This window comes from Pseudophryne corroboree, chromosome 4 (assembly GCF_028390025.1).
Source record: "Pseudophryne corroboree isolate aPseCor3 chromosome 4, aPseCor3.hap2, whole genome shotgun sequence".
Classification (NCBI taxonomy): Eukaryota; Metazoa; Chordata; class Amphibia; order Anura; family Myobatrachidae; genus Pseudophryne; species Pseudophryne corroboree.
In genome coordinates this window covers 99,828,671-99,900,759 of record NC_086447.1, presented here as the reverse complement: position 1 = coordinate 99,900,759, position 72,089 = coordinate 99,828,671, and the positions used below count along the sequence as shown (strand labels likewise).

At 46.1% G+C, this 72,089-nt stretch overlaps 1 long non-coding RNA gene across 1 annotated transcript; it reads left to right on the top strand.

Moving 5' to 3' along the window:
• Positions 1-18,820: 18,820 nt before the first annotated feature.
• Positions 18,821-55,939, top strand: LOC134911136 (uncharacterized). The gene is made up of 5 exons (XR_010176342.1): positions 18,821-18,910; positions 21,069-21,091; positions 23,830-23,909; positions 39,498-39,578; positions 54,315-55,939. It is a non-coding gene; the product is annotated as an uncharacterized LOC134911136 (long non-coding RNA).
• The last annotated feature ends 16,150 nt before the right edge of the window (positions 55,940-72,089 follow it).

Genomic DNA, 72,089 nt, shown 5'->3' with positions numbered 1-72,089 from the left:
GTGTATAGAATCAGCCTTATGAGACATAAAGCCGAGGACTCAAGGCTAATTGAGTCAGTCTGTAATCAATAAAAACGTTTTACACCAATTGGGGGAAGTGTGGTACCCTGAATAATGGTGTATTCCGTCAGAGAAAGGCGCCCCCTGGCGGTGACAGTCTGCTGCTGCCGGTAAGAGCCGTTCTTCCACCACCGAGCCTGGGACAAATAGACCCCCTGAGTGCCGCTTACCGAGTCCTCGCCGGACCCCCGCTCCTGCCAACTGGACTCATTTCGTCAGAGACTGCAACTTGGATGTATGGACATCAGTTCCAGCCGCAGTTTACCATCATCATTTATGGCACTGGCATCCTTGCCCCATTTTCTTGATCTTCACATGTTATTGACAATAAGACTGTTCTGCATGAAAATCCCAGAATGGTCCCCACTATTAACAGCGTAAGAAGAACGTCCTAAAGAACTTATTACATGCAAGAATTATAAGTCCTGAAGGTATTTATTTTTAAACTACCTTAGGTTGCGGGCACACCATTCTGTCTTCAAACTTGACACTGGGGGGGTGATTCCGAGTTGATCGCTAGATAAAAATGTTCGCAGCGCAATGATTAAGTGAAAAAGTGTCACTTCTGCACATGCGTATGCGGCGCAATGCGCACGTGCGACGTACTTTCACAACAGCCTATGTAATTTTACACATGATCTAGCGAGGCTTTTCATTCGCAATGTCCGCCGCAGACGCAGGAAGGGGGCGTTTTTGGATGTCAACTGACCGTTTTCAGGGAGTGTTCGAAAAAACGCAGGCATGCCAGGAAAAATGCAGGCATGGCTGGGAGAACGCAGGGCGTGTTTGTGATGTCAAATCCGGAACTGAACAGTCTGAAGCGATCGCAAGCGCTGAGTAGGTCTGGAGCTACTCTGAAACTGCACAATTTTTTTTGTAGCCGCTCTGCGATCCTTTCGTTCACACTTCTGCTAAGCTAAAATACACTCCCAGTGGGCGGCGGCATAGCGTTTGCACGGCTGCTAAAAACTGCAAGTGAGCGATCAACTCGGAATGACCCCCTGGGTGCACTATTTAACTTGCTGCATAGCTACTAACCACAGTTGGCGCCGCGGATGGCTGCCTCGGTGCTGCTCTGCCAAGCAGCCTTTGTGTTTAGTCTTACGTGTATAATATGTCTAATATGTCGAGTCTATTGTACAGTTGCAATGTGCAGTATCAACTAATACGTGTAATGTGTGTAATGTATGCTATGTTCTTCCCCCTTCGTATGCTATGTATTCCCCCTTCATGTTGCTGCTTGGCGATGCATTGTACCACAAAGAATTCCTAGTGTACGTGAGTACACCTGGCCAATAAAGCTGATTCTGATTCTGATAAGAAATTTCCACATGAGCACACCTTTTTATATTTTGAAATATTACACTATCATTGCTCTCTTAATCTCCTTATGGTCCATCTACGGAATTACTGAGAAAGCCAGAAGATTTGACCAGGAGAAAGACAGACTCATACTACAGGCCTGAATATATACGGGATATGGTACGCATATTGTTATTATTTAATTTTCACTTGGAAACCATCAACACAGAAGGCGCTGGGTTTTTTGTCGGATTCGGGTGGTTTTTTTTACAAAAAACCCTCAAAAACAGCTTAAATAATAGAATTTGGGGGTCATTTTGATCCCATAGTATTATTAACCTCAATAACCATAATTTACACTCATTTTCAGTCTATTCTGAACACCTCACACCTCACAATATTATTTTTAGTCCTAAAATTTGCACCGATGTTGCTGGATGACTAAGCTAAGCGACGCAAGTGACCGACACAAACACCTGGCCCATCTAGGAGTGGCACTGCAGTGTCAGGCAGGATGGCACTTCAAAAAAATAGTCCCCAAACAGCACATGATGCAAAGAAAAAAAGAGGTGCACCAAGGTCGCTGGATGGCTAAGCTAAGCGACACAAGTGGCCGACACAAACACCTGGCCCATCTAGGAGTGGCACTGCAGTGTCAGGCAGGATGGCACTTCAAAAAAATAGTCCCCAAACAGCACATGATGCAAAGAAAAAAAGAGGCGCAATGAGGTAGCTGTGTGACTAAGCTAAGCGACCCAAGTGGCCGACACAAACACCTGGCCCATCTAGGAGTGGCACTGCAGTTTTCTAGCGAGAGGATGAGTGCTTCCATCCTCATGTGAATCTGAACCACTAGCCATGAACATAGGCCAGGGCCTCAGCCGTTCCTTGCCACTCCGTGTCGTAAATGGCATATTGGCAAGTTTACGCTTCTCCTCAGACGCTTTTAATTTTGATTTTTGGGTCATTTTACTGAACTTTTGTTTTTTGGATTTTACATGCTCTCTACTATGACATTGGGCATCGGCCTTGGCAGACGACGTTGATGGCATTTCATCGTCTCGGCCATGACTAGTGGCAGCAGCTTCAGCACGAGGTGGAAGTGGATCTTGATCTTTCCCTATTTTAACCTCCACATTTTTGTTCTCCATTTTTTAATGTGTGGAATTATATGCCAGTATCAATAGCAATGGCCTACTACTATATATACTGCTCACAACTGAAATGCACCACAGGTATGGATGGATAGTATACTTGACGACACAGAGGTAGGTAGAGCAGTGGCCTACTGTACCGTACTGCTATATACTATATACTGGTGGTCAGCAAACTGTGCAAAACTGAAATGCACCACAGGTATGGATGGATAGTATACTTGACGACACAGAGGTAGGTAGAGCAGTGGCCTTCTGTACCGTACTGCTATATATTATATACTGGTGGTCAGCAAAATTATGCACTGTACTCCTACTATATACTACAATGCAGCACAGATATGGAGCATTTTTCAGGCAGAGAACGTATAATACTGGTGGTCATTGGTCAGCAAAACTCTGCACTGTACTCCTCCTATATAATACTGCTGGTCCCCAGTCCCCACAATAAAGCAGTGTGAGCACAGATATATGCAGCACACTGAGCACAGATATGGAGCGTTTTTCAGGCAGAGAACGTATAATACTGGTGGTCACTGGTCAGCAAAACTCTGCACTGTACTCCTCCTATATAATACTGCTGGTCCCCAGTCCCCACAATAAAGCAGTGTGAGCACAGATATATGCAGCACACTGAGCACAGATATGGAGCGTTTTTCAGAAAGAGAACGTATAATACTGGTGGTCACTGGTCAGCAAAACTCTGCACTGTACTCCTCCTATATAATACTGCTGGTCCCCAGTCCCCACAATAAAGCAGTGTGAGCACAGATATATGCAGCACACTGAGCACAGATATAGAGCGTTTTTCAGGCAGAGAACGTATAATACTGGTGGTCACTGGTCAGCAAAACTCTGCACTGTACTCCTCCTATATAATACTGCTGGTCCCCAGTCCCCACAATAAAGCAGTGTGAGCACAGATATATGCAGCACACTGAGCACAGATATGGAGCGTTTTGCAGGCAGATAACTTATAATACTGGTGGTCACTGGTCAGCAAAACTCTGCACTGTACTCCTCCTATATAATACTGGTGGTCCCTAGTCCCCACAATAAAGCAGTGTGAGCACAGATATATGCAGCACACTGAGCACAGATATGGAGCGTTTTTCAGGCAGAGAACGTATAATACTGGTGGTCACTGGTCAGCAAAACTCTGCACTGTACTCCTCCTATATAATACTGGTGGTCCCCAGTCCCCACAATAAAGCAGTGTGAGCACAGCTATATGCAGCACACTGAGCACAGATATGGAGCGTTTTTCAGGCAGAGAACGTATAATACTGGTGGTCACTGGTCAGCAAAACTCTGCACTGTACTCCTCCTATATAATACTGCTGGTCCCCAGTCCCCACAATAAAGCAGTGTGAGCACAGATATATGCACTGCAGCACACTGAGCACAGATATGGAGCGTTTTTCAGGCAGAGAACGTATAATACTGGTGGTCACTGGTCAGCAAAACTCTGCACTGTACTCCTCCTATATAATACTGGTGGTCCCCAGTCCCCACAATAAAGCAGTGAGCACAGATATTTGCAGCCACCTGAATAAAACTGAGAGGACGCCAGCCACGTCCTCTCACTATCATTTCCAATGCACGAGTGAAAAATGGCGGTGACGCGCGGCTCCTTATATAGAATACGAATCTCGCGAGAATCCGACCGCGGGATGATGACGTTCGGGCGCGCTCGGGTTAACCGAGCAAGGCGGGAATGTTCGAATCTGCCTCGGACCTGTGTAAAAAGAGTGTAGTTCGGGGGGGGGGTTCGGATTCCGAGGATCCGAACCCGCTCATCACTAATATATATATATATATATATATATATATATATATAAAATTAGATAGCACATTCTTTATAGTCTGTAGACTGTTTCCTTGGTGAGCTCAGATAAATGAAAAGATAAATAAATAACATCATAGTGCAACAATGCAAAAATAGTCATATGGCACATAGATAAAATGAACAGTTGTCACTTTTAGTAGGTATACACCTTGCACAAAAGTACAATTCAATATAACATTAATATCAAATATCTATTGTGAAAAAACATGCCTGTCAAGCATTCAAATATGGCAAATAATAAAGAATAAGCCAAAATGGGGACTGTTACCAGAACGATGTAAACAACAGGCGGTGATATTAGATTTTAGGGTCTGGACTCTCTGTGGTAGTTACACTCGTTCTGCAAAGTCATTCTTTGGTAGAATTCATGGAGCTTGCCAGCTTTCAAATGCATTTCAAGAGTGGTACCTCTCGTCCTCAGGTAGCTCTAAAGCCTAATACCATACCAGGATACATACAATATCCCGGCAGACGGAATGCTAGCAGTCATATGACCGACACTGGCATCCTGATGCAGAGATACCCAACAGGTGATGGGTAAGTATGGTTACCCTCCCCCCCTAACCCTAGCCCTCCCTTCCCACAGCCTAACCCTAACCTCCCCCTCCCCCACAGCCTAAATCTAACCCTCCTGGGGGTGCCTAACTCTAACCCACCTCCCTGAAGCATAACCCTAATCCTGCCCCTTCTGTAGCCTAACCCTTACCCTCCCATGCAGCCTAAACATAACCTCCCCTGCTTACCAGTATGGAGTCCCAGCACAGGTTGTTTGGGATTCCGCCATTCAGGATCCCAGCAACGGCGTTTCTATCCATAATAGATAAGTCCATGATAAGTTCATGGATCTATGTGTTTTTGCTGCCAACTTCCTGAAAACAGGCTAATTATCAGGGGAGGGTTTCGGAGTCTGGTGAAGTCCTGAAGAGAAAAAATACCCAATAAGTGCTGTTCGCTGCCGTGCTTTGGGGCTTATTGTATAGGGGGTCAATTAGCCTGTAGTAAATTACCACAGCTAAATGAATTCTCCCTTCTTATTATTATTATTATTATATTGCTGTGGCTCCCTCATTTCCAATCACAATAACAGCCCCCATAGTGGAAAAAAAGTAGACAATTTTTAGGAATAAAAATAAAAACCTACAATACCCTGTATGCATAAGTCTGCACACCCCTAACCTCATACTTTATTTTATTGCACAGTAGCAGTGAAGTCTCTAACAACTTTTCACACCTGAAGCGGGATGTAATGGAGTCTGAGTTTGCCAGCGGTGCGGGAAGCAAGATTTCTTTTACTGAGGTCATTCTTTGGTTGATTTGGATGTGTGCTTTGGATTATTACTATATTGGCAATTATCATCTTCGATGATCTGAGAGAGGACACCAGGTTTATTGTTAAAAATCTTTATCTTCAGAGCTAGTAATTATGTCCTGTAGTCTGCCTAAAACCTCTGACCCCAGGTAAAGGTAATATACCTGTATTTTACTGAAAATTGCAACCAAATTTACATATATAAAATACATAAAACATAAATAAATTTGGAAATAAATAATCCATATAGGACTTTGACAATAACAAAAATAATCCCAAGGTAAAGGGAAAAACTCAAAGTATAATCAGAAGCAGAATCAGAATCACCTTTATTGACCAGGTACACTTGCGTATACTATGAATTTGTTTTTGGTTTACAGTGCAGCAGCCAGGGGGGGGACACGTAGACAAGAGGGGGTGGGGGGTGGGGGAATATATGCAGTATACAGATTAAGTAAAAGTACACAGTGTTCATTCCAATCTTCTGAGTAGAGCGAATGGACAGTCAGTCAGCCCGACGATTTGTCAGGAGTTCAGCAGGTGGACTGCTTGAGGAAAGAAGCTTTTGAGGCTTCTAAAGGTTCTGGTGGGAATGGCCCTGTATCTTTTCCCGGATGGCAGCAGGTTGAGCTTGCCATAGCCCGGGTGAGGCAGATCATTGACTATCCTAGCCGCCCGTTTTTTGGCTCTGGACCGGTACCGGTCATTGACAGGTGGAAGGTCAACTCTGATGATCTTCTCAGCAGACCTTACCACTTTAATGTTACCGCTACCAAGCTTCACAGTAGGTGTGGTGATCTTTGGGTCATGAGCTGTGGTCACAATGTTTAACTTTGGTCTCATCAGACCATAAGACATTTTCCCATATGTGCTAAATGTATTTTTGTCTTGCAAAATTTACATGATATTGGATTTTCTTTGCGAGAAATGGCTTTGTCTTTCCACTTTACTCATAGTTCAGACATGTAAGGACCACAGGAGATTGTAATAGAGATGAGCGGGTTCAGTTTTCTGCCCACCCAAACTGCCTTTATTTGAAGGGATCAGAGATAGGACTCAGATCTCGCTGGCTGCCTTGGATCCCAAAATGAGGCAAAATGTCATCTTCCAGATGTTGAATCTTGCAGGTTTTGGACTCCGGAACCAATTTCAAAGTCCCATTGAAATCATTCGGCTGACCTCTGAATGGCTGAGAGAGCTTTGAGGAGTTAAGGATAGGGTTGTCCTCTCCTGGGGTAGATAGGCACCTCCACACACACAGCAGCCAGAAAAACAGCACACCAGTCCAAGGTTTCCATGCAATCTAGCCATGGCTAGTTATATTTTGCTGTATAAAAACAATACACAAATATAAATCCTAACCCGCCTGGGCACTAACTAAACATATTAGATTCTATATCTCAAAGTGATAGGACCTAATGTCTCTACCACAAACAAAGGCATATGTACAATACTTATAGTCAGTAAATCATGGTGTTTCATCACAGTCCTGCTGCCTGTTTCCCCAGATAGTGAAACCCTGAGCCAAGCCACAGCTTTTTATCAGCCTCTTACATGTGCATGTACTAATTAGCATGATGGCTAATTAGGCTGATGGCCTAAATGAAATAAAATGGGCCTTAATTATGGAACCCTCCCTTCTCTCTCACATCCACTCCCCAAGAATACTTATCAGGCTTTTACCAAATGCCCAAATGCTCTCAGCAGAGCAAACTTCTTCCTGGGGTTTTAAAATACATAGAACAGAAACCTGGGACAAACATATCTCCCATTTATCACTTTACCCGTGCTTCTATCACAGAGCTCATGACTCTCAGCCAATAAGTGCTTCTTCATAGCCTTCAATGGGCACAGCAGGGCAGAGGACATGCAAGACACGGCCACCCCCCACACTGAGAACACCACCAGCACCCCCGCACTGTCAACACAGCTGATACCTCCACACTCATTGCACTGCCAGCGCTCCCGCACTGATGACACCACCGGCAACCCTGTTCTGAGGACAAGGCTGGGCAGGGGCTCCCTGCTTTCTCATCCTGCTGCAGCCAGTCAACACACACAATCCAGCATGACAGTGAATGAGAGAATGCTGTGTACACTGCAGCAATCGGACCATCATCATCTTCGTAGACACCACCGGGAGCAATTACCATCAGGGGCTCTCCTCCCGCTTACTGTCACGGTAAGTGCACTATTGGTGTATCCAACTCGCACTGTATCTGACCTGCACTGTAGCCTGAACTGTATCCGAGCTGCACTGTATCCAACCCACACTATATCCGACCTACACTGTATCTGACCCACACTGTTTCTGACGTGCACTGTAGCTGGCCCACACTGTAATCTGCAGTGTATCTGACCAACACTGTGATCTGCACTGTATCTGACCCACTCTGTAACCTGCACTGTATTCAACACGCACTGTAACCTGCACTATATGCTGCAGGTGCGGAACTCTGTTTTTACGGTTGGGGAAAATTTAGGGAGCTGCTCAACAAAAGGGCTGATTGATCAGGGCTTTACAGGAGCACAGAGTGCCAGTCCTCAGTAGCCCTTGGCCCCCAGGAGGGAGGTACAGATGGGCCACTGGGAGGCATGTGCACTTGTGTAGGGGGCATCCATGTCTGCTGTTGCTATTTTACACATGGTTTATGGAGTTTTTTTTGCTGTTTGTTAACTACTACTACTTGTGAGCAATGATCTTCCGCACACAATTCTTAGTAAATTTCTGTGTTGTAAAAGTACTTGCGAGTTGATTTGATTGGTTATTGCTAATACATTACTATTTTTGACAAACATTTTAAAACAGAAATTACCTGCCGTGTGCTTGTACCGCTTCTCTGTTGCTTACTTTAGCCACCCAGACTTTGGTCTGTGTTGGTGAACACAGAGGCAGATTTAGACCTCATGGAGCCCTAAACAAGACACCAATTTGCCCCTCCCCTTCCTAAAACAATACCTCCCAGTCAGTGTATAGTAAATCCCTGCAAAAAGGATGTGGCCTTATGGGGAAGAGGCATGACCACACAATAGTACCCCCAATTTAAATCATGCCACACAGTAGTGCCCCTTACTCACTTTACACCACATAGTAGTATTCCTTATTCACGGTATGCCATACAGTACTACCCCTTAATCATGGTCCACAATACCTGCTGTGGTGATGCAGCGCTATGCTGACAAGAGGACAGCAGCTCTTGTCTGTCTCACAGATCGACACCAGCTTTACTGTGCACCTGTGGTGGCAGCGACTCCCCTGCACTTAAGTAACTTGGTGCTTGGTGCACGATGAGGAGCTCTGTCTTGCTAGATGAGGGATGCAGTGACAGCCTCATCTCCCATTATTCTCTTCTGTGGGCTGCTCTGCTTGCTGTGACAGGCACTAGTGCATTGTTTGTAATGCAAGAGGTGGTTGCAGGGCCACATGAAAAAACAAAAACAAGAACCACTCAGCCAGCATGTGGCTCCACAAGCAGCTGGCCCAGTGGGAATAGTCCCTGCGGGGGCAGAGGCCGATCCGCACCTGCATTGTGACAATGAGTGAGTATCTTAATAAAAGAGAGAAGAGGAAGGAGAGGGGGTTATTCAGAGGGAGAGATGAGGAAGGATAGAGTGTTATGCAGAGAGAGCTGAGGAAGGAGATAGAGTGTTATACATAGGGATGTATGAGGAAGAAGAGAGTATTGTACAGAAGGAGAGAGGAGGAAGGAAATAGTGTTATTCAAAATGTGAGCTAAGAAAGGAAAGAATATTATACAGAGGCAGAGAGGAGGAAGGAGAAAGTATTATACAGAGAGGGGGTAGAGATCCGAGCCCTCCCTAACTTTGCAAACCTGAAGGAATCCAAGTGGTGGCTCAGGTTTTACCACCTTACTCGGATTCCAAAATTAGGGAAAACATCATCATCCTAGTGTTGAGGTTTGGTACTCTATATACGGACTCTATGGCAGTGACTCTGAGCCATTTCAGTGCTGCTGACATATCTGTCCAGTGTCCATCCACAAAAGTTTTTAGAAAAGTTTAAAAAAGCAAAGAGATTTAAAAAAATAATAATTAAAAAATAAAAGTTGAAGAAAGTAAAAAGGTTTTTTTTACAACTTGTGCATGCTGTCCAGTGTCCAAACACTCCGTTGCTGCTGACTTATCTGATGTATCTGTCCAGTGTTCATCAACTGTCCAGTGACTTTCCAAAAAAGTTTTTAAAAAGTTAAAAGATTTTTAAAAATTTAATTTTTTTAAAATTGTTGTGTATGTGTACCCCCCACTGCGTTCACATAAATAGAAGCAGTAAGTCTGCGGTGTGAAATGGCATTTGCAAACTTTTTTTTAAATACATACCATAATTGTGTGTGGTGTAGGTGCCATATCCAACTGCGTTCACATAACACATAAGTACTATTACTGTGCTGTGGTTGGTGATCCCCCCCAAAAATAAATAAATAAATAAATAAATAACACTACTAAATTGTAGTTGATTTTGTACAACTCATGTGTGTGCTCACTGATATGGATCATGACAATCAGTTGAGAGAAGAGAAGGAGCAGCAACCAAATACTAGCACTGCAGCTGACAGTCATGAAAGTATAACATCTACTAAAGGTGGTCCAGTGAGCAGAAAGTTTAGGAAAAGGCATATGAAATTTAAATCTTTTACAATATTGAAAAAAAGGGTTGGAGGTGTCGAAAAATCAGTGCTCCAAAAAACAAACAAACAACATTTAGGCTCAAACTCTGTGTTCAAATTCAGAAATCCCTGAGCAAAGTCTTGGGGTGTCCACTCCACATTACTGTAGCTATGTTTAAATCTGAAATTTCACACACTGACCTCATAGAGAAGCATCTTTCGCCTCCTTCAACCATTTCTGCACCATCTGCACATGAGCGGAGCAGTACAATTATAGATGGTAATGTGGATATAAATTAATTTGAGGATGCTTGTGTGGAAGTGGAACAGGCTAAGGGGAATATGTGTGTACTACTATCTGACACTGAGGATGTTGATGATGTTGCTTGTGTAAGACATCTGCAGTTCTTGTCCGTGATAAAAAGTGATTGTAATGCTTGGACATACAGCCAAAACAGCCACCTCATGGGTTTGGGATTATTTTTACCCAAATCCTGGCAATGTTTTTGAAGGCATCTGCTTCATTTGTTAGGCAAAGTTAGTAGTGGTAGGGATGTTAACTATCTAGGCACCTCCTCCATGTTACATCATTTTATTTTACAAGATTTTAATGTAATTAACATTATCAACCTCCTCATTAGTGATCTGAAATAGTCCTCCCAAAAACTTGTTTTGTGAGGCCATACAAATCAAGCACTTCAGCCTCAATATTGGCAGTCGAAGTCGTTGAAGTGCCTGGTTAGTTAAACTGTCCATGTCCTAGATTTCAATATCCCACATAAAAGTGGGTGGGAGGGCCCAAGACAGTTCCATCTTGCACCATTTTTCTTTTCATTTTTTTTTTTGAGCATGAGTGATGGTGTATTTTGCACAAACAAACATTTTTATTGGGTATTTCTCCAACATTGCTCAGTAATTTGTAATAAGAAATGTGCCTCACAAGTGTTAATTTTAATCAATCAATCAATCAATCAATCAATCAATCACTTGATCAATCATTTTTGTAATCTTCTTTTATTGCTCTTTTTGCTGGAAGGCCTCACAGAGATTATGTAGTCATTCACGGTATCCAGACTCTGGGTCGACACCACTTAGGTCGACACCCATTAGATCAACACCCATTGGTCGACAGTGAATAGGTCAACACTAGAAATAGGTTGACATGGCCATTAGGTCAACATGAACAAGGTTGACATGCAAAAAGGTCGACATGAGATTTTCACATTTTTTTCAGAACTTTTTCATACTTTATGATCCACGTGGACTACGATTGGGAATGATAACCTGTGCCAAGTGCAGTGGTAGCGGAGCGAGGCACCTTGCCCGAAGCATGGCGAGCGAAGCAAGCCATGTGAGGGGACACGGTGCACTAATTGGGGTTCCTGGTCACTTTACGAAGAAAATAACACCAAAAAAAAATGAAAAACTCATGTCGACCCTTTTTCATGTTGACCTTGTTCATGTCGGCCTAATGGCCAAGTCGACCTATTTCTAGTGTCGACCTAGCCACTGTCGACCAATAGGTGTTGACCTAATGGGTGTCGACCTAGCCACTGTCGACCCTGAGTCCCATACCCGTTATTCACATCAGTCTCTGCCCTTGTGGACTATACAGTTGCCTGCCACAATCAATCAATCAATCAATCAATCAATCAATCAATCAATCATTTTTTATTCTTCTTTTATTGTCTCTTTGCAGGTAGGCCACACAGATAATATTTAGTCATTCACATCAGTCTCTGCCCTCGTAGACTATACACTTGCCTACCACAATCGATCAATCAATCAATCAATCAATCAATCAATCAATCAAAAAAGAAAAATTCTTGTTTTATTACCTTAATTTCCCTGTACCTCCCTTGGGCCTCTGATCTTGTTCTTGAGTAATGAAAACATTCTTGGTTACTTTCTGTGGGGTCATATAGTTTATGAAACTGCCGTCCTGTCTACCACTGCACTGTCACTCTGTTTCCAAGATGTGTCATGTTTGAAGTTGAGCAGCCATATGTGTGTGCCACCCACTGCTCTCGCTAAGCTTACTGAGCCAGCTAGCTCTGCAACCTTTGGCCTGAATGGGATGGAAACAAGCTGCGAGGTGGTCAAAATTTTAGAAAAATGAATGTTAGAGGTTAATAATACTGCAAGAACAAAAACGGCACAAATTATGTGATTTTAGCAGTTATTATACATTTATTTAAATAAATACAGATCCAAAACCAAAACCGAAACACATGAGAGCGGTTTTGGAAAAACAAAAACATGAAGTTAATAAAGATCCAAAATAAAAAAAATGGGAGTCAGTGCACATCTCTTTTTCTTCTTCTTGTTAATTTATTTATTGTTTAATTAATTCAAGTTTTTTTATATTCTTTTTCAATTTATGTTGGAGTTCTAAAATGACACAGGTGCAGATTGATGAGTAACAGAGGCCCATTGGATACCTGGGGCTTGAATACTTAATTGGCACACTGAGATATGCTGTATGCTTCTGAATATATTCTTCTGAAGGAGCAGTTCCAGTGAATGCGTTAAGCTTTTGCTATTGCCAAACTCTGACAACTGCACATTAAGGAACTACAGTATTTATAGTTTTCTTTGTAAACTTTGGATTTATAGCTACTGTGAGCCAAGGACCAAAGGAGAGTGAATTATTTTTATTCAAAGGATGGCGAGACTGAGTTGAAGCTAAGAGATAGTGAGACTAGTACTGCAAAGATTCGGTATATGATAGGAGGGTCAGATAGTTATTGTGATAAAAGGTCCAATCCTAATATCAGTGAAGGTGGGAACACCACTATTCTCCATTACTGATTTCTGCTAGAATCTATGACTTACATGACCTGATTACAGATGTGTCCTCATCAGCGTTGGCTCCAGAGGTGGGGCTGAAGAGAAATCTCAACTTCAAATACGGGAGTCACACCAACTGCCACCACAAACAAAGCCAAAAATAGCCGGCCGGGACTCACTGGCAGTTGGTGTGGTTCCCCTATTTGAATTTTGGACTGTGCTGCAGCCCCACCTCTGGAGCCAGGAGCAACTACTGGTCCTCATTCACTATTGCTGCAGTCAAGTCAAATATCCTTCTCGGCGTGCCAGGTCTTGTGCGGCGCGGCTTGTGCTGAGCATCTTTTTTTGTGCATGTGTATCTTTATCGATTTCATACTGTATATGACATTTGTACGTCTGTGTGCTACTGAGTCTCATTGTCTATATGAAGTGCTACTATGCAGCGGACGTGATTTTTTTCACAACTAGGGGTCTATTTACTTAGCTTTGCATGCAGATAAAGTGTAAACAAAAGGGAGAAAGAAGAAGGCTCTTGTGTGGGCGCACTCATTAATGGTAGTTAAATAACTAGAATGAATAACACTAGGTTGATTAGTCAGCAGATAAAACAAAGGATTCGAATTTTCAGACTGCCTTTGAAAAATTCAAAAAAGAGATCGACAACTATGAACGCAACATTGTAGACCGTAAACGAGGAAAGTTTATGCGGGATAAGAGAGACTTTTCCAAAGGAGACGTTTTCAGGTGGAACCCGCCACCCCCTAACAACAGGAACAACAGTAAAAAAACACGGGAGGACCCCACACTATCAGAATTCGAATCCTCAAATAGCGGCGACTCGGCTAGTGAAAACTGATCGAGAAGACACTGAAGAATTCTCCCCACGTTTTTTAGAACGAGGCCAGAGAGGGAGAGGCCGCCTCAAATCACGAGGAAGACAAGGCGAGGGGGACAGAAGAGACAACCCAAGAAACTCAGATTGGGATATACCCCGGAACCCGAGATATCCTGTGAGACAGAGAAAGACAACACGGTAGATCTGGCCTCCACAGGCCAATTACAAGTCATCAATTTATCTGACAAAATCTTATCTTCAGATCATATGACCATACTTACCAAGGGACTCTCTTTCTCACCTTCCCGATCTTTTGACCGATTTATGTGGGAAAAAGACCTTCGACTTTATGGTAGAAAACTCCTCCTGAAGAAATTTTTCTCAAAAAATAGAAATTTTGCCAATACACCTGATCCCGATTTATCCATGGAGGACCTCAACGCCCTTACCATTCTAGAAGATCTCCACATGGAATCAGCAGATAATGAAGCCTCTACCTCTAGACCTACATGTAGACCCAAGTCCTCCTTTTTCCCTCCGGATCAGAACAGCCCCGAAATTCGAGTCTTTCTTAACTTAGTCTCCAAAGAATTTGATAACATATATACCCAGACTAAGAAGAACATATATCGTTTCCCCTCCAATCTCAAATTCCATGAGAGAAGGGCATTACAAGAACTTCAAAGCTGGAGGGACGTTATCATCAAACCATCAGACAAGGGGGGCAATATTGTCATTTGGCCACAGCAAATGTATATCACGGAAGCTCGACGCCAATTAGACAATACCACTTGTTATAAGAAGCTTTTGGGCAATCCCACTTCGGATTTCCTTCAGTCTTATAACCACCTGATTCAGGACACAGCAACAAGAGGTACTATCACACAACAAGAATTCAAATACCTAACGGTTCAAAATCCAAAAACACCCACATTCTACCTATTACCCAAAATACATAAGGACGTAGAACATCCCCCTGGCAGACCAATTATGTCAGGTAACGGAGGACTTTTGGAAAAACCCAGTCGATTCCTTGACCTACATCTCCGAGAATTTGTACTCTCATTACCATCATACTTACAAGACACAGCAGACCTTCTAAGAAAAATTCATGATATACATTTTGAAAATAATTTCTTGCTGGTGACGTGTGATGTGGAGGCCCTATACACGAGCATTAGCCATCACCATGGCCTCACAGCAGTTAAATTTTTTCTTGATCAAGGAGGAGAAAGTGATTTCTCCAACTTTCTCCAACAGTTACTTCACTTTGTTCTTGCCAAAAATTACTTTGTCTTCAAAGATCAATTTTACCTACAAATAAGAGGGACAGCAATGGGCGCAGCTTGTGCGCCCACTTATGCCAACCTTTTCCTTGGATGGTGGGAACATTGTACCGTCTTTAACTCTGCCAATGAAAAATACATCTCACACATCGTCATGTGGCTTCGCTACATTGACGACATTTTCATCATTTGGGATGGTAACAAAGAACTACTAACAGAATTCATCAAATTGCTCAACACTAATGATCTCAATATAGTACTCACATACACCATCAGCTCAGAAACGGTCCCCTTTCTGGATCTCAATATCTACAAATCCAACACAGGTTTTTTGGCAACTGAACTATACCGCAAAGAAACGGCAACCAACAGCCTTCTCCACCAAACTAGTTCACATTTTCCCCCAACAATTGAAAACATTCCCAAGGGGGAGTACCTGCGTCTAAGAAGGAACTGCTCGGAAGACTCGGTATTTCACAAGAAAAGCTGGGAACTAACCAATCGTCTTCTGACCAGAGGCTACAGCAAACGTTCGCTCAAACGTGCCTATTCAGCCACTAAGACGATCAAAAGAGAAGATCTCATTTTCAGAAAAATCAAGGAAAAACCCGTACAAGAAGAAAACATCAGGTTTATTGGCACCTTTTGCCCAGAATGGCGAATGCTTCAAAACGCCATATCCAAGCATCTACCGGTATTACAATTAGATCCGGACCTGGCACCATACGCCAATACTCCAGTTCAAATGAGCTGGCGCAGGTCAAAAAATATCAAGGATCATGTGGTCCGCAGTCACTTCATGACTTCCACCTCCAAAAAACCGCAGACAACTGGTACCTTCCCTTGTGGTCACTGCAAATTATGTCCACATATTCTACGTAACAATGCAGTTACTGATAGATATGGACAATCGGTCAAGATACAACATTTCTTTAACTGCAACTCACAGACAGTAATTTATTGTCTAACCTGCAGCTGTGACCTCAAATACATAGGCATGACCACCAGAAAATTGAAGGAGAGGATTTTAGAACACATGGGAAATATCAGGAATGCTCAACACGATATCACCAGAATGAAACAACTTACTTCAGTCGCCAGACACTTCTACTCCACTCATAAAGGATCAACCAAGGATCTGAAAGTTTTTTGTCTTGATCTTATTAAGTTGGGCATCCGTGGAGGTGATATTACTCAAGAACTATTAAAAAGAGAAAGCGAATGGATTTTCCGTCTGGGCAGCCTAAAACCATTGGGACTCAATGAGAATATCAATTATGGGGCTTTCTTGTAAAACCTACACCCCATCAACACATCTAGTAATCAGCTACCACAATTTGGTATTTTAATATTTTTAACCCGTTTTTATGTTCATTTGTCATAATTTCTAACCACCTCATCCCACTAGCCCCCCGCACTATTCCCCTAACCTCACTTCCCTCTCCTCCTTTTTTCCCCCCCTCTAACACCCTAAAATCCCCCCTATTTAATTCCCCTTTCCCCCACACTCCAACCCACCCACCCAGCCCACCATTAATACCCAGCGCTTCCCTCCCACTTTCACTCCCCCACTCCCCACCCATATTCCCCCCCCCCATAAAAACTCACTTACAACACCCCCCCCCCCTACAAAATAAACAAACCCCCCTTAACACATCCCCCTCCCACCCCCTAACCCCTATACCAAACCCCCCCCCCCAAAATAATAACCCCCCCCTACCCCCACCCACCAACCTAAACACCCCCCCCCTTTCCCCCCCCCCCTTTCCCTCCCCATATACCTATCCTTTTTTCCTTCGCTCCACAGCCCATCCCACCCGTCAACTCACTTGCCCCAACCAAATCATGCACACACCATGGCACACATCACCAGTCTATCCGTTCCTCTACTTCACGTCCCAAATTGCAGCCTAAACAATCCCATGTCACTACCATCGCCAATCACAACCGTCCATCCACTTCCATAGTCACATCCCTTCACATCCTATATACCACATCTTATGCCATATCCAATCTGCTTATCAATAATATCCTAATAGCATACAAGGGCATAATTGCCCCACTCTAAAATGTTCGATAATGTTTTTTCCCCCCTAGTCCGCCTACAGCTATCATCTCAGCAGGTGCACTAATCACTTATACACTTTGCCCGGCGGTCGCATTGAACCAGCCCACTAACGGTATCCCATTGGTCGCTCGGCGAAGGCATATCTGCCCCATTCCAAAATGGCGGTTTTTGTTCCGTCCTTTTGGACCTAAAAACACCGCTGACAGCTATTATATCTGAAGGCGCACTAATTGCCTATATGTACGCTGCCCGGTGAATGCTGACAGGGCAGAGGGTCAGGCCATGTCAGTCACTGCAGACTGCTGCGATCGCGTGGCCGCAAGCAATGGACTCCTTTTTTCAGGTCCATTTTCATATACAGTCCAGTCGCAGACCTATCGCACACTGCACACCAGGTCTGTTCTTCTTTCTTTTATTTTAATTTTATTTATATTTTCATTATTATAGAACCATGGCCATACAACTAAGGGCTAACTGCCCTCTTCCAAAATGGCGCCGCGGACCTCAGTGTTTCCTTTCCGTCCCAGCACTTCCCCTGGCTGCAGATATCAGCTGTTCACAGCATCCACTCACACCAATTACCCAGCCTCGTTTTTCATTGGATACAGTCCTAATCAGGAGGTATAAATCTCCTAGCTTTTCACACACAGACCCAGGAAGTGAGCAAGCCCCACAGGGGTGAAACATGTTTTCCATTCCAATGGGTCCTGTTTTGTCCAACTGCAAGTGATTCACTCCTAGCCTCAGGTCAGATCATTCCATCCTGCCATTTTGGGCTAATTTTTGCCCAGCTGTCATAGAAATTGTATCTATATCCGTGCAGCTTCATTTATGCCTTTTTCCAGGCTTATGCATCTTAGTTTATTGCATCAGGATTAAAAACTGCATTTTATAGGAAAGAAATACTGCATTCTTCTTTGACTTTCCTCCTGCAGATCCTGTTGTCATATTGCTGCATGGGTTATATGAGAATTTCATGTCTATTTCCCTATATCCTAATGATTATAACAGCTCCAATTCACACAAAGTGTTTCTAATGACACCCATGTCACTAGTGATTATTTCATTGCATATACCAGTACTATTTATTTGTATCTACAATTATCTTTGACATATTTTCTGTTCCTTACACCAGTACCAATGTACACATATATATATAAAAAAATTTCTTGATCCGTGTTTCCTTATCCATTTGTATCTATACGGACGGGTAATTTTTATCACCCGTTCCTAATAACTACAGCCTAATTGATCTCCATTTTCCTTTTTAGGGTTTTTTTAATAAATCTATATATCTTCGTTTTTTTCATAAATCTATATATCTTTCTTTTTCGTGGACTCTCATTTGTGATCCAGGGACACAATACCACCGGTGTGGGACTTGATGTCTCCTGCCTAACACAAAAAGCAGATCCACACTGTATCTATAAGACCCAGCTAATTATCCCCCCCTATATAGGTGCACTCTCATTTGACGTCTGACCAAATCCTTCTACTATCAAACCACACTGCTAATGCCCGATCTCGTCCGATCTTGGAAGCGAAACAGTGTGGGCTGAGTTAGTACCTGAGGTGGAGACTCACAGGGAATACTCAGTGTTGTAGAACATCAATCATTGCATATGATGTGTGGTATGTGACTCCAACAGCAGCATCACCATTTGTTCCTATCCTTTTCTTTCTTTACCCTGGTATATCCTTTGATTTGTTTCTATTATTACTCATTGCCATAATAGCTGTTATTCCTTCATTAGGATTATGACAGAATCTAAAATCAATTGACTTAATTGATCTCATTAACACAGATCATCTGTACTGGCCGGGTGAGAAAGGGTTTATGACTTGCAGTGTCTCTACCCCTCTCCATCTCATTTCCTGAGGCAGGACCAGAACATTTTTATCTGGGATCATTCACATCTCCTCAACCAGGGGCAATTATATTCTTAATATTTCCAAATAAATTTTGTTTTATCTGCTGACTAATCAACCTAGTGTTATTCATTCTAGTTATTTAACTACCATTAATGAGTGCGCCCACACAAGAGCCTTCTTCTTTCTCCCTTTTGTTTATGCATATGTCACTGGCTCTGGGCGCACCCCCAAACTGGACATTATATTAAAGATTTTACTTGAAAATTGTCCAAATTTGGTTTTTCTGTAATTAAAAACTATTTTTAGACCGGTGCCGGGTCGCCCCCTTTGTGTAACATGCAGATAAAGTGGACAGAAATAAAGTACGAGCCAGTCAGCACCTAACTGCCATGTCACAAGCTAGGTTTGAAAAATGACAGGAACTGGTTGGTTTGTTCTCTATCTCCATCCACTTTATCTCCATCCAAGGCTTAGTACAAAGACCCCCACCTTCCATTGATCTTCGTATACAGAGTTAGGCTCAGACGCACACAGATATGCAAGTGTCGCATATAAAATGAGTGCAGTCTTGGAAATCAATATTGTTTCATCACATTGTGATTAAGACGCACATTTGTACAAAGACGACGTGAAATATATTCTTGGCATCTCGTGCCACATGGCATATTGAGGTTCCCCGGCTTATTTTTTCTGATTCCTATATTCATGCTTCAGCTACAGTATTGGATCATTTGTGTGGATATTTATGATTGTTTTACTAAAATGTATATATGTGATGCAGTGCATCACATCGTCCGATTTTTCAAAATTGCAACTGAATCTGAATAAGGCCCTATATCCCAGTTTGTAGGCATGCTCTTCCTAGCTGCTGTAATTATATCTGTTTGTATCTACACTTTATAACCTGCACATATCTCAACCAAAGGGGATGGAAATATCTGGTTGAATGTCCATGTTTATTGCAATTGACTGAGAGGCTTGTTGCAAGTAACTGGTCAAAGAAAAAGGTCCTAGGATTTCATATGAGCTTTACATGATCATTCTACATCCTATTCTGTAATATCCAAAACTATTGTGGGCAATAGATACTGTATGCTTTCCTTATATAATGCTGTAAAATGTCTGTCTCTGACATACGCAGTCTGGGGAAGATGGTTCTTCCTCCCTCTCTGAATGACATCTCCTCCTTCTACTCACCACTGTGAGAGCGAGAGAATAGGTAAAGCAGACGTAGAAAGAGATGGGTAGAAAGGGAGGACAGTGCTGGAAGCAGAGGAGTTAGTGACCTTAGCCTAGACATAATCTCTGGCGTTCATTCTGCAAGCAGGGTAATGCCCACCCCTAGCTACTGATATTGCCACCTCTGATGTATCATGATTGTAGCTTCCCGTATAAGCTCTACTGGCCCTGCTAACTCCCTTACAGCCATTTTGTTAGTTGATAGTGAATTAGTTTTACCCACTCTGCTACGTCCACGCGTTAGTGACCCTTGGGCAATACTATAGCCCAATTTAATTAACTTTACTTTGATCTAATATGCCTTGATATGGTTATATTGCTTTGTTATTGCTTACCTTGCCTACATGGTCATTCCTGTTATAGAGTGGTCTGTTATTAGTCTGTTGGCCTCTCACCAACCATTGCCTCCACTCTTTTCAGTCTCTGATTTGCACCTTGCCCCCTAGCTCAACCTTCCCTTTTCCACTGCTCATAGGCTTGTGCATTGTCCCTGTTACGGTTTCCATGGGTTATCATGCGTAATTAATTTTAAATTGTCTATTGAATTTGCTTTGATTTTCTTCTCTGCTCTCCTGTTGTCGCTCCTGACTGTTCATTTTTGTCTCCTTGTCTCTATCTTTCCCTTCTCTCTTTTGCCTCCTCCCTTCGTATCCATCATTCTCTGGACTGGATCCTGAAGCTTTACTCAACACAGTGCTGTAGGTATGCAATGAAGACCCTTCCTCTCCTTCTCCTATTATTGTATCATGAATGATATACTTGTTGTGGGAATTAAATACACATAGTACCTCCCAAGTGTCCCAATTTAGGCTGGACAGCTGCGATTTCATGGTTCTGCATCTCTGTCCTGATTGGACCATAAGGATTGGAGATATGTCCCATTCACTGTTGCTCTCCATAACAAAGAGACTATGAAGCACTACCTCACTCGCACCTGGCAAGATGTGCATGACATTCATTGGGTGCTTTTAGGGGACTGAAACAGGACATGGGAAGTAGAACACAACCACATGACGGCACACAGACATACTGTATGTACCATTCCCCAGCAGACAAAAATTGGGAAGTATTTTATGGAGTACTATCACCCTATCATATTGCCTGGCACATTGGCTTTGGCTGTATCAACACAATCAGAATTTATATTTCTGGAGGTGGCTAAACTGTAATTAGTGCTAGTGTATGGAGGTGTCCCTCAAGGGACCCTATGGTGGTTGTGTCAAGATTCGGCATAGAACCATTTCAAGTTTTTGAATGTAGATCCAATCACGCATGCCACTGCAAGCCAATCACTGATTACCGCACTATAGCTCCGCCCACTCAACCTTATATTAATAACCGCAAATGCTGGGAGCTAAGTTTGTCATTGGCAAGAGCAGAACACAGACCTCCAATGTAGAAGAGCTCAGGATATCGTGCTTAAATAGAAAGACAGCTACAGCAGGAGAAGACTGTCAACCAGTGGCAGTTCCCAACAAAGGTCCTCATTCCGAGTTGATCGCTTGCAAGCTGCTTTTAGCAGCTTTGCACACGCTAAGCCGCCGCCTACTGGGAGTGAATCTTAGCTTATCAAAATTGCGAATGAAAGATTAGCAAAATTGCGTATAGACACTTCTTAGCAGTTTCTGAGTAGCTCCACACTTACTCGGCATCTGCGATCAGTTCAGTGCTTGTCGTTCCTGGTTTGACGTCACAAACACACCCAGCGTTCGCCCAGACACTCCTCCGTTTCTCCAGCCACTCCCGCGTTTTTCCCAGAAACGGTAGCGTTTTTTCGCACACACCCATAAAACGGCCAGTTTCCGCCCAGAAACACCCACTTCCTGTCAATCACATTACGATCACCAGAACGAAGAAAAAACCTTGTAATGCCGTGAGTAAAATACCTAACTGCATAGCAAATTTACTTGGCGCAGTCGCACTGCGGGCATTGCGCATGCGCATTAGCGACTAATCGCTCCGTTGCGAGAAAAAAATACAGAGCGAACAACTCGGAATGACCCCCAAAGACAGAAGTGGATGATTTGCAGTGGTGGCAGGCAAAAGAGCTTAATGAAGTCCCCCACAGTAGTCTCTCCCTCTGTACTAGGTAGGCACCTGTGGGCCCTTTCTACCTACCTTTAACCGCCCCAGCCCACCAGGTGAATGTGCGCTAGGCCTGTGCCTTCAAAGTTAGGATGTGCACAAGGCCCATGCCCCACAATTATTTTGGGTGCTACATTAAGGTTGGACAGAAGGACCAGGCCCCATGGTTAGACTGGGGATAAGTCCCATGCCCCTTTTTTAGGTCAGACATTAGGCCCTTGCAGCAACTTACTGTAGGTGTGGAGGACTGACTGCACACCACACCGAATCCGCATTTGCCCAACAAAACTCGTCCATGTTTTCCCACCAAACATAGTTGAAAAGCCCAGTCAGAAATATAGCAGAAGACCCCAGGCAATTCAATAAAACTGGCCAGCTGATAGGGGGTACAGAGTGTAAGTTAAAAGCAAATTAATACCGGCTGCTCCCTTGTATTCACTTGCCTATCGTCTGGGGACCGCCTGTCGGGAACACGGAGGTCAGGATACCGATGCCGGAATCCCGACACCAGCTGAAATACTGGCAGTCGGAGTCCTGACCGACGGCTGGTTACCCCTTTTGGGTGGTGGTCCATGCCACCACCCGGAGGGGAATAGAAACCTGTGGAAGGTCGCCACAGGGGACAGCGAGAACAGCGAGCCCGCGAGGGGACATGCTGCTCTCGCCGCCGGGATCACGGCTGCTGGAATCTCGTACTGATCCCATTATTTGTGTTTGAGGTGCAGTAGATTGCCTTTTTAGATTCCTTTACATTTCTTTCTGAGTGTATTGATTCTATTTGAGGTAGATTACCTACAATGTTCTATAAAGTGTCTCTCTGAATTGCTTGGGGCTTAGATAGGCCTGCTAGATGGTAAAGTAGACCTTTAGTTAGTACTGTTGAGTTGTTTTAACATTAGTTCTGTTGCAGTGAGGGCTGTGTTATTCAGTTCAATAAGAAGAGGGTGGTATGCTATAAACCAGATAAATGTGTGTGCATGTTTCCATATTTTCCCCCAGAGACAATGAGGCAAGCTCAAGAAATTACTAGTGGTGAGAACCTTCTTTGTGTGTCTGCAAACCCCCCAACATTTTACACTTAAAATCGGTACAAATTCGAAAAGGTGGCGCGACCATGGGTAAAGGGGCGTGGCCACACCCCTTTTCCTATACTTTCAATGGAAGCTTGGAGAGACAAAAATCGGTACAGATCATAAAAAAAGGTACTGTACCTGCCAAAAAGGTACAGCTGGAGGGTATGTGACTGTCTTTCTTTTTGTCCCCTTTCTCTCCGAATTCCAGTGGTCCTTACACTCTATCAGAGTGTAAACTTTCTTGAACTTCTTGATCCCGTGTCTTGTTCTTTTCTTTTCCAGTAAGTTCCATGTCTGTCATCCGTACCATGCCGAACTGAAGGATCATCAGCGCAAGACACTCTGGTAATAGGATATCTGAGGTGAGTACCCAAGAGAGACCACCCAAAGGATGCTAGAATCAAGGGCTATGGGGCCTAATTCTGAGTTGATTGCAGTAGCAAATTTGTTAGCAGTTGGGCTAAACCATGTGCACTGCACGGGGGACAGATATAACATGTGCAGAGAGAGTTAGATTTGCATGGGGTGTGTTCAAACTGAAATCTAAATTGCAGTGTAAAAATAAAGCAGCCAGTATTTACCCTGCTCAGAAACTAAATAACCCACCCAAATCTAACTCTCTCTGCACATGTTATATCTGGCCCACCTGCAGTGCACATGGTTTTGCACAATTGCTAACAAACTTGCTGCTGCGATCAACTTGGAATTACCCCCATTGTGCAGTGATGGTCCTGTCCCCAGAGCCCTGTACTCTGCACAACAGCACGCTCGCACACCCCTAATTACAGCCCTGGTGGCAAGTATATACTGTAATGTATTTACTTGATCATGTTTTAAAAATTACTAGGAGTGAAACCATTCACATAGGGGCATAGCCAGAACATTGTGGGCCCCATAGCAACATTTTAAAAAGGCACCTGTCCATTGGCGTATCTATAATGGGTGCAGTGTGCAGAGCACATGGGCCTCGGAGTCCAGGGGGGCCTACTCCGCACACACTGTAAATTTGCGCCCTCATACAAAAAAGTCCTCTTAACATGTCTCTTTGCAATGTTTCATATTCTGAAATGTAGCATGCAGTATTTTGTAAAATGAATGATAAGGGGTTCAGTAATGTGAGCACGGTTAGGGAGGTAAGGGTACATGTGTGACATTTGTTGTGTTACCTTTGCTGAGAGACCTGTGTGTCAGATTATACAGTGTGTGACCTAATAGGATCACGGCGAATGGAAACTGGGCTCCCTGCAGCGTCCTGCTCCTGGTGGAGGATGGCCATGTAGACTGTGGATTATGCGAGTGAAGGGGGCGAGACCAGCCAGAAGTGTGTGTTGTTGCTGCTTTACCAGTGTACTAAGGGTGGCCAGCCCAGTGGAGTGGGAATGGCACCTCGCCAGCCTGGCGCCATCCTGCAATGCATAGCCTCGGCCTGGGGCTCCCCCCACCTAACACTGGTCAGAAGACCAACTCCGGGATCCCAACATGAATTACAATGCCACCGCTGGAATCCCCCCTGCAGGCATCCCGATCGTATGTACTGTATGCCCGGGCGGGTTAGGTTAAGGCTGTGGGGGGGAGGAGATGTTAGGTATAGGATGCGGGTACAGTAGGATTAAGGTTAGGCTGCGGAGGGGGGGGGGGGGTTAGGGTTAGGCTGCAGGCAGGGTGGGTTAGGGTACGGTTAGGGGAGGGATGGTGCAGGGATGAGGATTAGGCACCTCTGTGGGGGGGGGGGGGTTAGGCACAAAGGAGGGAGGTTAGGGTCAGGCTGCGGGAAGGGAGGGTTAGGGGGGTGGTGGGGAGAGGGGAGGAACCCCTTACACCTGTCTGTCTTTTCTGCAGTGGGATCCCGGCATCGATATTGCGACTGCCAGGATCCCATACTGATTCTGTCCCAACGTCTGGGCAGCTGTCACACTGATACCTATATATGTATACATATCATACTGAAACATATATAGAAATACATATCTCATACATATAATAGGGACAACTATATACTACACGAAGCACACTAACACAAATATAGACACAAAATTCACAAAAACACCTATATGCAGCATATCACATCATTCTATTAGCATTACATGAGTGGGGCCCTTCAGCTCCACACTGCTTGTTCAATAACTCATAATCAGGGGCGGCAGGGATGTCAATCAATAATAATACTCACACACTGGGTGACGGGCGGCCACTCAGCTCCCCGGTAGTCATTCCGGCGCCTGGCATCCATGACTACTCCTCTCCGGGCTACACACTACAGGGACCGCACCACAGCGTCTGATGGCAGGCACAGCGGCGCCGTACAGTGCACACACAATAATCCATGGCCTGCCCACAACAATCCCCCATCATCACGGCAGGCAGACAGCTTTTCTCAGGCAGGGCCCGGCTCCAATATGGCAGCAATATATAGTGGCACCCATTAAGGGTGGCGCCTGTGTGGCCACATGTGTCAAACATGTCTGGAGCCAGCCCTGATGCACACACACAGATACACACAGACACACACATACATATACACACACACACACACACACACACACACACACTCTCACTCTCTTTCCATAGTCTGGCTGTTAGATATGAAGCAGCTTGGTGCTCCCGTGTAGCTCCGCCCCCTCCATCCATGTGGCTCCTCCCCATTTTCATCCAATCAATCACTCACTGCCACATGCTTGCCAGTCTCTATCACAGGATGGGGAGAGTAGGCCTCAAGCTGCCGGCGCCGCTGCCTGTCATACAGTGACAGGCACAGTAGCCGGTAGCAGCAGGGGGACAGGCACAGCAGCAGGGAGGCCAGGTGCAGCAGCGGGGATGCAGAGCATGCAGAGCGCCTCTCCACCCTAGCGCCTACCTGCTCTGCATCCCTTTGCTGAGTGGGTAGCGCCGGGCCTGACTGTACCCATTTGTTTAATACCTCTCTGGAGACTCCCGTCGGAGCCATCCCTTCGCGGCAGCGCAACAGAGTCTTAACACTAGGGGGAATAAACTCTATTGCACCTGCTGAAAACTCCAGAAATGTGGCACAGCGTCCATTTTTCCGCAGTTTTGCGCATGCACATTAGGAAAATCTTTGGGAAAATGGCTGCCGCGCCGTGTTCCCGGAGGTCTGTACATTGCCAATGGAGTCTGTGCTGAGACTCTATTGCCACTGCAGAGAAGGATGGCAGTGCAGCGGGACTCCGGAGAGGTAAGTATTAAAACCTTGTGCCTCACTTAGAGAGGAGGGGGCCCCTGATGCAGAATGCTGCACATGGGCCTCCTCCTCTCTTAAAACGCACCTGCCCCTGTCCCAATGCTTTCTAGAGAGATATCTCTCTGCAGCAGTTGTTAATTATGTTAATAATAATGACCTAATTCCTTTTCTGATACATAGTAGTGCCCTAATTAATGTTTTGTCCCATAGTCGTAGTTTATTTTATGAGCCATAGTAGTGCCCTAGTTCACTCTATGTCACATCGTTTGCTGCCAGTACACATTATGCAACACAGTACCCCCATTTCACAGTGGGGGAGATGTACTAAGCATTGAAAACCAGCTCCTAACTGTCATTTTTTAAACACAGCCTATAACATGGCAGTTAGGAGCTGATTGGTTGGTACTTTATCACCGTGAAATGTATCACTTTTCAAGCTTAATACATCTCTACCATTAATACAAACAATGCCCTGTTCATATTATGCAGGGTCGGCAACAGAAATCTTGGCGCCTGGTACAGTGATAGCTCTGGGGCCCCCTCGCATTATATATATACATATATATATATATATATACAGAAATAAACAAACTGCGGCACTCAGGGACTGATAGAAGAATCACTGTATTAGGCAATACAAGACATCCATCGACGTTTCAGGGAATTCAACCCCTTTCTCAAGATGTGCAGGTGTCAGATGTGACACCTGCACATCTTGAGAAAGGGGTTGAATTCCCCGAAACGTCGATGGATGTCTTGTATTGCCTAATACAGTGATTCTTCTATCAGTCCCTGAGTGCCGCAGTTTGTTTATTTCTGTGTCCATTCTCTTCTGAGGGCACCAGGGCATGTAGCCATTTGTGGGAGTGCCGGGCTTTCTACACTATATATATATATATATATATATATATATATATATATATATATATATATATATATATATTAAAGCACAATGGAATTTGCTGCGCTATATAAGAAACTGTTAATATATATATATTTATTTATTTATACACATTTAATAATATGTATATCTCTCCTTCCTCCCCCACACACACCACAGTCTGTGTCTACCTCTCTCCTTTCTCCCACACACCCCACAGTCTATCTCCCCAATGACTCCTTTAAAGTGTACAGTATATATCCCTTTTATAAATGAGGGCTGTCACTGTGTATGCTCCTCCAATATCAGTGTAGCCTATTTACTATTGACGCAGGATAAAATTTATATAGTTAAATATATTTTTTTCATTCAATGTTCTTTGCCTCATGCCTCAGTTTTTCATGTTACGTTACATGTCTCGGTGAATGGATAATATGCATTCTCATGAATGGTAGTTCAACCCACATAACAACTTCCACTATGTGTAATATATGCTTTTAAAGTATCACTTTTGCCAATATCTGTGGACAAAATGTAAAGCAAATTGCTGGAAAAATGTTTTATCATAGCAATGTTAGGAATAGAGGCTTTTTTTTTTCTTATCTGCTGACAGAGAAATTGAACTCTGCGTTGAACGGAGTTGAGCAATTTTTACTACCATAAATTATTTTAAGGCTATCATGATGTACATTTCCAGAGTCTTGAATCACTCCGAGAATTCTCCTGAGATCTGAGACGCACTCCCTACTGTTAGTCTATAAATAAAATAGGAACAGCTGACATTTGCAGTAAACGTTCTAAATATAATCTTGCCGCACATTTTCTTCCAACTGCAGTTCATGAACCGCAGGTTAATAAAATCTAAACTTGTACTACAAAGTGTCAACTAATGAATAATCTGAGAAATCAATTATTTACAGTATTGAATGGATAATGTACACTTCTTGCTGGAAATATGGAAAAGAAAAATCTGTTTATTTCTGCACACAAAAATTATAAATACCCAGAATCTTTATGTAACATCTTCTGCATATGATTTTCTCTCATTCAGCTTTTGGCACAAATATAATTAATGTAACAAGGATTGTTGGGCTTATTTTCACTTAATTTTTGTATAAACATACAGTAACAAGACCTCTATACATAAGTCAGTATGCAAAGAGCACACTGTGGGTATATTGCCTAAAAGTTGATTTGGATACATTTTTTTTTATCAATTTCGTGTTTCAGGGTCTAAATCACACATTTACTAACATATGATTTTTGACATAATCTCTCTCTCTCTCTCTCTCTCTCTCTCTCTCTCTCTCTATATATATATATATATATATATATATATATATATATATATATATATATATATGAAAGCCCTCACTCACTCAGGGGTCTATTCATGAAGTAGTGAAAAGAGTGGAGAAGTGAGCCTGTGGAGAAGTTGCCCATGGCAACCAATCAGCAATGAAGTAACATTTATAATTTCTATACTTATACAATTGTATGGAGCAGCTGATTGGTTGCCATGGGCAACTTCTCCACAGGCTCACTTCTCCACTCTTTTCACTGCTTCATGAATAGACCACTCACTCACTCACTCACTCACTCACTCACTCACTCGCTCACTCACTCATTACTAAGGGATCTATTCATGAAGCAGTAAAAAGAGTGGAGAAACAGAGCAGTGGAGAAGTTGCCCATGGCAACCAATCAGCATCTCCCTTACATGTTATAGAATTATAGAATGTACTTGATAAAGGCTTCCTTCATAGCTGATTGGTTGCCATGGGCAACTTCTCCACTGGTCCTTTTCACCACTCTTTCTGCTGCGGGGTACACTGGGTTCCACAAGGATTGGACAATGGGGTGTAGAGTAGGATCTTGATCCGAGGCACCAACAGGCTCAAAGCTTTGACTGTTCCCAGAATGCACAGTGCCGCCTCCTCTATAACCCTGCCTCCCTGCACAGGAGCTCAGTTTTGTAAGTTGGTGCTGCAGTAAGTAGGCACTGAACAGAGGGGCTGCTCCAAGCAGCCCTAAGAAAAGCTTTTTATGAGGTAAAAAGTGAAGACTTCAAGGGCAGCTGTGGTTAATGTCTTGTGACATTCACTGCTGCAGCTCCAGCTCTCCCCAGCGGCGCTGTACACTCCCGAGCCCTGGTTGCCGGGTACCTACAGCGGAGGCTCCAGTTTTCTTCACGTTAGACACACATGGCTGGGGCTCTCCAGGATCACGTGGCCGCACTTCGGGAGGTGGTAAGTGGGTCCCGCTTGCGGGACCCGGTCTTTATCGCTATCCGGCGCGGTCAGTTGACACTGTGGATACAGGCGATCCCACTAGATCACCAGGGCATGGGCGCAGGTCAGGTTTTCTCTCTAAACCAATTCTTATATTGCCCACAGTACCCGGTGGTTTTGCCAGCAGAGGGGATAAGGCTTAGACCTGAAGCCCCTCCCCCAGCCCCAGGGCGCCATTTCTAGCAAGTGTTCCCGCCCTGGAGCTGCATATCTGTCTTTTCCTCACTCTCTGTCAGTGTCTGCGGCGCCATTATCCCTCAGCTCACTGTTCCTGGGACTGCTTGGGCAAATCCTCCTATGTAAAGCTGCCTGGTTGTCAGTGCTGTGACTTTACATGACACTTAAGTATTCTACCTGCCTTTTTTAGTCAGTGTTAGTAAGAAAGAGTGCATTTAGTCAGGGGTTTCTAGTACAATTACCCTGAGATATACATCCAGTTCTTACTGTGTACTGTTATATCATTTGTTATATAGCTGTGTAAGCTAGCCCAGTGCAGTATTATTGTAATAACCTCTGTATTGTACAAACTGTGACTATCTGTGTGTGCATTTGATAGCTGAGAGGTGTCCATTTCGTGTCTTTCACTCAACCTGCTATCCCTATATTCTATAACCTGAGGGGACTTGGTGCGTCAGGTTTTATCTAATGTAGGATTTTTACAAAGATATACTGTATTACGTATTTTTCTCTGTGATTTAGTCACCATATCTCTCTTTTATCTCTGCTAGTGCTGACTACACTGCGCAGGGGTTTGGGTTTAGAGATATAGTGCTGCTGATAATTGTACTGTGTTACCTCATACTGCAAGTCAGAGGCAGAACTCTGGGAGGCAACGGAGTCATCTGCCGCCGGGCTCCTGCTCTGAAGGGGGGCACCTATCCTTAAGTTGAGTGACACCATTGAATTAAGTTAATTGATAGCTGTTGCTGTCTTTTCAGTGGCCGACTTCCTCACTGGTCCCTGCACTTTACAAATCACACCCTCTTTATTATACTGAATATACTCATTTTACAAGTGTCATACCCAGGATTAGAAACCACAACCTATTACACTGGATGCAGGCACCTTACCGATGAAGCTGTATAGGAAATATGAGAATTTTAAACTATATGAAGATACTTCTCTGACAAATACACGTAACTTCATATAGTTAGAATTCTCATGCTTCAATAGCTCCATCAGTAAAGTGTCTGCTGTCAGTGTAAGAGGTCATGGGTTCTAATCCTGGGTATGACTGCTAAGAAATGTGTGATTTAAAATAAAAGACAATTAAATGTATAAATACAGTATATAATTTTTTTTTCAGAACACTCCATACACACACACACACACACGCACGCACACGCACGCACGCACGCACGCACGCACGCACACACACACACACACACACACACACACACACACACACGCGCACATACATACATATATTTATCTTAATATAGGAAATAGGGAGGCACCAATATTTATCTTGCCTCCGGGCGACTGTGACGAATTTACGCCATTGCTGCAAGTTATATCATGTCTGCTTCTGAGGGTAACGGTTCTGGGGCTGAACACACTGCCGGTGTTGCTGAAGCCACAGACCCATATGAGGAGAATATAGCAGCTGTGGGCTCTGGTTCTGGGGGCTCCTTGCCCCCCAGTGGGACTGTGGCAACGGAGGCACATACTGACCCACTGTGGGCTGCTTTTTCCATGCTTCTGCATACGCTAGTTCATAAACTAACACCCCCTATTGGACCCACAATGCCGGTACAACCGTATGTAGTCCCTGCAGCTAACCCGCCGTGGGCGGAGGATTTATCTGCTCAGTTAAAGAAGTTGAACCAGTCCCTGACTACTAAAAAGTCTGACCATCGCTCGCCTAAGTCCAAGGGGTCCTCTAAGCGAGCACTTGTCTCCTCACAATCCACTGCTGTCAATGACACCTCGTCTGATGAAGACGGGACGTATACTGAGTGACCCCACAGGTTCTGACTCAGATACGGCTGATGGGGAGGGTAGTTCACATGTGGATGTTCCTGATCTTTTGGAGGCTATTAAGTTAATTCTACAGATTACGGATGATCCCGAGCCATCCGTCCCTCCTAAGAAACCAGATAGGTTCAAGCGTCAGAAGGTGGTTAAACAAGTTTTACCTCACTCTGACCACCTAGTGGATATACGTCAGGAACCCTGGGAAAACCCGGGTACGAAGTTTGTGCCTCACAAGAAGATGCTGGCTCGCTATCCCCTCGTGCCAGAGCTGTCTAAGAATTGGGAAACGCCTCCTCCAGTGGACTCATATGTGGCCAGGATGGTGGTTTCCTCAGCTCTGCCTGTCACCATTGTCACGTCTCTAAAAGAGCCTACGGATAAGCGTGTGGATGGTTGTCTGAAAGCGATTTACACCCTCACGGGTGCTGCGCAAAGGACAACTATTGCAGCTACATGGGCTATTGAAGCATGGGCCTTGGAGTTAGATACTGAAATCTCCTCTGACCATGCTAGACAATGCTTGTCATATATTGTCACAGCTTCTCGCTATATTAAAGAGGCGGCTTCGGATGTCAGTATCCTAGCAGCCAAGGCCTCTACTACATCAGTCCTGGCTCGCCGGATATTGTGGCTGAGATCCTGGTCTGTGCATCTGGACTCTAGAAAAACCATGCAGGTACTCCCTTTCAAGGGAGATATTCTGTTTGGGGAGGACTTAAATAAGATAGTGGCTTACTTGGCTACTGCCAAAACTGCCTGTCTACCAAATACCGCTCCTTCTGTGTCGAAGGCTAAAGGTATGTCCTTTCGCCCCTTTCACCCTTCAGGTAAAGCAAAAGGTCAGTCGTACCACAAGCAGGCCCGCACTTCCAAACCTGGTAAGCCGAAGCCCAAAAGAGCCTGGGCTGCCCATCAGCCAGTTCCAAGACGGATAAGCCTGCCGCATGACGGGGCGGGCCTCCCCCTGGGGGATCCCAGGGTGGGGGGCCGGCTTCTACGGTATACCCAGTAATGGTTGAAGACCACTTCAGATGCCTGGGTACGGGAAGTCGTCACTCGAGGTTACGCCATAGCCTTCAAAAACCGACCCCCTCATCGATTTTGCCAGACAGACGTCCCATTGGACCAGACAAAAGCAAACACTCTGCATTCGGTGGTACAGACCCTCCTGGATACAGGAGTTGTAGTACAGGTGCCTCTTGCTCAGAGGGGCCGGGGGTACTATTCTCCGCTGTTTCTAGACCCGAAACCGAATGGGTCCTCCCGGCCCATTCTCAACCTCAAGGCATTGAACAAGTTTGTGAAGGTTTCCAAGTTCTGTATGGAAACCCTTCGCTCTATAGTTCTGGCCTTGGAACCTGGGGACTACATGGTCTCCCTGGATATACAGGATGCTTACCTGCATATTCCTATAGCAGCGTCACATCAGCAATACCTGAGGTTCGCTATTGGCAACCTTCGTTACCAGTTTCGGGCGTTACCTTTTGGTTTAACAACGGCTCCGCGAGTTTTCACCAAAGTAATGGCGGTGATGACGGTGGTACTCCGCCGTCAAGGGGTCAGGATACTGCCGTACGTGGATGACTTGTTAATCCTGGAAAATTCCCCAGAACTTCTCCTGTGTCATCTGGATATGATGGTCCAGTTTCTACAAGCCCACGGGTGGCTCATCAACTGGAAGAAATCCTCCCTGGTCCCTGCTCAGAGCATGGTGCACCTGGGAGCGCTATTGGACACTCACAACCAGAGGTTGTTCTTGTCTCAGGAGAAAGTCCTGAAGCTTCAGGACAGGATTCGTTGCTTCCTTTCTCGTCCGCAAGTGTCGATACATTCGGCGACGCAGGTGCTGGGCCTCATGGTCTTAGCATTCGAAATGGTGGAGTATGCTCAATTCCATTCTCGCCCCCTCCAGGGGCTGATTCTAGTCAAGTGGGACGGCCTGCCTCACCGGATCAGGTCTCACATGATCTCATTGACTCCAGAGGTCCGTCTGTCGCTACTTTGGTGGCTCCGGGACCAACAGTTGTGCAGGGGCCGTCCCTTCTGGATATCCAACTGGTTCCAGTTGACGACAGATGCCAGTCTAAGAGGTTGGGGCACGGTGCTGGAGCAACACTCCCTTCAGGGTCGGTGGACCAAGGAGGAATCTCTCCTCTCGATCATCATTTTGGAAATGCAGGCGGTCTTCAATGAGTTGAACCTGGCCCAGCATTTAATTCAGAACCGTCCTGTTCAAATACAGTCGGACAACGCCACCACAGTGGCTTACATAAATCATCAAGGCGGCACTCAAAGCCGTTTGCCAATGATGGAAGTCTCACGGATTCTACGTTGAGCGGAACGCCATCTACCGGCCATACCGGCAATATTCATTCCGGGAGTCCTGAATTGGGAAGCTGACTTTCTCAGTCGTCAGGACATGCATGCCGGCGAGTGGAGCCTCCATCCAGAAGTGTTTCAACTCCTAGTGGAAAAGTGGGGTCTTCCAGATGTAGATCTGATGGCGTCTCGACACGATCACAAGGTTCCGGTCTTCGGAGCAAGGACAAGGGATCCTCAAGCAGCATTCATGGATGCACTGGCGGTGCCGTGGAGGTTTCAGCTGCCGTACGTGTTCCCTCCGGTGTCACTCCTGCCCAGGGTAATTCGGAAGTTCAAGCAAGAAAAAGGAAATCTGCTTCTCATAGCTCCGGCGTGGCCCAGACGGCCCTGGTTCTCAGACCTGCAAGGCCTATCGTCAGAGCGTCCACTTCTGCTTCCACAATGCCCAGACCTCCTCGTTCAGGGCTCCTGTGTCTACCAGGACCTAGCCTGGCTGTTTTTGACGGTGTGGCTCTTAAAGCTTCCGTCTTCAGGGCTAAAGGGTTTTCTGAGGCGGTCATTCAAACTATATTGCGGGCCTGGAAACCGGCTTCGGCTCGGATTTACTATAGGGTCTGGCATTCTTGCTTTGTTTGGTGCGCATCTAACGATTATGACGCTTCCAAGTTTAGTATAGCCAAGTTGTTGGCTTTTCTTCAGCAGGGCCTGGACTTAGGCCTACGTCTGGCTTCCCTCAAGGTTCATATTTCGGCCTTGTCGGTGTGGTTTCAGAGAAAAATTGCGACTTTACCTGATGTTCATACTTTCACTCAGGGTGTGTTGCGTATCCAACCTCCCTATGTCCCACCTGTGGCTCCTTGGGACTTGTCGGTGGTCTTGGAGGTGTTGCAGTAGCCTCCGTTTAAACCCCTTGGTTCAGCTGACCTTAAGTGGCTTTCCATTAAGGTGGTGTTCTTGCTGGCTATTGCCTCTGCTAGAAGAGTGTCGGATCTGGGTGCCTTGTCTTGTAGTTCCCCATATTTGATTTTTCACCGTGACCGGGCGGTTCTTAGGACTCATCCCGGATATTTACCTAAGGTGGTTTCTTCGTTCCACCTTAATCAGGAGATTGTGGTTCCGGCTTTTGTCTCTCCTGATTTGTCTCCCAAAGAGCGGTCTTTGGATGTGGTACGGGCTCTCCGTATCTACGTGAAGAGAACTGCTTCTATTCGAAAATCTGTTCTCTCTTTGTTTTGTTTGGATTTCACAAACGTGGCTGGCCTGCTCACAAGCAGACCCTGGCCAGGTGGATTAGAATGGTGATTGCACATGCTTATGTGAAGGCTGGTCTGTCCGCTCCTGCTCACATTACAGCCCATTCTACTCGGTCTGTTGGACCTTCTTGGGTGGCCCAACGTGGTGCGACCCTTGAACAATTGTGCAAGGCGGCTACATGGTCCTCCGGGAACACGTTCATAAGGTTCTATGCCTTCGATACTGCCGCTTCCCAGGATGCTTCCTTTGGACGCCGGGGTCTTGTGCCCACTACAGTGCGCCCCCACCCATAAGGAACTGCTTTGGGACATCCCCATTGTCCAATCCTTGTGGAGCCCAGTGTACCCCGCAGCAGAAAACGAGATTTATGGTAAGAACTTACCTTTGTTAAATCTCTTTCTGCGAGGTTCACTGGGCTCCACAAGGCGCCCACCCTGACGCACTTAGCTTCTTTGGGTTGGTATGGCATTAGCCGCTGACACTTCTCCTGTCGTCAGAGTGTGGTGTATGTGGCTACTAACCGTTGTCATCTCTTTTCCTGCTACTGCATTGGGCTGGTTAACTAAAAACTGAGCTCCTTTGCAGGGAGGCGGGGTTATAGAGGAGGTGGCGCTGTGCATTCTGGGAACAGTCAAAGCTTTGAGCCTGTTGGTGCCTCGGATCAAGATCCTACTCTACACCCCATTGTCCAATCCTTGTGGAGCCCAATGTACCTCGCAGAAAGAGATTTAACAAAGGTAAGTTCTTACCATAAATCTCGTTTTTCATTACTTCATGAATAGACCCTTAATTCTCTTACTTCCAGATACAGATGGAGCCGTGCTCATCTGAGGCGACCCCACCGCAGGCGTGCACTCCCGGTGTGACTAGGCGATAATCACGCCGGGAGTGCACAGAGACGCTCCCATTCTGAGCATCTCTGTCCAGGTGCGCGCGCGCGCCCGGATGGAGACGCTCTCCATTCCAGTGAATGAGGCGCATCTCCGTCGCGGGCACGTGCGGCCGGACGAAGACGCTCTCGGTGATAGGCAGTCACAGACGGAGCCATGACTAGCGTGGCTCCATCTGTATGTTAGGAAGCTGAACTTTAACATAGGTATTCTTCAGGTGGGAAATAGAAAAACGACATAATTAGAATTTTAATAAACCTCCCCTAACAGAATGAACAGGGGGTTGACATAATGACATCATTACCGATGCGTGACTTGCGTTGCGTGAACGATAAAGCCCAAACGGGCAATTGGATCAAAATTTGGATTGCACCTCCAGCGTGTAGAATTTAATAAACCACAAAAATGGTCCTGTCACTTTTTACCATATCTTCTACGGGTGCTCCTCGGGTAACGCTAAGGAACATGGATTAATATTTACGTACATTAACATGTCTCAAATCTACATCTCTATAGATTTCCCAAATTATTAACACTCATGTATATGTACAACCGTGAAAATCGGAAAGAACGGGTAGAAGTTAGTTTTAAAAAAAATTACAGAATCATTTTTTAGTACAGTAAATGTGGAATTTAGATACTGAAATACAAAATCGACCAAACATCAACCAAACATCCATTAAATATTGAACAAAAATCGACCCAGATCAACTTTGAATAACTATGGGGGTAATTCTGAGTTGATCGGAGCATGATATAGCATGTGCAGAGAGAGTTAGATTTGGGTGGGTTATTTTGTTTCAGTGCAGGGTATATTTTTACACTGCAATTTAGATTGCAGATTGAACACACCACTCCCAAATCTAACTCTCTCTGCACATGTTATATCTGCCTCCCCTGCAGTGCATATGGGCGGTAATTCCAAGTTGATCGCAGCAGGAATTTTGTTAGCAGTTGAACAAAGCCATGTGCACTGCAGGGGGGGGGGGGGGGGGGGGCAGATATAACATTTGCAGAGAGAGTTAGATTTGGGTGGGTTATTTTGTTTCTGTGCAGGGTAAATACTGGCTGCTTTATTTTTACACTGCAAATTAGATTACAGATTGAACACAACCCAACCAAATATAACTCTCTCTGCACATGTTAAATCTGCCTCCCCTGCAGTGCACATGGTTTTGCCCAACTGCTAACAAAATTCCTGCTGCGATCAACTTGGAATTACCCCCTTGGTTTTGCCCAACTGCTAACAAAGTTCCTGCTGCGATCAACTCAGAATTACCCCCTATACCCCTAAATCCCATCATTTACTAACAGATGATTTTTGACATTTTTTAAAAGGATGTCAAAAATCATCTGTTAGTAAATGTGTTTTTATACCCTGAAACACAAACTCAATCAAATCGACCCAAATCGAGTTTCAGTAAATATACCCCTGCATCTCTGAAAATAGCTATTCCATGTTTGTGCAAAGTGATTAAACATTGACGATTTAGTGTCATCAGTGGTAAAAATAAAAATGTGTAGTGAAGATATAGACTATTTTGTTGGATTTATCTACGAAAACTGTCTGCTAGATATCTCTGTGTACTATGGCCCTCATTCCGAGTTGTTCGCTCGGTAATTTTCTTCGCATCGCAGCGATTTTCCGCTAATTGCGCATGCGCAATGTTCGCGCTGCGACTGCGCCAAGTAAATTTGCTAAGAAGTTTGGTATTTTACTCACGGCATTACGAGGTTTTTTCTTCGTTCTGGTGATTGTAGTGTGATTGACAGGAAGTGGGTGTTTCTGGGCGGAAACTGGCCGTTTTATGGGAGTGTGTGAAAAAACGCTGCCGTTTCTGGGAAAAACGCGGGAGTGGCTGAAGAAACGGGGGAGTGTCTGGGCGAACGCTGGGTGTGTTTGTGACGTCAAACCAGGAACGACAAGCACTGAACTGATCACACTGGAAGAGTAAGTCTCGAGCTACTCAGAAACCGCACAGAAAAATCTTTTCGCAATATTGCTAATACTTTGTTCGCAATTCTGCTAAGCTAAGATACACTCCCAGAGGGCGGCGGCTTAGCGTGTGTACTGCTGCGAAAAGCGGCTAGCGAGCGAACAACTCGGAATGAGGGCCTATATCATTACACTAGGTGATTCATCGCGCTCTACGGGTGCTCTTCACACCATCGTAAGGGGCTACGCCCTCTTAACCCTTGCACGCCCTTGTGGCGTGCAATATTTGTATTATAGGACTGTTACCTCCAATCATAATTGTGTGACTGGTTAAATATTGCACGGAAAAAGGGCGTGCGATGGTTAGGGGTCGTAGCCCCTTGCAATGGCATGAACAGCGCACGCAGGGCCTGATGAATCACCTAGTAGGTGCTGTGGTTGGGGGAGTGGCAGGTGCTGTGGTGCCGAGGATGAGGGAGGGGCGGGTGTGGTGGGTGGAGGACGGGAGGGTGCGGGGGTGCTGCGGGTGGGGGAGGGGGGTCCAGAGCCACCGTGGGTGGTGGAGGGTGTGTGTGGGGGTGCCACGGATGGGGCCCGTAGGTACTGTGAGTGGGGGAGGAGCAGGTAATGCTTCTCCTGCTTCTCCTCTTGGAAGCAGCTAAGCTGCTGTCCTCCCTTAGGCAGTGGCTCTCCCGGAGACTCGCACAGCAGCCAAGCAGCCAGTCACTATTGTTAGCACCGGTGTCCCAACGCGCCGCATTACAGGGAAAAAGATACACTCAATAAACTACAGCTCCCAGCAGGCCTTAGCGCCAGAATGCTTTGGCGCTAAGGGCTGCTGGGGGCTCTAGTTTATTTAGTGCGTCTACAGTACTTTCCTGTAATGCAGCGCGTTGGGACACCGGCGCTAACAATAGTAACTGGCTGGCAGAACTGACTGACTCACTGAATCAATGTAAAAGGTGAGAGTGCTGTGCAGTGTCAGTGACACTGCACACCCACTGCACTGCACAGCACTGTCACCTTTTACATTGATTCGGCGTCCAGATATTAACCTCCGCAATATCACCCACTCTATCCGTTACATTAGCCATCTTGTGAAGTCAGAATGTGTCCTTTATGAATAAAGTTTAATACTGAAGTGCAAGCATTTTTGTTGTGATCTAAATCCTACATTTTGCGCAATTGTGCCCCACATACGTAGATTTACAAGCCACGATGGCAGCATCTGCTTAAGACTGAACAGACTAATGGATTTGGAACTTACAGCTTGTGGACATTGCAGGTATTAAGCACATAAGTAAGATTAGATGGGGGGCAGATGTATCAAGCCTTGGGGGTAAATTTACTAAAGCCTCTAAAAATTTAAAGTAGAGATGTTTCCCATAACAACCAATCAGATTCCAGCTATCAGTTCTCTCTTGCAGTGGTTACCAAGCTCGGTCCTTAAGGACCTTCAACAGTTCATGCTTTCCAAGTCACCTAGCAGGTACACAGGTGTATTCATTACTCACTGACATATTTTAAGAGATCCACAGCTGGAGCTCATTATTTCACTTATGATTCTGTGGAGAAACTTGGTAAAAGTGAACTGTTGTTGATCCTTGTGATCCAAGTTTGGGAACTACTGTTGGTTGCTGTGGGCAACATCTCCACTTGTCTGTTTTGAAGCTTTAGTAAATCTTCCCCTTGAAGAGAGATACATGAGGAGATGTACTTAGCCTTGAAGAGTGATAAAGTGGAGAGAACTGCCATATTACAGGCTGTGTTTGAAAATGGTGCTGATTGACTGGTACATTATATCTCTCCACTTGATCATTCTCCAAGATTTAGTACATCTGCCCCAAAGTGAAGAGTGATAAAGCACCAACCAACCAGTTTCTAGCTGCCAATTACAGGCTGTGCTAGAAAAATGACAGGAGCTGATTTGTTGGTAGTTTGTGGTATATTTACTAAGCTTTGGAGAGTGATAAAGTGGAGAGAAATACAGTACCAGCCAATCAGCTTTTAAATGCCATGTTACAGGCTGTGTTTGCAAAATGACAGTTAGGAGCTGACTGGCTGGTACTTTATCTCTCTCCAAGGCTTGATACCCTTGGGTCTCTTCTATAATTGGATACAATTTGCACCCACTGCATCCAGTTGCACTTCTGTGTGAAAGCTAATTTATTTATGTGCATATCAGTCAATGCAATAAAAAGTGACACACAAAAGTGGCACATGTAAAATGCAAATAGCCCTGGTGTCCCCTCGCTTTCATGATCACTTTAAGACATAAAGGTGAAAAAAAAAGGAGATTTATGGAAGACTTACCATGGTTTTAATCTCTTTCTGCGAGTTACATTGGTTCCACAGGGAAACATCGGGGTGTAGAGATGGATCTTGACCCAGGCACCAACAGGCTAAAGCTTTACACTGTCCCAGTATGCATTGGGGCCTCCTCTATAACCCCACCTCCGGGCACTGTGAGCTCAGTTTCATTAACAAGTCCAATACAGGAGCAGGTAAAAGAGAAGGTAGATGTTAGTCACATAGAACCACGTTCTCACGACAAGAGAAGGGACTAGCGGCTAATGTCATACAAACCCACAGAAGCGGGCGCCCTGTGGAACCAATGTACCTCACAGAAAGAGATTTAACCAAGGTAAGTCTACCATAAATCTCCTTTTCTGCAGCGGGGTATATTTGTTTCCATAGGGAAACATTGGGGATGTCCAAAAGCAGTTCCTCAAGGCAGGGGAAGCGCTGTAGCGGTTATGAGAACCCGGCGTTCAAAGGAAGCATCCTGGGAGGTGTAAATATCGAAGGCATAGAACCTAATAAACGTGTTCACTAAGGACCACATAGCCGCCTTGCACAATTGTTCAGTGGATGCGCCTCGGCAGGTCGCCCAAGAAGGTCCAACAGACCGAGTAGAATGGGCTTTGATAGCAGCAGGAGCTGGGAGTCCAGCCTGCGCATATCCTTGTACAATCACCATTCTAATCCATATGGCCAAGGTTTGCTTATTCGCAGGCCAGCCACATTTGTGAAAACTGAAAAGTGCAAACAAGGTATCTGACCTCCTGATAGAGGCAGTCCTCTCCACATAAATACAGAGAGCACTTACCACATCCAAAGACCGCTCTTTGGAGGACAAATCAGAAGAGATAAAGGCTGGAAACCACAATCTCTTGGTTAAGGTGAAAAGATGACACCACCTTAGGCCAGGGCGAGTGCTAAGAACTGCCCGGTCACAGTGAAAAATCAGAAAGGGTGGATGACAGGACAAAGCGCCTAGGTCTAACACCCTCCAAACAGAGGCAATAGCCAGTAGGATCAGGACCTTGGCCGTGAGCCATTTAAGGTCCACTGACTCAAGAGGTTCAAATGGAGACTTTTGCAGGGCATTCAGGACAACAGATAGATTCCATGGAGCGCCACAGGAGGGACATAGGGAGGCTGAATCCGTAACACACCCTGAGTGAAAGTATGAACGCCAGGAATAGACGCAATTTTTCTCTGAAACCACACTGACAAGGCAGATATATGAACCTTGAGGGAGGCCAGAGAAAGGCCTAAGTCCAGGCCTTGTTGCAGAAAAGCCAGAAGTCTGGCAGTTCTGAATTTGTATGCATCGTAATTCTTAGCAGCACACCAGGTGAAGTAAAAATTCCGGACCCTGTAATATATCCTTGCAGATACTGTTTTTTCGGGCCTTCAGCATAGTTTGGATAACTACCTCAGAGAATCCTTTGGCCCTCAGGAGTGATGTTTCAAGAGCCACGCAATCAAAGCCAATCTGCCCATGTCCGGGTAGACACAAGGGCCCTGAACGAGGAGGTAGAAGTAGAAGAGGACGCTCTATCGATAGACCCTGCAGGTCTGAGAAGCAATGCCGCCTGGGCCACGCTGGAGCGCCAAGAAGTAGTATTCCTCCTTCTTTTTTGATCTTCCGTAGTACCCTGGGCAGGAGTGACACTGGAGGGAACACATAGGGCAGCCGAAAGTTTAATGGATTTGCCAGTGCGTCCATGAACACTGCTTTAGGATCCCTTGTTCTTGATCCGAAGACCGGAACTTTGTGATTGGGTCGAGACGCCATCATGTCTACATCTGGTAGGTCCTATTTGTCCACTAGGAGTTAAAAGACTTCCTGATGAAGTCTCCACTCTCCGGCATGCACATCCTGATGACTGAGGAAATCCGCTTCCCAGTTGAGGACTCCCAGAATGAACACTTCTGATATTGCTGGCAGATCGTGTTCCTCCCAATGAAGGATTTTTTACACTTCCATCATTGCCATGCAGCTTTGAGTGCCTCCTTTATGGTTTATGTATGCCACCGTGGTGGCGTTGTCTGACCGAACTTGAACAGGCCTGTTCTTTAACAAAGGCAGGGCGAGAGACAAAGCATTGAACACTGCCCGCAATTCCATATTGTTTATTGGGAGGAGTGATTCCTCCTGTCCAGTTGGGGATCCAGAAGGGATGGCCCCTGCTTAACTGCTGGTCCTGTAGCCACCAGGTCAGCGATAGACGAACCTCTGGAGTCAAGGAGATCATGTGAGACCTTATCCGATGAGGTAGGCCGTCCCACTTGGAAAGGATTAACCTCTGCAGAGGGTTGGAATGAAATTGAGCGTACTCTACCATGTCAAAAGCCAACACCATCAGGCCTAGTACTTGCATCGCTGAGTTTATCGACACCATTGGGCGAGAGGAAGTATATTAGCCGGTCCTGAAGCTTCAGGACCTTCTCTGGAGGCAGAAACAGCCATTGACTGTGTGTCCAGCAATGCGCCCAGGTGCACCATGCTCCGAGTAGGGACCAGCGAGGACTTCTTCCAGTTGAAGAGCCATCTGTGGGCTTGTAGGAAGTTTACCGTCAGTTGCAGATGACTGAGAAGGACATCATGGGAGTTTGCCAGGATCAGCAAGTCATCCAGATTCGGCAGGATCCTTACTCCTTGGCGACGGAGATGAGCCGTCATCACAGCCATAACCTTGGTGAAGATCCGAGAGGCCGTGGCCAGTACAAACGGCAGAGCCTGGAACTGATAGTGAAGGTTGACAATAGCAAACCGCAGATATTGCTGATGCGATATGGCAATAGGTATATGCAGGTAAGCATCTTGTATATCCAGGGATACCATATAATCTCCGGGTCCCATGGCCAGTACAAATGAGCTCAGAGTTTCCATACAGAACTTGGATACTCTCACAAACTTGTTCAGTAATTTGAGGTTGAGTATAGGCCGGAAAGACCCATTGGGTTTTGGTACTAGAAACAGGGTCGAGTAGTATCCTCTGGCCCTCTGGGATAGAGGTACCGGCACCACCACTCCTGTGTCCAGGAGGGAACTCACAACCATTTGTAGAGCTTGCGCCCTTAACGGATCCGGAGGCATAACTGTTGTGCAGAACTGGCGAGGGAGACGCCTCTTGAAAGAGACTGCATACCCGTGAGAGACAACTTCTCGCACCCATGCATCTGAAGTAGTCTTTAACCAGACCTGGCTGAATCGCATTAGTTGGCCTCCCACCCTAGGATGCCTCAGGGGGAGGCCTGTCCCGTCATGCAGCAGGCTTGTCATGTTTAGAAGCAGGCTGACGGGCTGCCCAGGATTGTTTAGCCTTGGGTTTAGTGATTTTGGAAGCACGAGATTGTCCCGTGTATGCCTGACCTTTTGCTTTCCCTTGAGGCCGAAAGGAGCGAAAAGTGGTACCTTTTGCCTTCTGTGCAGAAGGAGTAGTGTTTGGGAGAAAGGCAGTCTTAGCAGCCACCAAGTCAGCCACAATTTTATTGAGTGTGGCAGTCCAGTCTGGATGCCACCCTGGGTGTTTGCAGGACAAGGCTCAGCATTTCGGGTGCCCGGGCTAATGTGACCTGGGTTTAGGACTGGACCAAGAGGAAGCTCCAGGGAGGTGTTGGAACACAGCAGGTTGTCTCTTTAATGTTGTGTCAAAGATTATCTGGCAGTTGGAAATTATAGTATTGTATTGCTGTTGATACACAGAAATACCCTGCAATTTCATACATGAGATCCCATCCATGCAGGTCCGGTCCAGGTATTGGAGCAAGCGCTCCCAGCAATAAGGCACACCTGTGCCACACTTTTATAAAGCTCATTAGGGCAAGGTCTCAGGGCTCCTGATGCCAACAAGTGGTTAGGCGATAGAGGGCGGGCCAGTGGGTTAGAGACAGGGAGCCTGAGATTGTGTACATGCTGTTTGTGAACTGGTGCCTAATTAAGGTACCCATTGAACTTGCTGTGAAACGTCTGTTTACTATGCTGTGGAAGTAACGGACTGCTTTTCTTTCATACAACTGTGTCAGCGTCTTGTCTGGTGGAAAGTCGCTTGTTACAAATTGGCACCCGAACAGGGACCCTCTGCTGAATGCACCAAGTGCAGCGGGAACCCAGCGGCTCCACAGACTCTGAAAACTTCCTCTGGTCAGGTTAGTAACCAGCTAGGGTGTGTGAGTTAATTAGTTAAAAAAAAAAACTTTTTTTTTTCCTTGGTGTTTTTTGTTGTTGTTGTTGAACTGTGGTTTGGTGGTGTATGTTAAGGGACACAAGATTCATATATCATGCATCCGTCCCTTCTACCATGGAGGAGTTGTTAAGGGCCCTAATTAATGTGGCTGCGGGCCAACAATCCCAGATGCAGCTTTTCCAAACACAAGAACAGGCTCAGCAGGAGACCCTGCACCTGATTCATGATGAAGTAGGTCTCCTGCGACAGCATCACCAGGAGCCTACTGTAGGCCGTTGCAAAAGATGTGTCCCTCAGATGATGTGGAAGCCTACCAGGGGACCTTTGAGCGTGCGACTGAACGCCTGGGATGGCCAGAGGATAGATGGGCGAATAAGCGGGCCCCATATTTGATGAGGGATCCCCAGAAAATGTTCCGTGGCCTCCCGGCGGACCAGGCATCCACCTATTCGCAGCTTAAAGCTGCCATACTGGGTCGCATCTGCCTGCAAAACCCAGCGCTTCAAGGACTGGCTTTGGACCAGAGAATTCTCGAATCCAGCTGGCTTAACTGCTAAAAATGGCAAGGTCTTGGCTTCAGCCGAAAAAGAATACGACTGCCCAAATGGTGGAGATCATAGCCATAGACCACTGTGTGCTGGTCTTAGAGGCATGCAGAGGTGGGTTCTCCAGGTTGACCCTCGAAATATGGAGGACCTAGCCACCGCAATGGAGAGATATGCTGGGCTGGGGAAAATGGCTAAGCCCTTAGACTGAGAGACTGGACCAGTCCCAAGACCCCGGACACGTCAAACTCCGGAAGCAGGGGCCTGGACCAATCCAGTCATCTGCTATGAGTGCGAGGAACAGGGCCACATCTGAAAGGACTGTACCAAACAACCTGAGCCTATGGAGTGTGGAGCTGGGAAATCAGGGCAACCAGCCTACAGATGTGTCTGAAGCTAGGGGTCGTCTGTGCCCTCCTGATTCCAGGTGACCCTCCAGATCGCAGCACGGCCAATCCAGATGCTTGTCGATACCAGGAGTGAATTGTCAATTATCTCCGCGGGGTCGGTCCCTGAAGGTATTGACCAGGTCTTACCTGCGGTTGAGGGGCTCTGCATCCATGGTGCCACTCGCAAGTACCCCAGAGTGCAGTTTCCAGTACAACATCGGGGGCGGACAATCTAGCTTGTGGCAGCCGTCGCCCCACGCTCGCCCTATCCTTTGATCCTGGGGCGAGATTTCCCTGGCCTATCGGAACTGTTGGCTTTTCAACTCAAGTAGCTGCCTTCCTCTCCCAGCTTCGTGGCTCGAAGGACGAGTAAGTCCTCGGGAACCGAGTGTGTGGAGTCGATACATCTAGGCCAGAAGAGCCGACCGATCCGGAGGAGGCGAGTGACAAAAGGACATTAAGAACTGTCATGTCGCTTCAGGATTTCGGACGAGCCCAGCAGGAAGACCCGAACCTTGCGAATGCTTTCCAGAACATTTGTACTTATAATGGGAAAATTTATTCACCCTTCCCCAGGGGGAGGCAGCCCCTATTTCATAGTAGAGAAAGATTTACTATATCGGGTTGTCGAGGAACGGAGCAAGAAATTTGAGCAGCTTATAGTACCACGGGTCCATCAGCCTCTGGTCCTAGAAGCTGCCCATTCACAGTTGTGGGGAGGACATTTGGGGGAGGAGAGAACTCTGCAAAGGATACAGCAGTGGTTTTGCTGGCCGAGAATCCGAGCATCGGTAGCAAAGTACTGTCAGGAGTGTCCCATCTGCCAGCATACCGCACCAAAGCCCCAATACAGAGCTCCCCTCATCCCTCTTCTGGTAATTTCCATTCCCTTTGAAAGGATTGGGATGGATATTGTGGGGCCAGTAGAAAAATCAGCAAGGGGACAACAGTATATCTTAGTCCTCCTTGATTATGCCATACGATACCCTGAAGCCATCCCTCTAAGAAATATGAAGACAGCAACCATTGCCAAAGAACTATTGCTGATCTTCTCCTGCCTGTGCATACCCAAGGAGGTCCTCACTAACCAGGGGACCCCCTTCATGTCCCGGCTGATGAGTGACTTATATCGGCTGCTGGGGGTTAAGAAGATTTGCACCTCAGTGTATCATCCCCAGACTCATGGCTTGGTGGAGTGTTTTAACCACAAACTCAAGCAGATGTTCAGGAGGGCAGTTGCCCAGGACAAAAGGGATTGGGACCAGCTCCTACCTTTTCTGATGTTCGCAATCCGAGAGGTTCCCTAGTACTATACTGGCTTCAGCCCCTTTGAGCTGTTGTTCAGCAGACAGCCTCAGGGAATCCTGGACCTCCTAAAGGAGGGATGGGAACAACAGACGTCCACGAAATCATATGTAGTACAGTTCATTCACCAGCTCTATGGGCAGTTCCAGCAGATAGCTCCATTGATCAGGGACCATATGACTCATGCCCATTCTAGGCAGAAACGTTATAATGATGTTCCAGCTAAGAAACAGAGTTTTAACCCTGGAGACAAGGTCTTGGTCCTGGTACCCACAGTGAAGGGCAAGCTTTATGTCCATTGGCAAGGGCCATTTACAGGGCTCGAGGCTGTGAGCCAACCGGGAAAGTGGAAGCTTACACAGATCTGTCATATAAATCTGCTAAAGCCTTGGAAGGAAAGCTCAGAGACAGCAACTGCAAGAGTGGCCAAGATATCGGCATGCACGGTCCCAATTGACAAATCGCTTGACGAGGTCAAGCCACATCAAGCTCAAGACATGGTAAGGAGAAATTTAGATGTTTTTTCGGCTATTCCAGGGAAGACAAACATCATCGAGGAGGATATCGTTACTCCTCCGGGGGTAGTGGTCAATCTGCGGCCGTACCGGATCCCCAAGGCAAAGAGGGACGCAGTACGCAAGGAAGTGGAGGACATGTTATGCCTGAGGATTATTGAAGAGTCCACCAGCGGATGGAATAACCCCATAGTGCAGGTTCCCAATCCGTCCGGAGCACTGCGGTTCTGCAACGACTTCCGCAGGTTGACCCAAGTATCTAAATTTGATGCCTATCTCATGCCACACATTGATGAGATGATTGAGCAACTGGCCCAAAGCCAATACTTGACCACTCTTGACCTTACTAAAGGCTATTGGCAAATTCCCATCACTGAGGCTGCCAAGGCAAAAATGGCTTTTTCCACTCCAGATGGCCTGTTTCAGTATTGAGTCTTGCCATTTGGTCTTCATTAATAAGCTCCTCCAGCCCCACCGAAAGTACGCAGCCACGTACCTAGATGACATTGTTATCTTCAGCGACGACTGGGAGTCTCATCTGGCCAAAGTGGAAGTCGTATTAAAGTCTCTGCATTTCCACGGACTTGCGGCCATCCCAGAGAAGTGTGCGATAGGTATGTCGGAGGCCACGTAATTGGGGTACGTGGTGGGCCGGGGCCAAATCAAACCTCAGTTCAATAAGGTGGAGGCGGTTGCTGCATGGCCAAGGCCTGAGAGGAAAACCCAACTCAGGGCCTTCTTGGGCCTAGTGGGATATTACCGCAAGTTTGTCCCGAACTTTGCCACCAGAACAGCTCCGCTCACTGATTTCTTGAAAAAGCAAAGTCCGGACAAGCTTGTGTGGACGTTCCAGGTACATGAGTCCTGGAAGGACTTAAAAAGTGCCCTGTGTAAAGCACCAGTGTTGATAGCCCCAGACTTTGGTAAAAGGTTCATCCTGCAGACAGATGCTTCAGGAACAGGCCTCGGAGCAGTTTGTCTCAGGAGGTAGGTGGGGAAGAGAAATCAGTCCTCTGCCTCAGCAAGAAACTACTTCCTAGGGAACAGCGATATGCCACGATAGAGCAGGAATGCCTGGCTATTAAGTGGACAGTAGAGACTCTGAGGTACTATCTCCTGGGACGGGAGTTCACGTTAATCACCGATCATGCTCCGCTCTGATGGATGTGCCAAAATAAGGAGACCAACGCCCGGGTAACACTGTGGTTCCTTGCCCTCCAGCCATTCCGCTTCAAGGTCAAGCACAGAACAGGAGGATTACAGGGCAATGCAGATGCCCTTTCAAGGAAGTTCCTCTCCTCAAAAGGTGCACAGCCCTGTGGGGGGAAGCTAGAGGGGGGGGAGGACTTGGAGAGAGACCGACCCGAAAAGGGGTATGCCTGCTGAGAGTGACAAGCAACGACTCAGCTTCACCCGTAGGCTCGAAGCTTAGGGGGAGGATATGTTGCAGTCCAGTCCGGATGCCACCCCGGGTGTTTGCAGGACAGAGAACAACAGTTCGGGTGCCCGGGCTAAGGCGACCTGGGTTTAGGACTGGACCAAGAGGAAGTCCCAAGGAGGGGTTGGAACACAGCAGGTTGTCTCTTTACATAGTAACATTGGCCCTCATTCCGAGTCGTTCGCTCGGTAATTTTCTTCGCATCGCAGCGTTTTTCTGCTTAGTACGCATGCGCAATGTTCGCACTGCGACTGCGCCAAGTAATTTTGCTATGAAGATAGTTTTTTTACTCACGGCTTTTTCTTCGCTCCGGCGATCGTAGTGTGATTGACAGGAAATGGGTGTTACTGGGCGGAAACACGGCGTTTTATGGGCGTGTGAATAAAAACGCTACCGTTTCCGGAAAAAACGCGGGAGTGGCTGGAGAAACGGAGGAGTGTCTGGGCGAACGCTGGGTGTGTTTATGACGTCAAACCAGGAACGACAAGCACTGAACTGATCGCAGATGCCGAGTAAGTCTGAAGCTACTCTGAAACTGCTAAGTAGTTTGTAATGGCAATATTGCGAATACATCGTTCGCAATTTTAAGAAGCTAAGATTCACTCCCAGTAGGCGGCGGCTTAGCGTGTGTAACTCTGCTAAAATCGCCTTGCGAGCGAACAACTCGGAATGAGGGCTATAGTATCTAAGGTTGAAAAAAGACAATTGTCCATCGAGTTCAACCTATTTGTGGTCTCCTATGAAGGATTATTTTGTATAAAATTTTGACTGATGTTGATGACTGCCGTTACGTTTTACCCCTCTTTTTTATAATAACCATAATGTTGTGTCAAAGATTATCTGGCAGTTGGAAATTATACTATTGTATTGATGTTGATACACAGAAATACCCATGCAGGTCCGGTCCAGGTATTGGAGCAAGCGCTCCCAGCAATAAGGCACACCTGTGCCACACTTTTATAAAGCTCATTAGGGCAAGGGCTCAGGGCTCCTGATGCCAACAAGTGGCTAGGCGATAGAGGGCGGGCCAGTGGGTTAGGGACAGGGAGCCTGAGATTGTGTACATGCTGTTTGTGAACTGGTGCCTAATTAAGGTACCCATTGAACTTGCTGTGAAATGTCTGTTTACTATGCTGTGGAAGTAACGGTCTGCTTTTCTTTCATACAACTGTGTCAGCGTCTTGTCTGGTGGAAGGTCGCTTGTTACATGAGGTCTTCCCCAAACAGGATGTCTCCCTTAAAAGAGAGTACCTCCAAGGTCTTTTTGGAGTCCAGGTCCACCTTCCACGACCTCAACCACAGAATACAGTGAGCCAGGGTGGACATAGTCGATGCCTTGGCCGCCAACACACCCACCTCATAGGACACCTCCTGAATGTAATAGGCGGTGGTGGTAATGTGAGACAGGTACTGTCTGGCAATGTCAGATATATCGTGAGGCAGCTAATCCTCTAATGCCTGAACCCATGCTTCAATTCCTTTTGCAGCCCAAGAGGCCGCTATAGTGGGTCTATGTACAGCACCTGTAAGGGAGTAAATAGACTTCAGGCATCCCTCAACACGCTTATCTGTCGGTTCCTTCAGTGAGGTGACAGTGGTGACAGGTAGAGTAGATGACACCACTAGACGGGTGACATGGGAATCCACCTGTTGTGAATTTTTCCACTTGTTACACAACTCTGTAGGGAGAGATAGCGAGCTACCATCCTTTTAGACTGGGAAAATTTCTTTCCTGGAGAATACAAGGGTTGTCGTATGTCCACTAGATGGTCAGAATGCGGTAATAACGTTTCAGTTACCTTCTGACGTTTAAACTTATCAGGTTTCCGTAGTGGATCGTCATCATCATCATCATCATCATCATCATCATCATCATCATCAGTGATTTGTAGGATCTGCTTAATAGCACCTACTAAGTCAGGGACATCAACCTGAGTAGTAGATTCCTCGTCAGGAGCAGCTGTGTCAGTGTCTGACGGGACAGTATACTCATAAGAAGAATCTTCTGAGAGATTAGTGGATTGTGAGGAGGAAGTAGCCCACTTAGATAACCCCGTGACTCGAGAGTGACTTGGGGCAGTTTTATGTCTAACAAAGGAGTGACTCAATTGTTGCAACTGGGTAGACAAAATTATCCGCCCAAGGCGGATTTACCATAGGGACAATATGTGGCTGTAATTGCACAGGAGGTTCCATAAGGGGCGTATGGCGTGTCACAAGTGTATTGATCATAGTTGAGAACGCTGCCCACGGTGGCTCCTGATTGGTTACTGGAGCCGAGGACTGACTGGGAGATGTATGGTACATAGCACACAGACCGTCACACAAAACTTCCTCCTCCGGCAAATCCTTGGCGCATGCGCTGCAGGATGCAGGAGCGCCCCCGGATTTCCCGCCCTTTGTGTTAGACATTATTAGTGAATGCAACCGCAGAGTGTATTAGTACGATACAGCAAGACAGAGTACAGTACCTGCGAATAAATCCACCAGTATGTGACTATGGACACAGGGCGTCATTCCGAGTTGATTGCATGCTAGCTATTTTTTGCAGCGCTGCGATCAGGTCAAAAATCAGCAAATCTGTGCATGCGTATGCACCGCAATGTGCAGGTGTGTCGTACGGGTACAAAGAGGATCGGTGCTGGGCGATGGATTTAATGAAGAATTCGCACAGCCGATCGCAAGGTGATTGACAGAAAGAGGACGTTTATGGGTGTCAACTGACCATTTTCTGGGAGTGTTTTGAAAAACGCTGGTGTGTCCAAGCGTTTGCAGGAAGGGTGTCTGACGTCAATTCTGGGACCAAAAAGACTGAAGTGATCGCAGTGGCTGAGTAAGTCCAGAGCTACTCAGAAACTGCAAAAAACGTATTTGTACCGCTCGGCTGCAAAAGCGTTTGCACACTTGCAAAGCGAAAATACACTCCCCCATAGGTGATGACTATAAATACAGTAGCTAGCGAGCGATCAACTCGGAATGACCCCCACAGTACACAACACCAGTGAATAAGTCCAGTATTATGCGACTGAGTGTCCAGCACACAACACTAGAGAATAAATCCGGTATTAGGTGACCGAGTACAGAGTAGAGTACACTTTAATCGGTAAATACTGTGAAGCACTATATATGGACCCTGACACACAGAGGAGGTAATTCAGAGTTGATCGCAGCAGCAAATTTGTTAGCAGTTGGGCAAAACCTTGGGGGTAATTCCAAGTTGATCGCAGCAGGATTTTTTTTAGCATTTAGGCAAAACCATGTGCACTGCTGGGGAGGCAGTTATAACATGTGCAGAAAGAGTTAGATTTGGGTGGGTTATTTTGTTTCTGTGCAGGGTAAATACTGGCTGCTTTATTTTTACACTGCAATTTAGATTTCAGATTGAACACACCCCACCCAAATCTAACTCTCTCTGCACATGTTACATCTGCCCCCCTCTGCAGTGCACATGGGGGATCATTCCAAGTTGATCGCTTGCTGCCGTTGTTCGCAGCGCAGCGATCAGGCTAAAAATCAGCATTTCTGTGCATGCGTATGTACCGCAATGCGCACGCACGACGTACAGGTACAAAGTCCATTGTGGTTTTGCACAGGTTCTAGCGAAGCTTTCAGTCGCACGGCACAACGCAGGAAGATTGACATGAAGAGGGCGCTTCTGGGTGTCAACCGACCATTTTTAGGGAGTGCTTAGAAAAATGCAGGCGTGTCGGTGAAAACGCAGGCGTGGCTGGGCAAACGCTGGGTGGGTGTGTGACGTCAAAAGCCATCCCACCATCGTTAGAATCAACACAGAGTAACTACAGGGCTGGTCTTGTTTTGCACAAAAAGATTTTGCAGGCGCTCTGCTGCACAAGCGTTCGCACTTCTGCAAAGCGAAAATACACTCCCCAGTGGGCGGCGACAATGCGTTTGCACGGCTGCTAAAAACTGCTAGCGAGCGATCAATTCGGAATGACCCCCTTGGTTTTGCCCAACTGCTAAAAAATTTGCTGCTGCGATCAACTCAATTACCTCCCATGTCCCTTAGAGTACAGAATACAGTGATAGATATACTGTAGCTGGGATACACTGAAAGTGAAATCCACACAGCAGATACAGGCACACACAGTCACAATGACAATGCAGATAATTATTTCAGTAATACAATAAAACTGCACTGGACTAGTATATGTATATTATATATATATAACAATGCATGGTCTGAGACCGGATGTATATATCAGAATACTCATACAATATATTCTGGCACAGGTACACTTGTTCTTAACTAATGCTGTCTTAATATTGACATGTAGAATACTTACAGTAAGTGCTTGTAAAAGCACGGTGCTGATGTACAGGTGGGTTTACAAGGGAGACCTTGCCCTGCAATCCCGGAGACCAGTCACAGCTATTCTCAGAAGATGGCGCCCAGTGTCTCAGTCAGGGAGTGAGGGAGAGTATGAGGCAGCTCCAGGGTGGGAACACCAGCAGTAGATGGTGCCCGGAGCTGGGGGAGGGGCTACAGGTCAAGCGCCTTCTCCTCTATGCTGGTCCTCACCACCTGGTACTATGGAGTCTTAGTAAAGTGGGCATTAGTACACCTGACCTATACTCCTATGCCCTGGTGGATATAGTAGGGTCCCTGCTCGGTTACAGTGTCCACGCCAGCGTCGCAGTCCATCTCTTTAGACTGTGATTGGAACGTGATTTAATGGCGGGTCCCGCCTGGGGGACCCTCTTACCTCCTCCCTTCTGTAGCAGCCACGCAAAATAGGAGAGTGCTGTGACCGTGTGCCCAATGCTGGAGCGTTCCCTCCGCAAGTACCCAGGAACAGAGCCAGCAGGAGTATGCGACGCCACTGGGGAGGTGACGGAGTTGCAGCACATAATGTCACCCTGACATGTAGGTGCTGCAGCCCTTGAAGTCTTCTAAAAGTTTTTTCAGGGCTGCCCAGTGCAGCTCCCCTGTTAAGTGACCTGCTTCTGCAGGTACCAACTTGAAACTGAGCTCACAGTGCCTGGAGGCAGGGTTATAGAGGAGGCCCCAATGCATCTTGGGACAGTCTAAAGCTTTAGCCTGATGGTGCCTGGATCAAGTTCCATCTCTACACCCCGATGTTTCCCTGTGGAAACCAATGTACCCCGCTGTAGAAATCAGCAATATTTGATCTGGAAACCGTTAAGCTTAAATTAATAAAGAGGGTGGTTAAAGTTTGAGGTCCAAATGTTAACCGGCGATATGTGGGAGCCAAATATTTACTAATTGCTGATTTAAGTCTATTGACTATCTTGATGGAAACTGTAAGTAATTACATTTGGCGCTCAGTTTTCTAATACTTGTTTTGACATTTTTTCTGTCTCCACCTAGCACATTTACTGGAGCATCTGCCAACCCATGCAAATAGGTTCAGAGTTTTCTACAAAAAGGTTTATCCGTCCTCCATCTGGTAAACCTGTTGAAAAGCACAAGGGTGGTTCAATAAGTAAAGTAGCAAGACCACTAACGTGTAAAATGTTCTCTATTTCATTCTAATTTCCCACCAGGCTAGAACACATATACAACTGCATCCCTTCATGGCCATTGCACTGTGTTTCATATCAGTCATACTGTCCCAACATCAGTTGTAAGATGGTGGGCTGGGGCACATCATCAGCTGAAATTCATTGCCAGCTTGTCAATATGTACGGTGATTATGTTGTGGCATGGAAACAGGCTTGGGTTTGGTGCACTACCTTTGATAACGGCAACATAAACGTTCAAGATCTGGCCAGCCAAGCAGGTCCACCACAGATGACAATTTGTGCCACATTGAAGGTCTGATTCAGGAGGACAGACGGTTTTGTGTTAGTGATATTGCTGTCGAACTGAACATCTCAGTTGGTACTGTGCACAAAATTGTTCATGAGCAATTGGGGTACAGGAAAAACTTTTCACACTTGGTACCGAAGTAACTCACAGAAGTTCACAAAAACAATACAATTGGGTTGTCTCTCGTGCACTTGATATGGTACCATGAGGAGGGAGTGCAGTTTTTGCAGCAGATGTTACAGACGATAAAACTTGGGTGCATCATGTGACAACGGAGACAAAGCAAGCAACTATCACATGGAAACACACATTATCCCCCCCCTTCAAAGAAATTCAGAACTCCATAAGCAAAGGTCACAGTGACCATGTTTTGGGACCACAAGGGCATTCTTCTTGTTGATTTCCTCACAAAGGTATGAATGCTGACTGCTATTGTTGTGACGCATTGAGCTGATTGAGGGTGGCAATTTGTCTAAAATGACCTGGGTTGCTGCGAACAGGCATCATATTGCTGCACGTTAAGTCCAGGCAACACTCAGTCAATTGCATGCTGTTGTTACTGAGCTATCACTTGGAGTTACTGGACCATTCTTCCTATAGTCCTGATCTGGCACCAAGTGATTTCCATCTCTTTTGACCACTAAAGAAGCACCTGGGTGGAAGCCAATTCGCAACCTATGGTAAAGTTCAGCAAGCCGTCATGTCCTGGCTTCAGGTGCTTGACACTGATTTCTTCTGGATAGATGCATTGGCGTATCATTGGAGCAAATGCTTAGACAAATATGGGGACTACAGTATATGGAAAAATAATCTGTACAATGGCCATACTGTTGATTATACGTATATGTACGAGATGAATGAATTTGAGAAGATTGTTACCTTATTTATGGTACTACCGTCGTACATTCTGTCTGAAAATGACCTTTTTCACTTATGTACTTGTCCCTGAATGACAGTAGATGAACACCCACCACAGAAACTTATGTGGGGAATGCCCTTCTCATCATGCCGATTTATCCTGGAGCTTAGGCACCTGTTTCCTTGGCTTCCTCTTATTCATCCTAAATAATCCTTAATTGTCATGCAAAACCTTGGAACAAGAGTGGCTATCCTCTGGACCCAAAGGATGAGGCTGACTAATGCTTACAAGGTGGACAAAAGGACTGATCCTTAGGCTGTAGCAGATCTTCCTAATGGTAAATATTAGCTTTTATCTCCTGTGGATTTTTTTTGATCTAGTTATGCAGAAAAGTTAAACCTTTTTAAAAATGTTGTTGTCTCTGAATCCGCATTCCATGATTTTAACAATAGATTGCGCCTAGCCACAACTGTTAGCCAGAACTCTTCGAGTGTACTGAAGATGCATCTAAAGCAGTCTTTCCCAAATAATCTGTTCCTACTTTGAGTTGCTTTGCAATGGAGAATAACGGAGACTTAGAGCTGTTTGAATGGAATCTAATTTATCAACAGGTCAGACCACTGTTCCATTGCTTTAGCTCAGGGGTGGGAAACCTTTTTTCTACCAAGGGCCATTTGGATATTTATAAAATCCTTCGGGGGCCATACAAAAATTATCAACTTAAAAATTAGCATGCCCCAAGTCAGTAGTTATGTCCCCAGTCAGTAGTTATGCCCCCCCGTCAGTAATTATGCCCCCAGTCAGTAGTTGTGCCCCCAGTCAGTTGTTAAGCCCCATTAGATATGCCCCCAGTCAGTATTTATTCGCCATTATATATGCCCCCTAGTAATGCTGCGAACACACACACATTAAAAGAAAAAAAAAATACTCACCAGCCCTGCTCCTGCTTCCAGACCACTGCCCTCCGCCTGGCCGCCTGCTCCTCGGAACTATGGGAGAGCAGTCATGACGTCTCTCCCATAGCGCTGCACAGCCGCACACGTACACTGCCTGAGCCGGAAGCCGGAGCTCAGGAGTGAGCTCCTGCCTCCGGCTGCTGCTGAGGGAAAGGTGCCGGGAGCCTGCTGGTAACAAAATCTCAGCGGATGCCTGGCATCTCCCTTGGTTAGGTGAGCCTGGCTGGGCCGGATCAAGTGGCTTTGAGGGCCTTATACGTCCCGTGGGCCTGAGGTTCCCCACCCCGGCTTTAGCTACTGAAGCTGAAGAAATACTGGGTCTTACTCTTGACCCACTCCGTCAGCATGTATGGTGTATTATCCAGATCTCTGCAGTTATGTGTTCCAGTGTCAATAGTCTGTTCAGGTTTACATGTGAGGAGAAACCTTATTAAGCTTCCTATTAAAATAATAATAAAGCTGTTAATCATGTCTCTAACAGCTGCTCACAAGAGCTGCAGGTAGGTCCTGACCTCTCCCTCCCATCCCCTCCCCTCACAGCTCTCACTGGCAGCTGCCTGGACACCACATCCTCCCCATGCAGCAGCTAACTGTATCTCAGAGTGGAAGAGGCAGGAGAGTAATGGGGAGATGTACAAAACAGTGAAAAGAGTGGAGAAGTGAGCCAGTAGAGAAGTGCCCATGGCAACCAATCAGCATTGAAGCAACATTTATAATTTGCATATTATAAAATTATACAGAGCAGTTGATTGGTTGCCATGGGCAACTTCTCCACTGGCTCACTTCTCCACTCTTTTCACTGCTTAGTACATCTCTCCCTAAGAGAGGGCTCCATAAATAGGGAAAAACATAGGGAAAGGAGGGGAGAGAGAAAATGGGGAAGGGGAAAGAGAGAGAGAGAGAGAGAGAGAGAAAATGAGAAAGGGTGAAGAGAGAGGGACAGATGTACTAAGCCTTGGAGAGAGATAAAGTGGAGAGAGATTAAGGGGTCTATTCATGTAGAAAGTGTAAACTCAATTGCTATTTATCACTATACATCGCATCGGTTGGATGCCATGCATGGCTTAGATAAGTAGCAATTCATGTATACACACCTCTCTGATAATGCACTGTGGAATCCAGGGGTCCAGAGATGCAGTTTGGTCTAGCGCTCCCCTCATTGAAGCCGGCATGTCCCGTTTGTGCATGCGCCGTACTCTGTGCCCCTGGCAGGCCGCAATGGTTGCTGGGAGGTCAGGGTGCGGAGCCAGCACCAGGTGCCGAGCAGAGAGCAGTGAAGCATTGAGCTTCCCTGCTGTCTCTGCACCAAAGTTAAGGTTGCACCATCTTGAGATGGTGAACCTGGACTCCATGGATCCGTGGCATGGAGAAGTGGCATGGAGAAGTGGCATGGAGAAGTGGCATGGAGAAGTGGAAAGCAGAGCTTTCCGTTCCTTCATGAATCGCACTCACCATACTAAAGTATGGTGAAGTGGTTCAGGCACGAAGCAGGGGGGCTGCTGGAGAAGTCAAGGACTTTTCCATGGTAACCTGCTCCGTGAATGGCAGTAAGGTGAGAAGCCCTGTTTAACGCAAAACAGGACTTTACATTAGAGATGAGCGGGTTCGGTTTCTCTGAATCCGAACCCGCCAGAACTTCATGTTTTTTTTCACGGGTCCGAGCGACTCGGATCTTCCCGCCTTGCTCGGTTAACCCGAGCGCGCCCGAACGTCATCATGACGCTGTCGGATTCTCGCGAGGCTCGGATTCTATCGCGAGACTCGGATTCTATATAAGGAGCCGCGCGTCGCCGCCATTTTCACACGTGCATTGAGATTGATAGGGAGAGGACGTGGCTGGCGTCCTCTCCGTTTAGAATAGATTAGAGAGACACTTGATTTACTAATTTTGGGGAGCATTAGGAGTACTCAGTAGTGTACAGTGCAGAGTTTTGCTGATAGTGACCAGTGACCACCAGTTTTATTTATAATCCGTTCTCTGCCTGAAAAAAGCGATACACAGCACACAGTGACTCAGTCACATACCATATCTGTGTGCACTGCTCAGGCTCAGGCCAGTGTGCTGCATCATCTATTATCTATATATAATATTATATATATCTGTCTGACTGCTCAGCTCACACAGCTTATAATTGTGGGGGAGACTGGGGAGCACTACTGCAGTGCCAGTTATAGGTTATAGCAGGAGCCAGGAGTACATAATATATTATATAGTGAGTGACCACCAGACACACAGTGCAGTTTATTTAATATATCCGTTCTCTGCCTGAAAAAAGCGATACACACAGTACCTCAGTCAGTCACATACCATATCTGTGTGCACTGCTCAGGCTCAGGCCAGTGTGCTGCATCATCTATATATATTATATATCTGTCTGACTGCTCAGCTCACACAGCTTATAATTGTGGGGGAGACTGGGGAGCACTACTACAGTGCCAGTTATAGGTTATAGCAGGAGCCAGGAGTACATAATATTATATTAAAATTAAACAGTGCACACTTTTGCTGCAGGAGTGCCACTGCCAGTGTGACTAGTGACCAGTGACCTGACCACCAGTATATATAATATTAGTAGTATACTATCTCTTTATCAACCAGTCTATATTAGCAGCAGACACAGTACAGTGCGGTAGTTCACGGCTGTGGCTACCTCTGTGTCGGCACTCGGCAGCCCGTCCATAATTGTATATACCACCTAACCGTGGTTTTTTTTTCTTTCTTTATACATACATACTAGTTAGTAGAGATGAGCGCCTGAAATTTTTCGGGTTTTGTGTTTTGGTTTTGGGTTCGGTTCCGCGGCCGTGTTTTGGGTTCGAACGCGTTTTGGCAAAACCTCACCGAATTATTTTTGTCGGATTCGGGTGTGTTTTGGATTCGGGTGTTTTTTTCCAAAAACACTAAAAAACAGCTTAAATCATAGAATTTGGGGGTCATTTTGATCCCAAAGTATTATTAACCTCAAAAACCATAATTTACACTCATTTTCAGTCTATTCTGAATACCTCACACCTCACAATATTATTTTTAGTCCTAAAATTTGCACCGAGGTCGCTGTGTGAGTAAGATAAGCGACCCTAGTGGCCGACACAAACACCGGGCCCATCTAGGAGTGGCACTGCAGTGTCACGCAGGATGTCCCTTCCAAAAAACCCTCCCCAAACAGCACATGACGCAAAGAAAAAAAGAGGCGCAATGAGGTAGCTGTGTGAGTAAGATTAGCGACCCTAGTGGCCGACACAAACACCGGGCCCATCTAGGAGTGGCACTGCAGTGTCACGCAGGATGGCCCTTCCAAAAAACCCTCCCCAAACAGCACATGACGCAAAGAAAAAAAGAGGCGCAATGAGGTAGCTGACTGTGTGAGTAAGATTAGCGACCCTAGTGGCCGACACAAACACCGGGCACATCTAGGAGTGGCACTGCAGTGTCACGCAGGATGTCCCTTCCAAAAAACCCTCCCCAAACAGCACATGACGCAAAGAAAAAAAGAGGCGCAATGAGGTAGCTGTGTGAGTAAGATTAGCGACCCTAGTGGCCGACACAAACACCGGGCCCATCTAGGAGTGGCACTGCAGTGTCACGCAGGATGTCCCTTCCAAAAAACCCTCCCCAATCAGCACATGATGCAAAGAAAAAGAAAAGAAAAAAGAGGTGCAAGATGGAATTATCCTTGGGCCCTCCCACCCACCCTTATGTTGTATAAACAAAACAGGACATGCACACTTTAACCAACCCATCATTTCAGTGACAGGGTCTGCCACACGACTGTGACTGATATGACGGGTTGGTTTGGACCCCCCCCAAAAAAGAAGCAATTAATCTCTCCTTGCACAAACTGGCTCTACAGAGGCAAGATGTCCACCTCATCTTCACCCTCCGATATATCACCGTGTACATCCCCCTCCTCACAGATTATCAATTCGTCCCCACTGGAATCCACCATCTCAGCTCCCTGTGTACTTTGTGGAGGCAATTGCTGCTGGTCAATGTCTCCGCGGAGGAATTGATTATAATTCATTTTAATGAACATCATCTTCTCCACATTTTCTGGATGTAACCTCGTACGCCGATTGCTGACAAGGTGAGCGGCGGCACTAAACACTCTTTCGGAGTACACACTTGTGGGAGGGCAACTTAGGTAGAATAAAGCCAGTTTGTGCAAGGGCCTCCAAATTGCCTCTTTTTCCTGCCAGTATAAGTACGGACTGTGTGACGTGCCTACTTGGATGCGGTCACTCATATAATCCTCCACCATTCTATCAATGTTGAGAGAATCATATGCAGTGACAGTAGACGACATGTCCGTAATCGTTGTCAGGTCCTTCAGTCCGGACCAGATGTCAGCATCAGCAGTCGCTCCAGACTGCCCTGCATCACCGCCAGCGGGTGGGCTCGGAATTCTGAGCCTTTTCCTCGCACCCCCAGTTGCGGGAGAATGTGAAGGAGGAGATGTTGACAGGTCGCGTTCCGCTTGACTTGACAATTTTGTCACCAGCAGGTCTTTCAACCCCAGCAGACCTGTGTCTGCCGGAAAGAGAGATCCAAGGTAGGCTTTAAATCTAGGATCGAGCACGGTGGCCAAAATGTAGTGCTCTGATTTCAACAGATTGACCACCCGTGAATCCTTGTTAAGCGAATTAAGGGCTGCATCCACAAGTCCCACATGCCTAGCGGAATCGCTCCGTGTTAGCTCCTTCTTCAATGCCTCCAGCTTCTTCTGCAAAAGCCTGATGAGGGGAATGACCTGACTCAGGCTGGCAGTGTCTGAACTGACTTCACGTGTGGCAAGTTCAAAGGGCATCAGAACCTTGCACAACGTTGAAATCATTCTCCACTGCACTTGAGACAGGTGCATTCCATCTCCTATATCGTGCTCAATTGTATAGGCTTGAATGGCCTTTTGCTGCTCCTCCAACCTCTGAAGCATATAGAGGGTTGAATTCCACCTCGTTACCACTTCTTGCTTCAGATGATGGCAGGGCAGGTTCAGTAGTTTTTGGTGGTGCTCCAGTCTTCTGTACGTGGTGCCTGTACGCCGAAAGTGTCCCGCAATTTTTCTGGCCACCGACAGCATCTCTTGCACGCCCCTGTCGTTTTTTAAAAAATTCTGCACCACCAAATTCAAGGTATGTGCAAAACATGGGACGTGCTGGAATTTGCCCATATTTAATGCACACACAATATTGCTGGCGTTGTCCGATGCCACAAATCCACAGGAGAGTCCAATTGGGGTAAGCCATTCCGCGATGATCTTCCTCAGTTGCCGTAAGAGGTTTTCAGCTGTGTGCGTATTCTGGAAAGCGGTGATACAAAGCGTAGCCTGCCTAGGAAAGAGTTGGCGTTTGCGAGATGCTGCTACTGGTGCCGCCGCTGCTGTTCTTGCGGCGGGAGTCCATACATCTACCCAGTGGGCTGTCACAGTCATATAGTCCTGACCCTGCCCTGCTCCACTTGTCCACATGTCCGTGGTTAAGTGGACATTGGGTACAACTGCATTTTTTAGGACACTGGTGAGTCTTTTTCTGACGTCCGTGTACATTCTCGGTATCGCCTGCCTAGAGAAGTGGAACCTAGATGGTATTTGGTAACGGGGGCACACTGCCTCAATAAATTGTCTAGTTCCCTGTGAACTAACGGCGGATACCGGACGCACGTCTAACACCAACATAGTTGTCAAGGACTCAGTTATCCGCTTTGCAGTAGGATGACTGCTGTGATATTTCATCTTCCTCGCAAAGGACTGTTGAACAGTCAATTGCTTACTGGAAGTAGTACAAGTGGGCTTACGACTTCCCCTCTGGGATGACCATCGACTCCCAGCGGCAACAACAGCAGCGCCAGCAGCAGTAGGCGTTACACGCAAGGATGCATCGGAGGAATCCCAGGCAGGAGAGGACTCGTCAGACTTGCCAGTGACATGGCCTGCAGGACTATTGGCATTCCTGGGGAAGGAGGAAATTGACACTGAGGGAGTTGGTGGGGTGGTTTGCGTGAGCTTGGTTACAAGAGGAAGGGATTTACTGGTCAGTGGACTGCTTCCGCTGTCACCCAAAGTTTTTGAACTTGTCACTGACTTATTATGAATGCGCTGCAGGTGACGTATAAGGGAGGATGTTCCGAGGTGGTTAACGTCCTTACCCCTACTTATTACAGCTTGACAAAGGGAACACACGGCTTGACACCTGTTGTCCGCATTTCTGGTGAAATACCTCCACACCGAAGAGCTGATTTTTTTGGTATTTTCACCTGGCATGTCAACGGCCATATTCCTCCCACGGACAACAGGTGTCTCCCCGGGTGCCTGACTTAAACAAACCACCTCACCATCAGAATCCTCCTGGTCAATTTCCTCCCCAGCGCCAGCAACACCCATATCCTCCTCATCCTGGTGTACTTCAACACTGACATCTTCAATCTGACTATCAGGAACTGGACTGCGGGTGCTCCTTCCAGCACTTGCAGGGGGCATGCAAATAGTGGAAGGCGCATGCTCTTCACGTCCAGTGTTGGGAAGGTCAGGCATCGCAAACGACACAATTGGACTCTCCTTGTGGATTTGGGATTTCAAAGAACGCACAGTTCTTTGCGGTGCTTTTGCCAGCTTGAGTCTTTTCAGTTTTCTAGCGAGAGGCTGAGTGCTTCCATCCTCATGTGAAGCTGAACCACTAGCCATGAACATAGGCCAGGGCCTCAGCCGTTCCTTGCCACTCCGTGTGGTAAATGGCATATTGGCAAGTTTACGCTTCTCCTCCGACAATTTTATTTTAGGTTTTGGAGTCCTTTTTTTTCTGATATTTGGTGTTTTGGATTTGACATGCTCTGTACTATGACATTGGGCATCGGCCTTGGCAGACGACGTTGCTGGCATTTCATCGTCTCGGCCATGACTAGTGGCAGCAGCTTCAGCACGAGGTGGAAGTGGATCTTGATCTTTCCCTAATTTTGGAACCTCAACTTTTTTGTTCTCCATATTTTATAGGCAGAACTAAAAGGCACCTCAGGTAAACAATGGAGATGGATGGATTGGATACTAGTATACAATTATGGACGGACTGCCACGGTTAGGTGGTATAAAAAAACCACGGTTAGGTGGTATATAATACAATTATGGATGGACGGACTGCCTGCCGAGTGCCGACACAGAGGTAGCCACAGCCGTGAACTACCGCACTGTACACTGGTTGATAAAGAGATAGTAGTATACTCGTAACAACTAGTATGACTGACTATGACGGTATAAAGAATGAAAAAAAAACCACGGTTAGGTGGTATATATTATAATACAATTATGGATGGACGGACTGCCTGCCGACTGCCGACACAGAGGTAGCCACAGCCGTGAACTACCGCACTGTACACTGGTTGATAAAGAGATAGTAGTATACTCGTAACAACTAGTATGACACTATGACGGTATAAAGAATGAAAAAAAAACCACGGTTAGGTGGTATATATTATAATAATACAATTATGGATGGACGGACTGCCTGCCGAGTTCCGACACAGAGGTAGCCACAGCCGTGAACTACCGCACTGTACACTGGTTGATAAAGAGATAGTAGTATACTCGTAACAACTAGTATGACACTATGACGGTATAAAGAATGAAAAAAAAACCACGGTTAGGTGGTATATATTATAATACAATTATGGATGGACGGACTGCCTGCCGACTGCCGACACAGAGGTAGCCACAGCCGTGAACTACCGCACTGTACACTGGTTGATAAAGAGATAGTAGTATACTCGTAACAACTAGTATGACACTATGACGGTATAAAGAATGAAAAAAAAACCACGGTTAGGTGGTATATATTATAATACAATTATGGATGGACGGACTGCCTGCCGAGTGCCGACACAGAGGTAGCCACAGCCGTGAACTACCGCACTGTACACTGGTTGATAAAGAGATAGTAGTATACTCGTAACAACTAGTATGACTGACTATGACGGTATAAAGAATGAAAAAAAAACCACGGTTAGGTGGTATATATTATAATACAATTATGGATGGACGGACTGCCTGCCGACTGCCGACACAGAGGTAGCCACAGCCGTGAACTACCGCACTGTACACTGGTTGATAAAGAGATAGTAGTATACTCGTAACAACTAGTATGACACTATGACGGTATAAAGAATGAAAAAAAAAACACGGTTAGGTGGTATATATTATAATACAATTATGGATGGACGGACTGCCTGCCGACTGCCGACACAGAGGTAGCCACAGCCGTGAACTACCGCACTGTACACTGGTTGATAAAGAGATAGTAGTATACTCGTAACAACTAGTATGACTATGACGACGGTATAAAGAAAGAAAAAAAAATACCACGGTTAGGTGGTATATAATTATACAATTATGGATGGACGGACTGCCTGCCGAGTGCCGACTGCCGACACAGAGGTAGCCACAGCCGTGAACTACCGCACTGTACTGTGTCTGCTGCTAATATAGACTGGTTGATAAAGAGATAGTATACAACAATATACTACTATACTGGTGGTCAGGCACTGGTCACCACTAGTCACACTGGCAGTGGCACTCCTGCAGCAAAAGTGTGCACTGTTTAATTTTAAATTAATATAATATTATGTACTCCTGGCTCCTGCTATAACAACCTGCAGTGCTCCCCAGTCTCCCCCACAATTATTATAAGCTTTTATACATTGATGTGCAGCACACTGGGCTGAGCTGAGTGCACACAGACTGAGTCACACTGTGTGACTGCTGTGTATCGTTTTTTTCAGGCAGAGAACGGATATAGCAGAGAACGGATATATTAAATAAAAGTTAACTTAACAACAACTGCACTGGTCACTGTGGTAAACTCTGTCTGCACAATCTCTCTCTCTCTCTCTCTCTTCTAATCTATTCTAATGGAGAGGACGCCAGCCACGTCCTCTCCCTATCAATCTCAATGCACGTGTGAAAATGGCGGCGACGCGCGGCTCCTTATATAGAATCCGAGTCTCGCGAGAATCCGACAGCGTCATGATGACGTTCGGGCGCGCTCGGGTTAACCGAGCAAGGCGGGAAGATCCGAGTCGCTCGGACCCGTGAAAAAAAAAGTGAAGTTCGTGCGGGTTCGGATTCAAAGAAACCGAACCCGCTCATCTCTAGTTACGAGTATACTATCTCTTTATCAACCAGTCTATATATTAGCAGCAGACACAGTACAGTGCGGTAGTTCACGGCTGTGGCTACCTCTGTGTCGGCACTCGGCAGCCCGTCCATAATTGTATATACCACCTAACCGTGGTTTTTTTTTCTTTCTTTATACATACATACTAGTTACGAGTATACTATCTCTTTATCAACCAGTCTATATATTAGCAGCAGACACAGTACAGTGCGGTAGTTCACGGCTGTGGCTACCTCTGTGTCGGCACTCGGCAGCCCGTCCATAATTGTATATACCACCTAACCGTGGTTTTTTTTTCTTTCTTTATACATACATACTAGTTACGAGTATACTATCTCTTTATCAACCAGTCTATATATTAGCAGCAGACACAGTACAGTGCGGTAGTTCACGGCTGTGGCTACCTCTGTGTCGGCACTCGGCAGCCCGTCCATAATTGTATATACCACCTAACCGTGGTTTTTTTTTCTTTCTTTATACATACATACTAGTTACGAGTATACTATCTCTTTATCAACCAGTCTATATATTAGCAGCAGACACAGTACAGTGCGGTAGTTCACGGCTGTGGCTACCTCTGTGTCGGCACTCGGCAGCCCGTCCATAATTGTATATACCACCTAACCGTGGTTTTTTTTTCTTTCTTTATACATACATACTAGTTACGAGTATACTATCTCTTTATCAACCAGTCTATATATTAGCAGCAGACACAGTACAGTGCGGTAGTTCACGGCTGTGGCTACCTCTGTGTCGGCACTCGGCAGCCCGTCCATAATTGTATATACCACCTAACCGTGGTTGTTTTTTCTTTCTTTATACATACATACTAGTTACGAGTATACTATCTCTTTATCAACCAGTCTATATATTAGCAGCAGACACAGTACAGTGCGGTAGTTCACGGCTGTGGCTACCTCTGTGTCGGCACTCGGCAGCCCGTCCATAATTGTATATACCACCTAACCGTGGTTTTTTTTTCTTTCTTTATACATATATACTAGTTACGAGTATACTATCTCTTTATCAACCAGTCTATATATTAGCAGCAGACACAGTACAGTGCGGTAGTTCACGGCTGTGGCTACCTCTGTGTCGGCACTCGGCAGCCCGTCCATAATTGTATATACCACCTAACCGTGGTTTTTTTTTCTTTCTTTATACATACATACTAGTTACGAGTATACTATCTCTTTATCAACCAGTCTATATATTAGCAGCAGACACAGTACAGTGCGGTAGTTCACGGCTGTGGCTACCTCTGTGTCGGCACTCGGCAGCCCGTCCATAATTGTATATACCACCTAACCGTGGTTTTTTTTTCTTTCTTTATACATACATACTAGTTACGAGTATACTATCTCTTTATCAACCAGTCTATATATTAGCAGCAGACACAGTACAGTGCGGTAGTTCACGGCTGTGGCTACCTCTGTGTCGGCACTCGGCAGCCCGTCCATAATTGTATATACCACCTAACCGTGGTTTTTTTTTCTTTCTTTATACATACATACTAGTTACGAGTATACTATCTCTTTATCAACCAGTCTATATATTAGCAGCAGACACAGTACAGTGCGGTAGTTCACGGCTGTGGCTACCTCTGTGTCGGCACTCGGCAGCCCGTCCATAATTGTATATACCACCTAACCGTGGTTTTTTTTTCTTTCTTTATACATACATACTAGTTACGAGTATACTATCTCTTTATCAACCAGTCTATATATTAGCAGCAGACACAGTACAGTGCGGTAGTTCACGGCTGTGGCTACCTCTGTGTCGGCACTCGGCAGCCCGTCCATAATTGTATATACCACCTAACCGTGGTTTTTTTTTCTTTCTTTATACATACATACTAGTTACGAGTATACTATCTCTTTATCAACCAGTCTATATATTAGCAGCAGACACAGTACAGTGCGGTAGTTCACGGCTGTGGCTACCTCTGTGTCGGCACTCGGCAGCCCGTCCATAATTGTATATACCACCTAACCGTGGTTTTTTTTTCTTTCTTTATACATACATACTAGTTACGAGTATACTATCTCTTTATCAACCAGTCTATATATTAGCAGCAGACACAGTACAGTGCGGTAGTTCACGGCTGTGGCTACCTCTGTGTCGGCACTCGGCAGCCCGTCCATAATTGTATATACCACCTAACCGTGGTTTTTTTTTCTTTCTTTATACATACATACTAGTTACGAGTATACTATCTCTTTATCAACCAGTCTATATATTAGCAGCAGACACAGTACAGTGCGGTAGTTCACGGCTGTGGCTACCTCTGTATCGGCACTCGGCAGCCCGTCCATAATTGTATACTAGTATCCAATCCATCCATCTCCATTGTTTACCTGAGGTGCCTTTTAGTTGTGCCTATTAAAATATGGAGAACAAAAATGTTGAGGTTCCAAAATTAGGGAAAGATCAAGATCCACTTCCACCTCGTGCTGAAGCTGCTGCCACTAGTCATGGCCGAGACGATGAAATGCCAGCAACGTCGTCTGCCAAGGCCGATGCCCAATGGCATAGTACAGAGCATGTCAAAACCAAAACACCAAATATCAGTAAAAAAAGGACTCCAAAACCTAAAATAAAATTGTCGGAGGAGAAGCGTAAACTTGCCAATATGCCATTTACCACACGGAGTGGCAAGGAACGGCTGAGGCCCTGGCCTATGTTCATGGCTAGTGGTTCAGCTTCACATGAGGATGGAAGCACTCAGCCTCTCGCTAGAAAACTGAAAAGACTCAAGCTGGCAAAAGCACCGCAAAGAACTGTGCGTTCTTTGAAATCCCAAATCCACAAGGAGAGTCCAATTGTGTCGGTTGCGATGCCTGACCTTCCCAACACTGGACGTGAAGAGCATGCGCCTTCCACCATTTGCACGCCCCCTGCAAGTGCTGGAAGGAGCACCCGCAGTCCAGTTCCTGATAGTCAGATTGAAGATGTCAGTGTTGAAGTACACCAGGATGAGGAGGATATGGGTGTTGCTGGCGCTGGGGAGGAAATTGACCAGGAGGATTCTGATGGTGAGGTGGTTTGTTTAAGTCAGGCACCCGGGGAGACACCTGTTGTCCGTGGGAGGAATATGGCCGTTGACATGCCAGGTGAAAATACCAAAAAAATCAGCTCTTCGGTGTGGAGGTATTTCACCAGAAATGCGGACAACAGGTGTCAAGCCGTGTGTTCCCTTTGTCAAGCTGTAATAAGTTGGGGTAAGGACGTTAACCACCTCGGAACATCCTCCCTTATACGTCACCTGCAGCGCATTCATAATAAGTCAGTGACAAGTTCAAAAACTTTGGGTGACAGCGGAAGCAGTCCACTGACCAGTAAATCCCTTCCTCTTGTAACCAAGCTCACGCAAACCACCCCACCAACTCCCTCAGTGTCAATTTCCTCCTTCCCCAGGAATGCCAATAGTCCTGCAGGCCATGTCACTGGCAATTCTGACGAGTCCTCTCCTGCCTGGGATTCCTCCGATGCATCCTTGCGTGTAACGCCTACTGCTGCTGGCGCTGCTGTTGTTGCCGCTGGGAGTCGATGGTCATCCCAGAGGGGAAGTCGTAAGCCCACTTGTACTACTTCCAGTAAGCAATTGACTGTTCAACAGTCCTTTGCGAGGAAGATGAAATATCACAGCAGTCATCCTACTGCAAAGCGGATAACTGAGTCCTTGACAACTATGTTGGTGTTAGACGTGCGTCCGGTATCCGCCGTTAGTTCACAGGGAACTAGACAATTTATTGAGGCAGTGTGCCCCCGTTACCAAATACCATCTAGGTTCCACTTCTCTAGGCAGGCGATACCGAGAATGTACACGGACGTCAGAAAAAGACTCACCAGTGTCCTAAAAAATGCAGTTGCACCCAATGTCCACTTAACCACGGACATGTGGACAAGTGGAGCAGGGCAGGGTCAGGACTATATGACTGTGACAGCCCACTGGGTAGATGTATGGACTCCCGCCGCAAGAACAGCAGCGGCGGCACCAGTAGCAGCATCTCGCAAACGCCAACTCTTTCCTAGGCAGGCTACGCTTTGTATCACCGCTTTCCAGAATACGCACACAGCTGAAAACCTCTTACGGCAACTGAGGAAGATCATCGCGGAATTGCTTACCCCAATTGGACTCTCCTGTGGATTTGTGGCATCGGACAACGCCAGCAATATTGTGCGTGCATTAAATATGGGCAAATTCCAGCACGTCCCATGTTTTGCACATACCTTGAATTTGGTGGTGCAGAATTTTTAAAAAAACGACAGGGGCGTGCAAGAGATGCTGTCGGTGTCCAGAAAAATTGCGGGACACTTTCGGCGTACAGGCACCACGTACAGAAGACTGGAGCACCACCAAAAACTACTGAACCTGCCCTGCCATCATCTGAAGCAAGAAGTGGTAACGAGGTGGAATTCAACCCTCTATATGCTTCAGAGGTTGGAGGAGCAGCAAAAGGCCATTCAAGCCTATACAATTGAGCACGATATAGTAGGTGGAATGCACCTGTCTCAAGTGCAGTGGAGAATGATTTCAACGTTGTGCAAGGTTCTGATGCCCTTTGAACTTGCCACACGTGAAGTCAGTTCAGACACTGCCAGCCTGAGTCAGGTCATTCCCCTCATCAGGCTTTTGCAGAAGAAGCTGGAGGCATTGAAGAAGGAGCTAAAAGGGAGCGATTCCGCTAGGCATGTGGGACTTGTGGATGCAGCCCTTAATTCGCTTAACAAGGATTCACGGGTGGTCAATCTGTTGAAATCAGAGCACTACATTTTGGCCACCGTGCTCGATCCTAGATTTAAAGCCTACCTTGGATCTCTCTTTCCGGCAGACACAGGTCTGCTGGGGTTGAAAGACCTGCTGGTGACAAAATTGTCAAGTCAAGCGGAACGCGACCTGTCAACATCTCCTCCTTCACATTCTCCCGCAACTGGGGGTGCGAGGAAAAGGCTCAGAATTCCGAGCCCACCCGCTGGCGGTGATGCAGGGCAGTCTGGAGCGACTGCTGATGCTGACATCTGGTCCGGACTGAAGGACCTGACAACGATTACGGACATGTCGTCTACTGTCACTGCATATGATTCTCTCAACATTGATAGAATGGTGGAGGATTATATGAGTGACCGCATCCAAGTAGGCACGTCACACAGTCCGTACTTATACTGGCAGGAAAAAGAGGCAATTTGGAGGCCCTTGCACAAACTGGATTTATTCTACCTAAGTTGCCCTCCCACAAGTGTGTACTCCGAAAGAGTGTTTAGTGCCGCCGCTCACCTTGTCAGCAATCGGCGTACGAGGTTACATCCAGAAAATGTGGAGAAGATGATGTTCATTAAAATGAATTATAATCAATTCCTCCGCGGAGACATTGACCAGCAGCAATTGCCTCCACAAAGTACACAGGGAGCTGAGATGGTGGATTCCAGTGGGGACGAATTGATAATCTGTGAGGAGGGGGATGTACACGGTGATATATCGGAGGGTGAAGATGAGGTGGACATCTTGCCTCTGTAGAGCCAGTTTGTGCAAGGAGAGATTAATTGCTTCTTTTTTGGGGGGGGTCCAAACCAACCCGTCATATCAGTCACAGTCGTGTGGCAGACCCTGTCACTGAAATGATGGGTTGGTTAAAGTGTGCATGTCCTGTTTTGTTTACACAACATAAGGGTGGGTGGGAGGGCCCAAGGACAATTCCATCTTGCACCTCTTTTTTCTTTTCTTTTTCTTTGCATCATGTGCTGATTGGGGAGGGTTTTTTGGAAGGGACATCCTGCGTGACACTGCAGTGCCACTCCTAGATGGGCCCGGTGTTTGTGTCGGCCACTAGGGTCGCTAATCTTACTCACACAGTCAGCTACCTCATTGCGCCTCTTTTTTTCTTTGCGTCATGTGCTGTTTGGGGAGGGTTTTTTGGAAGGGACATCCTGCGTAACACTGCAGTGCCACTCCTAGATGGGCCCGGTGTTTGTGTCGGCCACTAGGGTCGCTAATCTTACTCACACAGTCAGCTACCTCATTGCGCCTCTTTTTTTCTTTGCGTCATTTGCTGTTTGGGGAGGGTTTTTTGGAAGGGACATCCTGCGTGACACTGCAGTGCCACTCCTAGATGGGCCCGGTGTTTGTGTCGGCCACTAGGGTCGCTAATCTTACTCACACAGCTACCTCATTGCGCCTCTTTTTTTCTTTGCGTCATGTGCTGTTTGGGGAGGGTTTTTTGGAAGGGACATCCTGCGTGACACTGCAGTGCCACTCCTAGATGGGCCCGGTGTTTGTGTCGGCCACTAGGGTCGCTAATCTTACTCACACAGCTACCTCATTGCGCCTCTTTTTTTCTTTGCGTCATGTGCTGTTTGGGGAGG